The 72,089-nt window shown below is 42.7% G+C and overlaps 2 protein-coding genes across 5 annotated transcripts; both read left to right on the plus strand.

Annotated features, from left to right (window-relative positions):
* Nucleotides 1-5,838: 5,838 nt before the first annotated feature.
* On the plus strand, nt 5,839-34,454 carry LOC117508470 (oocyte zinc finger protein XlCOF6-like). 3 transcript variants are annotated; one of them, XM_034168242.1, is made up of 7 exons: nt 5,839-6,175; nt 11,054-11,264; nt 13,472-13,884; nt 15,373-15,412; nt 24,610-24,621; nt 27,774-28,542; nt 32,443-34,454. In XM_034168242.1, exons 1-7 carry the CDS (start codon nt 6,041-6,043, stop codon nt 33,230-33,232), a joined length of 2,370 nt encoding a protein of 789 aa, XP_034024133.1. In that variant the 5' UTR covers nt 5,839-6,040; the 3' UTR covers nt 33,233-34,454. The 3 variants fall into 3 exon arrangements, with proteins under 3 accessions (XP_034024133.1, XP_034024132.1, XP_034024134.1); XM_034168241.1 differs by lacking the exon at nt 24,610-24,621 and having other exon boundaries at nt 15,373-15,442; nt 27,777-28,542; XM_034168243.1 differs by lacking the exon at nt 24,610-24,621 and having other exon boundaries at nt 13,472-13,839; nt 15,373-15,442; nt 27,777-28,542.
* A 14,048-nt stretch (nt 34,455-48,502) lies between these two features.
* On the plus strand, nt 48,503-68,282 carry rnf168 (ring finger protein 168). 2 transcript variants are annotated; one of them, XM_034168244.1, is made up of 8 exons: nt 48,503-48,621; nt 52,104-52,230; nt 54,953-55,154; nt 56,490-56,560; nt 56,861-57,016; nt 61,321-61,406; nt 64,026-64,095; nt 64,515-68,282. In XM_034168244.1, the coding sequence occupies exons 2-8, from the start codon at nt 52,120-52,122 to the stop codon at nt 65,394-65,396; spliced, it is 1,578 nt and encodes a 525-aa protein (XP_034024135.1). In that variant the 5' UTR covers nt 48,503-48,621; nt 52,104-52,119; the 3' UTR covers nt 65,397-68,282. The 2 variants fall into 2 exon arrangements, with proteins under 2 accessions (XP_034024135.1, XP_034024136.1); XM_034168245.1 differs by having other exon boundaries at nt 48,504-48,632; nt 52,112-52,230.
* Nucleotides 68,283-72,089: the final 3,807 nt, after the last annotated feature.

A 72,089-nucleotide genomic window follows, 5' to 3' on the forward strand; every position in this document is an offset into this window, starting at 1 on the left:
ACCTCTCTGCAGCTTCTCTCCCCCTGCCATCCCCTCATTACCCCATCCCCGTAGAGACGGTGCCTGCTCCCAGACCACCAATAACCAGCAAAAATCTATTTAAGCATAAAAATTCAAAAAGAAAAAATAATATAGCACCTTCAACTGCACCACAGGCTAAAACAGTTAAATGTGTTGTATGGCTGGGGGGCCTGGCTGCCTTTTTGTTTTTCCTTCCAGGTGGCTTGCATTTGGAACTGAGTGGCTGTGTTGCTGAGTTTATCAGGACCTCACCCTGATCACCTGAGGCTGATCACCTGCGGCTCATCAGGACTCACAGCTGTGGTGCATCTGCATGGATTGGAACATGGTGGCATTTAAGACTGGAGTGCACAGTGTGTATTTGCCAGAGACCCGACCTTGTGACCAGACGGGTGAGATCGTCGTCTCGGGAGCCATCTCATCATCAGTGGATGCAGAGAACGTCCAGGTTTGATGCACGGTCCTGTGAAAGAGGAGGGGGTGAGGTCTCACGCTCGTCAGCACACTTCCTGAGGTACGTTAGATTTGTGACTAACATTTATACAGTCAGTAAATGTGGTGTCCCTCACACCTTTTATATTGAGCTGTATGTTAGTCATGTATCGACTTCCACTGCAGTGGAGTTTTGTGAACTGGATGTTCCATGCCTGCAGGTTGGGAAGTTGATTAGTAATCAAGCCAGGAAGTGTTTGCTGTTTGTACACCTTTAAGTGTTCTCTCTGTGTGTAGAGTGTGGACTCACATAATGGTTCCTTCTTTCACAGACTCGGTTTGTTGCGGCCACCTGGGGGGTGTCGGCGGGGTCCTTGAGTCCGAACAGCTTCTGGCTCCGGACCGTTAGCACTGCTGGGAGCGCACCACGCCAGACCGCACTTTGTTTTTTATGTATCACTGTTATGTATTAAATTCAGTTAGCCTTTGTACCGTGCTCTGCTTATTTCATACTGGGTCCTTCAAACGCTGGTCGGTTCTCCGAGCTGCGTCCGACACATAACAAAATGTGGTCTATTAAACATTAGATCTCTCTCTTCTAAGTCCCTGTTAGTAAATTATATAATAATTGATCAACATATTGATTTATTCTGCATTACAGAAACCTGGTTACAGCAGGATGAATATGTTAGTTTAAATGAGTCAACTCCCCTGAGTCACACTAACTGCCAGAATGCTCGTAGCATGGGCCGAGGCGGAGGATTATCAGCAATCTTCCATTCCAGCTTATTAATTAATCAAAAACCCAGACAGAGCTTTAATTCATTTGAAAGCTTGACTCTTAGTCTTGTCCATCCAAATTGGAAGTCCCAAAAACCAGTTTTATTTGTTATTATCTATCGTCCACCTGGTCGTTACTGTGAGTTTCTCTGTGAATTTTCAGACCTTTTGTCTGACTTAGTGCTTAGCTCAGATAAGATAATTATAGTGGACGATTTTAACATCCACACAGATGCTGAGAATGACAGCCTCAACACTGCATTTAATCTATTATTAGACTCAATTGGCTTTGCTCAAAATGTAAATGACTCCACCCACCACTTTAATCATATCTTAGATCTTGTTCTGACTTATGGTATGGAAATTGAAGACTTAACAGTATTCCCTGAAAACTCCCTTCTGTCTGATCATTTCTTAATAACATTTACATTTACTCTGATGGACTACCCAGCAGTGGGGAATAAGTTTCATTACACTAGAAGTCTTTCAGAAAGCGCTGTAACTAGGTTTAAGGGTATGATTCCTTCTTTATGTTCTCTAATGCCATATACCAACACAGTGCAGAGTAGCTACCTAAACTCTGTAAGTGAGATAGACTATCTCGTCAATAGTTTTACATCCTCATTGAAGACAACTTTGGATGCTGTAGCTCCTCTGAAAAAGAGAGCTTTAAATCAGAAGTGCCTGACTCCGTGGTATAACTCACAAACTCGCAGCTTAAAGCAGATAACCCGTAAGTTGGAGAGGAAATGGCATCTCACTAATTTAGAAGATCTTCACTTAGCCTGGAAAAAGAGTCTGTTGCTCTATAAAAAAAAAGCCCTCCGTAAAGCTAGGACATCTTACTACTCATCACTAATTGAAGAAAATAAGAACAACCCCAGGTTTCTTTTCAGCACTGTAGCCAGGCTGACAAAGAGTCAGAGCTCTATTGAGCCGAGTATTCCTTTAACTTTAACTAGTAATGACTTCATGACTTTCTTTGCTAATAAAATTTTAACTATTAGAGAAAAAATTACTCATAACCATCCCAAAGACGTATCGTTATCTTTGGCTACTTTCAGTGATGCCGGTATTTGGATAGACTCTTTCTCTCAGATTGTTCTGTCTGAGTTATTTTCATTAGTTACTTCATCCAAACCATCAACATGTCTATTAGACCCCATTCCTACCAGGCTGCTCAAGGAAGCCCTACCATTATTTAATGCTTCGATCTTAAATGTGATCAATCTATCTTTATTAGTTGGCTATGTACCACAGGCTTTTAAGGTGGCAGTAATTAAACCATTACTTAAAAAGCCATCACTTGACCCAGCTATCTTAGCTAATTATAGGCCAATCTCCAACCTTCCTTTTCTCTCAAAAATTCTTGAAAGGATAGTTGTAAAACAGCTAACTGATCATTTGCAGAGGAATGGTCTATTTGAAGAGTTTCAGTCAGGTTTTAGAATTCATCATAGTACAGAAACAGCATTAGTGAAGGTTACAAATGATCTTCTTATGGCCTCAGACAGTGGACTAATCTCTCTGCTTGTTCTGTTAGACTTCAGTGCTGCTTTTGATACTGTTGACCATAAAATTTTATTACAGAGATTAGAGCATGCCATAGGTATTAAAGGCACTGTGCTGCGGTGGTTTGAATCATATTTATCTAATAGATTACAATTTGTTCATGTAAATGGGGAATCTTCTTCACAGACTAAGGTTCATTATGGAGTTCCACAAGGTTCTGTGCTAGGACCAATTTTATTCACTTTATACATGCTTCCCTTAGGCAGTATTATTAGACGGCATTGCTTAAATTTTCATTGTTACGCAGATGATACCCAGCTTTATCTATCCATGAAGCCAGAGGACACACACCAATTAGCTAAACTGCAGGATTGTCTTACAGACATAAAGACATGGATGACCTCTAATTTCCTGCTTTTAAACTCAGATAAAACTGAAGTTATTGTGCTTGGCCCCACAAATCTTAGAAACATGGTGTCTAACCAGATCCTTACTCTGGATGGCATTACCCTGACCTCTAGTAATACTGTGAGAAATCTTGGAGTCATTTTTGATCAGGATATGTCATTCAAAGCGCATATGAAACAAATATGTAGGACTGCTTTTTTGCATTTACGCAATATCTCTAAAATTAGAAAGGTCTTGTCTCAGAGTGATGCTGAAAAACTAATTCATGCATTTATTTCCTCTAGGCTGGACTATTGTAATTCATTATTATCAGGTTGTCCTAAAAGTTCCCTGAAAAGCCTTCAGTTAATTCAAAATGCTGCAGCTAGAGTACTAACGGGGACTAGAAGGAGAGAGCATATCTCACCCATATTGGCCTCTCTTCATTGGCTTCCTGTTAATTCTAGAATAGAATTTAAAATTCTTCTTCTTACTTATAAGGTTTTGAATAATCAGGTCCCATCTTATCTTAGGGACCTCATAGTACCATATCACCCCAATAGAGTGCTTCGCTCTCAGACTGCAGGCTTACTTGTAGTTCCTAGGGTTTGTAAGAGTAGAATGGGAGGCAGAGCCTTCAGCTTTCAGGCTCCTCTCCTGTGGAACCAGCTCCCAATTCAGATCAGGGAGACAGACACCCTCTCTACTTTTAAGATTAGGCTTAAAACTTTCCTTTTTGCTAAAGCTTATAGTTAGGGCTGGATCAGGTGACCCTGAACCATCCCTTAGTTATGATGCTATAGACTTAGACTGCTGGGGGGTTCCCATGAGTGTTTCTTTCTCTTTTTGCTCTGTATGCACCACTCTGCATTTAATCATTAGTGATTGATCTCTGCTCCCCTCCACAGCATATCTTTTTCCTGGTTCTCTCCCTCAGCCCCAACCAGTCCCAGCAGAAGACTGTCCCTCCCTGAGCCTGGTTCTGCTGGAGGTTTCTTCCTGTTAAAAGGGAGTTTTTCCTTCCCACTGTCGCCAAGTGCTTGCTCACAGGGGGTCGTTTTGACCATTGGGGTTTTACATAATTATTGTATGGCCTTGCCTTACAATATAAAGCGCCTTGGGGCAACTGTTTGTTGTGATTTGGCGCTATATAAATAAAATTGATTGATTGATTGACTTGGATTCATCGTCACAGCCTGACAAAAATGTATCCACATAAAGTGTCCTTATTTTGGAAAATGACGTATGAAAATACTTTAGTTTCTTGTCCTGGCTGAAGAAATGTAGAGTATTTAAAGAAGTCCCTGTTTGTTTTGTGTGTTTTTCAGCCTGAACCAGAGAACACCAGTGCTTTGTGCCACAACAAGAAAATTCACTTCTTTTAAAAGTTAGAAGAGTCACAGCACCTCATTCATTCACGTAAGCCTTTATCACAGGCGTCAGTTGATTCTTCACTATTCTGCACATGATGAAAATAAATCCCATGATCCACCAAGACTAAAATAAAATAAAGTTTAAAAAATATTCAATTACTCGGTTTGGCTTCCGTGTGGAGGGGAGAAGAAGCTAAACCCATATTGGGAGCATGGTAAAATTAAGTATAAGTTTTGGTTGGGTAGGAAATAGTCATACTAGGAAACTCAGCTGTCTAATTTCCCACATAGTTGTGTAGTACCATTGTCTGTTATTCGCCCTTGTTTTTTTCCTGTGTCCCAAGTAGACTTTGAGATGGAGAAACTGTCAAAGGAAAGTAATAAGTACAGTGGGATGGATGGTCTAGTTCAGCTGTACCTTAATATGAAATATACAGATATGATTCAAATATTTACAGATGGATCTAAAGATCCAGTTACAAGAAAGACAGCAGCAGCAGTTTATATTCCCCAGTTTCATAAGCTGACCATAAACAGCTGTCAGATATTTTAGCTGTCTTTTCTGTGGAAATGCTAGCAATTTTGCTTGAACTGTGATGGAACGTTCAGTAACGTTGACAAATCTGTTTGCAGACCAGACCTGATCAATGAGAGTCTTCAACGCTTATTTAAACTACAACAACAGAACATTTCAGTATGTCTCACGTGGGTTCCATCTCATTCTGGAATTGAGGCTAATAAAGCAGTAGATCAGACGGAAAAAGCAGCTCTGAAATCAGAAATACAGATCAACATTACACTTACTAAATCTGAAGTCAAAACAATCATCAAGACAGAAATGAACAAATGGGAAAAGCAATGGGACAGAGAATCTAAGGGTCAGTTTTTACATCAAATTCAGGAACAGGCTGTATCAAGAAGACAGGGGAGATGGAGTCACATGGAAGAAGAAGTAATCACACGAATATGTCACACAGGTTTAAATTTCACTCTCAACATCAATGGAAAACATGAAACTGGTCAGTATTTGAGATGCAGCAGAAAGGAGATTGTTGAGCATGTGTTAGTGGAGTGCCAAGAATATAACAGACAAAAAATTCTATTTGACAATGTCAGAACACTAGGACAAAACAGTTTAACACTCAGGGTATTACAAAGGGAACAGGGTATTCAACAGAATATAGCACAGTGTAATTTCCCCAACCTTTTTTTCCTTCTCCCCCCATCTCCCCATCAGACTCCATTAATGTTCCACACCCTAACAGTTGGTGGCGGTATTCCTCCGTGTTGCTTTGGTACTGCCTACCCTCTGCCACCAATGAACTCAACAGAGGAGGAGGAAGAAGAAGAAGAAGAAGAAGACCCGGATGTAATCGCTGTCATCTTGGGAGCAGAGAAGATTATTATCTTCACCGGTTACCTACCGTTTGCGTCCATCCTAGCAAGCACAAGAGCAGTTTAACTTTTCAGCCTGCGTATTATTGACGGTAATAATTTTAACTCTCTGTCGTGAGAGCAGCTGGAAGGCGGACGTAATGGAACAGCTCGGTGACTGTTCGTCTGCGGAGCAAACTTTCTCCTCTCAGGCCACGCTGATCGTGGAAATGGCTGCTGCATCAGCCGTGGCCGTTTTCCTGGAAGGCCAAAGGCAAGACGGCGAGGACAGACGGGTGAATACAGCCGCCAGTTTAATTTTAGTAATTTGACAAAACCGTTTTGAGACGTAAATTGAAAATTTATTTGAGCGAGAAGATGTCTGAAAGTTCCAGAGAAAAATCGTCCATCACTTCCGTCTTTGTTGTGAAACGGCAGTAGGTAGTTCTGTTCGCTAACTTAAATTATAGAATGGAATGATCTACCAAGTCGAACGTCCAGACACGTAAACACATGGCCTCCGTTTCATTATTACACCGTGTTTCATGGTCCTTGTCTATGAATGGTCTTTTTTTTTTTGTCTTTTTTGTGTTTATGAATGGTACGTAAACCTTACGTTCACACACTGATGTCAGGGTGCTCAGGACCTTACCCAAGGAATCAACATAATAATGGACTATTTAGTGATGATGATGATGATAATGTCGAGTTTAAATATTTCTTGTATATGCAGCTGTAATTTTTACTGTTTTGCTTTTTACATTATTTACACCCAAAAAAAGTAATCTTTGTCTTTCGGCTGTTCCCGTTAGGGGTCGCCACAGCAGATCAATCGTTTCCATCTCACCCTGTCCTCTGTATCTTCCTCTGTCACACCAATCACCTGCATGTCCTCCCTCAGCACATCCACAAACCTCCTCTTCGGCCTCCCTCTTCTCCTCCTGCCTGGTGGCTCCATCCTCAGCATCCTTCTCCCTATATACCCTGGGTCCCTTCTCTGCACATGTCCAAACCATCTCAATCTTGCCTCTCTGACTTTGTCTCCAAACCGTCCCACCTGAGCTGTCCCTCTATGTTCATTCCTAATCTTGTCCATTCTTGTCACTCCCAAAGAGAATCTCAACATCTTCAGCTCTGCCACCTCCAGCTCTGCCTCCTGCCTTTTTGTTAGTGCCGCTGTCTCTAAACCGTACAACATAGCTGGTCTCACTACTGTCTTGTAAACATTCCCCTTCATTCTTGCTGATATTCTTCAGTCACAAATCACTCCTGCCACCTTTCTCCACCCACTCCACCCTGCCTGCACTCTCTTCTTCACCTCTCTACCACACTCTCCATTACTTTGAACAGTTGACCCCAAATATTTAAACTCATCTACTTTCACCACTTCAACTCCTTGTAACTGCACTATTCCACTGGGCTCCCTCCCATTCACACACATGTACTCAGTCTTGCTTCTACTGACTTTCATTCCCCTTCTCTCCAAAGCATATCTCCACCTCTCCAGACTAAACTCAACTTGCTCTCTACTCTCACTACAGATCACAGTGTCATCTGCAAACATCATAGTCCATGGGGACTCCTGTCTGATTTCATCCGTCAACCTGTCCATCACCACTGCAAACAAGAAAGGACTCAGAGCTGATCCTTGATGTAATCCCACCTGAATGAGTCTGTCATTCCGACTGCGCATCTCACCGCTGTCACACTATTCTTGTACATGCTCTGCACTACCCCAACTTACTTCTCTGCCTCTCCAGACTTCCTCATACAATACCACAGTTCTTCTCTTGGCACCCTGTCATAAACTTTTTTTTAAGTCCACAAACACACAATGTAACTCTTTCTGGCCATCTCTGTACTTCTCCAACAGTATTCTCACAGCAAACATTGCATCTGTAGTGCTCTTTCTCAGCATGAGACCATATTGCTGCTCACAGATCTTCACCTGTTTTCTAAGCCTAGCTTCTACTACTCTTTCCCATAACTTCATGCTGTGGCTGATCAACTTTATGCCTCTGTAGTTACTGCAGCTCTGCACATCACCCTTGTTCTTGAAAATAGGAATCAGCACACTTCGTCTCCACTCTTCAGGCATCCTCTCACTTTCCAAGATTTTATTAAACAATCTGGTTAGAAACTCTACTGCCATCTCTCCTAGACATTTCCATGCCTCCACTGGAATGTCATCTGGACCAACTGCCTTTCCACTCTTCATCCTCTTCATAGCAGTCCTCACTTCTTCCTTACTAATCTCTTGTACTTGCTGATTTACTCTTACCACATCATCCAGCCTTTTCTCTCGCTCATTTTCTTTATTCATCAGCTCTTCAAAATATTCCCTCCACCTTCTCAGCACACACTCCTCACTTGTCAGCACATTACCATGTGCATCTTTGACCACTGTAACCTGCTGCACATCCTTTCCAGCTCTGTCCCTTTGTCTGGCCAATCGGTACAAGTCCTTTTCTCCTTCCTTACTATTCAACTTTTTGTACAGCTCGCAATATGCCTTTTCCTTCGCTTTTGCCACTTCTCTTTTCGCCTTACGCCGCATCTCCTTGTACTCCTATCTACTTTCTTCAAATCTCTGGCAATCCAAAACTTTTTTGCCAACCTCTTTCTCCTTATGCTTTCCTGGACCTCTTCATTCCACCACAACATCTCCTTGTGTTCTTCCACTATCCAGATGTCATACCCAATACTGTCCTAGCTGTCTCCCTCACCACATCTGCAGTACTTTTCCAGTTGTCCAAAATTGCTTCCCCTCCAACCAGTGCTTCTCTCACCTGCTTGCTAAATTTCACACAACAGTCTTCCTCCTTCAGCTTCCACCATCTGATCCTTTGTTGAGCTCTCACTCTCTTCGTCTTCTTTACCTCTAAAGTCATCCTACAACAACCATCCTATGCTGTCTAACGACACTCTCTCCTGCCACCACCTTACAGTCTCTGATTTCTTTTAGCTTGCATCTTCTATAAAGAATGTAGGCCATCTGTGTGCACCTTCCTCCACTCTTAGGTTACCCTGTGCTCCTCCCTTTTCTTAAAGTAGGTATTCACCACAGCCATTTCCGTCCTTTTTGCAAAATCAACTACCATCTGTCCTTCCCCATTCCTATCCTTGATACCATATCTACCCATTACTTCCTCATCACCTCTGTTCCCTTCACCAACATGCCCATTGAAGTCCGCTCCTATCATCACTCTTTCATGCTTGGGCACACTCTCCACCACCTCATCTAACACACTCCAGAAATCTTCTTTCTCCTTCATTTCACAACCTACCTGTGGGGCATATGCACTGATGATATTCATCATCACCCCTTCAATTTCCAACTTCACACTCATCACCCTGTCAGACACTCGCTTAACCTCCAACACACTTTTAACATACTCTTCCTTTAAAATTACCCCAACACCATTTCTCTTCCTGTCCTCACCATGGAACAACTTGTACCCACCTCCGATGCTCCTGCTCTTACTTCCCTTCCACTTGGTCTCTTGCACACACAGTATGTCTACCTTTCTCCTCTCCATCATATCAGCCAGCTCTCTCCCTTTACCAGTCATACTACCAACATTCAAAGTCCCCACTCTCATTTCCACCCTTCTCGTTTTCTTCTTCTCCCGCTGTTTGTGGAAACGTTCTCCTCTTCTTCATCGTCTTCGCCCCCAAAAAAGTAATAAATTATTAAATAATATTCTTGTGCTGCAGCTGCAAGGAATGGCTGTAATGAAACCTGCTTTCAGATGGAGATAACGGAATCAAATGTTTTGTTAAATGAAATAGTTTAAATGAGAGCCATTTAATTCTGACTGAAACCAAAACAAAAATTCATTTTTCCAGCTTTAGTCCACTCAAAATGGAGTGAATATTAAAATATAACATCAGCACACATCAGCTTTGACTGAGTGAATCTGAATTGTGCAAAACGTCTTTCACTCTGAAATGCCTAAAAACAAAAAGTCTGTCTTCAGAAATGTTCAAATGAAGCACAACAAAAATAATCCTCAGTCTAACTTATTAAATTTAGGCAGTGGTGGTGGCGGCCAAGTGGTTAGTGCACTTGGTTTTGGTGCGGAAGGCTCCCTGTTCAAATCACACCCCTGCCACATTTCTCCATGTAGTGTGGAGTTGTATCAGGAAGGGCATCCGGCGTAAAACTTGTGCAAATTGAACATGCAGATCCACCTTGGATTTGCTGTGGCGACCCCAAGTACAAACAAGGGAGCAGCCTAAGGGACTTACTACTCGTCTAATTTAGTAAATATATTAAATTTAATGTTTAGATTTCCTTCATTTTCAGCTGCGCATGTTCCTCTGCGTGCTGTCTGTAATTCTAAGGCAGAACTTATTATAAAACCTGTTTCTGATTTCCACACAGGGCTTGTCATTGAAAATAATGAGTTTCAATGGAGTGGATGACTGTAATTAAATCCTTTTTCGTAGGTGTGTCAGCTTTAGATTTCAGTGGCGCAGGTGCACCCATGGCTATGCAGTAGATTTGGACATTGACATGATTCTTTTAACTTTGTATGCCAATGAATTATAATTGAAAGAAAATCATGAATTTTACATTTTTGTGCAGTTTGGCAGCTTTTATTTCAGGGTGATAAGGGAAGATGCCATCCAGGAGCTTTATGAACATCCAGGTCTTTTTTAACTGTAGCAACCAAGAAAAGGGGCAAACAATACCCACTGCCATGATACTCTAGTATAGTGTGTGTATATGCACATTATGTCGTATTTTTTTCACATGCATGCATGTCAACATTGTTAAAGTTGCTGTGTATTTGGATATACACATCACATTGCATCCAATTCAGTTGAATGGTGGAGTTGTTTGTTTGCATCACCCTGTGATGCAGGTCATCTGAACAATATGATGAGATGTAAAATCAATAATACACATAATAATGAATGAATGAAAATGCAACACTTTTACCAAGCTATTACAATATAAATATTACAAATAATTACCTTTGAGATGATTCCAAATGCATTCTCCACGTCATGAAGCACAAACAACAGAACAAAGCGGTCCAGCAAATTGCGCTGCAGTAGTGGGGGGTGGGGGATGTGTGCAAGTGTCAAGGTGTCTTTGCATGGAACGTAATACCTTGACCAAAATAACTGGATTCACTATCTTTCTGCTTTCCTTTCTCCTACAGGCTCAGCTGAATGGTGTCATGAAACTGATGGCAAAGGAGGTTGTTCGCAAGATCTGTGTGGTCTTCAGAGAGCTATATAAAAATGTGGAGAAGGAAAACAAAACCCTAAAGGGAACAGTGAAAAAACTGGAGACAGAGCTGATGTCTTCAGACAAAAAGCAATCAGAGACAGAGAAGAGTGTGAGGGGGAACCAAAAAAGCAAATCATCGGGTTAGTTTATGTTTCCAGCGTTAGTTATGTTGGCAGGATTTTTGCTGTGCCCGTCTATGAATCGGGTCACAAGAACAGCCCAACATCCTGACTCCACCACCTAGCTGACTAGTCAACACATGAATGACACAGTAATCAACATATCGCTGTTGGAAAGTTGCAAGATTCTTTTGTATAGAATACACAGTAGTGTTCAGAATAATAGTAGTGCTATGTGACTAAAAAGATTAATCCAGGTTTTGAGTGTATTTCTTATTGTTGCATGCGAAACAATGTACAAGTATTTTCAGTAGATTCTCAAATCAAACAAGACCAAGCATTCATGATATGCACACTCTTAAGGCTATGAAATTGGGCTGTTAGTAAAAAAAAAAAAGTAGAAAAGGGGGTGTTCACAATAATAGCAGCATCTGCTGTTGACACTACAAACTCAAAACTATTATGTTCAAACTGCTTTTTTAGCAATCCTGTGAATCACTAAATTTAGTTGTATAACCACAGTTTTTCATTATTTCTTCACATCTGCGAGGCATTAATTTTGTTGGTTTGGAACCAAGATTTTGCTTGTTTACTAGTGTGCTTGGGGTCATTGTCTTGTTGAAACACGCATTTCAAGGGCATGTCCTCTTCAGCATAAGGCAACATGACCTCTTCGAGTATTTTGACATATCCAAACTGATCCATGATACCTGGTATGCGATATGTAGGCCCAACACCATAGTAGGAGAAACATGCCCATATCATGATGCTTGCACCACCATGCTTCACTGTCTTCACTGTGAACTGTGGCTTGAATTCAGAGTTTGGGGGTCGTCTCACAAACTGTCTGTGGCCCTTGGACCCAAAAAGAACAATTTTACTCTCATCAGTCCACAAAATATTCCTCCATTTCTCTTTAGGCCAGTTGATGTGTTCTTTGGCAAATTGTAACCTCTTCTGCACGTCTTTTATTTAACAGAGGGACTTTGCGGGGGATTCTTGCAAATAAATTAGCTTCACACAGGCATCTTCTAACTGTCACAGCACTTACAGGTAACTCCAGACTGTCTTTGATCATCCTGAAGCTGATCAATGGCTGAGCCTTTGCCATTCTGGTTATTCTTCTATCCATTTTGATGGTTGTTTTCTGTTTTCCTCCATGCACCACTGTTTTTTTTTTTTTTTTGTCCATTTTAAAGCATTGGAGATCATTGTAGATGAACACTTGCGTTGCACTTGCGTATAAGTTTTCCCCTCTCCAATCAACTTTTTAATCAAACTACACTGTTCTTCTGAACAATGTCTTGAACATCCCATTTTCCTCAGGCTTTCAAAAAGAAAAGCATGTTCAACAGGTCCTGGCTTCATCCTTAAATAGGGGACACCTGATTCACATCTGTTTGTTCCACACAACTGACAAACTCACTGACTGAATGCCACACTACTATTATTGTGAACACCCCTTTTTCTACTTTTTTTTTTTTTTTTACTAATAGCCCAATTTCATAGCCTTAAGAGTGTGCATATCATGAATGCTTGGTCTTGTTGGATTTGTGAAAATCTACTGAAAATACTTGTACATTGTTTCGCATGTAACAATAAGAAATATACTCAAAACCTGGATTAATTTTTTTTAGTCACATAGCACTACAGTTATTCTGAACACTACTGTAACTCTTGTTGGACTGTACATGAAATCCAACAATGCACAATCCAACTTCCACAGACTGAAGTTCTGCAGAATCCCAGTGTCCTAGATGTCATCTGGATAGGCACCAAGATAGGGCTGTTTTGCAGCTTTGAAAACATTGGCAGAACTAACGACCTAAATGGAATGTGGAAGCCCCCCCCCAATGACAAGACTGACAACACTGGTACACCAGTGTCGATTGGAAGGGGTGGTTCATGTCTGAGGGCACTCTGAATATGATCCAGAGGAGTCGTAGTGCACCTCTGTTTGAAATTTTGGGATGTGTAAGGAGCTGGTAAAGCTGGCTGTGATGACACCGAGGGCAGATAAGGAGACAGGGTTTTTTAGTTTTTTGTTAAATAAGAATGCTGCTATTGTTATGTCATTTGCAGCCTGTGCTGATTATCACAACATGCTTCTCTCACTTGATTTGGCTGTTTGTTGGACATCCTGAGACCTAGAAGATTTTCCATTGCGGTGCTGGATGTTATAGCCATACACAGGTATACTAACCAAACAAATTTTTGTGTCATTATAGGTTGTAAAGTGCAAGACATTTCAGACAGGACCACCTTAATGCTTGAGCTCAAGCAGCCAACATCCAAGCTTGCTTCATTGCCTCGGGTTGTCTTGGAACCTCTGGTGTTTATAAATCACCCAGTCCATGGCTCCATCATTGACCTAAGGAGTCCCACCTTGCAAGTCCTGTCAAAGAACCCAGACCAAGCTGCCACCAGTAGTACTTCCTGTTTAACGGTTGAGAGTCCAAATGAGGTTTTGTTGGAAACTGACCAGCTCCCTCCAGATTCTGATTGCGCTCCATGGAGCCCGTCCTCCTCTGACCCGACTTCACCTCCTGCACTTGATGGACATCCATTAAGCAAGAAAACAGATCTATCAGTGATGGCCACCGAATCCACTCCTATACTTGAAGCAGAAGCCCTTTTTGTTGTATGTATTATATACTTTTTTTTTTTTTTTTAAATCAGAACTGACAGAAATCAATCATTACAGCAATTGCATAAATATAATGTGTGGATGCAAATGAGTGACAAATTAAAGGAAACAGAAATATCTTCATGAGCTGCTGGGTCACCAAAAGGCTTCCAAACATCTGTGCTCCTTATTACAGATTCTCATAAGTCCTATTTGGAGATGATTGATTTATATGGGAAGGTGAAGAAATGTAGTTTTGCCACAGGGCGTCTGTAATATTCATGGAACATATGCATGAGATAAGAAAACTCAATGACTGCGATGTGAGTGGCCACTTAATAAACATCTGTCGCATTGCGTCATCCACCTCAGAAAAAGGAAGGAAATAAAATTACTAGGTTGAGTAGAAAGCATTTGTCTTTTTCAGTATGCTTGTTGCTATCTAGCTTCTGTCCAGTTACTTGTCAGCTTCACTGGTTTTTTTATTTGGTTGGGGGTTTTTTTCTTCCCTTTGTTTGGGCTGTGTGTTGCTTCGTGCAACAGTGCACGCTCTGTGTACTCAAGGAGGTGGTACAACATTTCCTATCTCGTGAACTTTGTTGCTTTATGCTTTTAATCTGCACACAAAGGTGTGCAGCCTGTTGTCAGAGCACTGTTTCAGTGTACTTTAAACAGAGCAGGTGTTCCAAAGATGCAGTGGGGGAAAGCAGAGAGGTGAGGCAAAGATATGAACATGATCACAGGATTTCATAGCTGTGATGTGGAAATCGGATAAATTCTACGTAAATAAAACTCAAGCATGAATTTAAATGAAAGTCATTGTTTCCTCCCAAAAACCTTTAAGCACCTCTGTACTTAAGATAAATGGCAGAATACTTCTTTTACAGAGAACATTGCTGACTTCTGTATTCGTACGGTATTAATTACCCAAGGTAGTTTCTACAGCTGGTTATACAGATGGCAAAAGATGGTGGAATTTTTACCAGCATGTACAGTCAAGTACAAATAACTGACATGGCTCATTATGACTGGATAAGAATCAAGTCTGGAAGTAATTATTTTACTTCACATCCCCATATGAAATGAATCCCATCTGAATAGGGTTTAAATCTAAATTCTTCCCTCAGAGAATAGTCGCTCATTAGTTGCTTTGATGAGAGTTGGTGGTGGAACGTGTCAACACAAATTAATAATTGTCATATGTAAGTCCCAAATTTGGTAATCCATTATGAATGCACAGGGACTTTCCTGCTTTGCTGGAGTGAAACGGGGAAAACATTTTGTCTCCTTTATTACTGCTTTAACAGTCATTAATTGCTTAATGGGAAACAGTCATCAATTTAAAAATGAAAAGTTTGGCATGTGTGGCCAAATCCTTGCATTTGATGTTGTCTTGCCACTGCACATTCACACTGAACATTACATTATTCATGCTAAAATTGTGATGAAGCTTTTGCACACTCAGTTGTGACATTGAGTTTACTTTATTTACTTTTTTTTTAGGAAGCTGAGATGATAATAGAAAATGTGGAAGAGGTTCCTGAAAAGCCAGCTGTCACCGACAGTGAAACAGGTGAGCATTTCCTACCAGAAGCACAGTAAGAACTCAAAGTATGGTATGGATTTCCACGAACCCTTGTGGGGAGGGTACTTGGGTTGGGGATGAGTTAACCAAATTTGGAGGCGTCGCCTCTGATTCAAAATGCTGCATGCTGCATTCACATATTGGTAATAGGAAAAAAAAAACAGTCCAAACAGATTGTGAAAAGCAAACTTACTGTCATTTAAATTACTGCTTGCTCGCCATGCCATTCATTGAGTGAGTGTACCTTTCTTAGAGAAAAGCTTCAACACTCTCTGCTCTGTGGCAAGATGCATTACCATCCTGACACTTGATTTCATCGTCACAAAACCTTTTGTCTGTTGATGGAATACAAAAAGTGACCAAAATGTCACTATTGTGCAATGACTGCTGAGGTAATGTTTGCTTTCTCCCCAGTCCTTTACCTGACATGGAACCTCAAAAATGAGTGAGGAAATTTGTTTTGCTTCTTAAGACAGCCAACTTTATATGTTCCTTAGCATTGTATTGTCTTTGTATCCAGTGCAGATTAATGACTAAATGTCTTTTTCCACCAATCACCCATAGTGCAACAGATAACTGAAACAATCCTGCAAATGGTGATACAAACACCAGCCACTTAAAAATGCTCCAATCAAATTGTAAACTACACTAAATTATTTGTCTGATCATAATGATTTCAAAAAGGTATAGTTTGGACTATCTATGACTGAGTGTTATGGAGGTATGGGGTAAAAACAGCAAACATGGTGACAAAGGTCAGTTTCAGTTTGTACAGGGGTCAAAAATTAGTTCCTTCAATTTTTGTTTAAAAAAAGTGATGCAAATTATTGGTTGAACTAATAGGATTAATAAATGGAATAGTTGTAACTGTGTTGAATGCTTGGTCTCCAAAGTAAAGTTCAAATAAGGTCAATGTCCATTGGATTCTATGACATGTGACATATGTTACCCTGTAAAATTGGAGCAACGTTAATTTCTGACCCCTGTACAAACTGAAACTGACCTTTGTCACCATTTTTGCTGTTTTTACCCCATAACTCCTGAACATTCAGTCAGCGATAGTTCCAACTATACCTTGTTGGAATTATGATCAGACAAATAACATAGTGTAGGTTTTAATTTGATTGGATAGTTTTTAATTTTGACCCCTGTGTAATTCTTCAATTGACCCCTACCTGTCTGCCTATTAAAAATTCAAGTGGCTTGTTGGTTTTTTCAAAAGACTAATGTTGAAGGAGTATTTCTGCCAAATTTGATGCTTGTATCACCATTTGCAGGATTTTGCTCTAAATATTCTCTTAGCTGCTGCACTATCACACTATGCTATTGTTTCTATTTAGGCCACTGTAACCTCTTTTTTATTTAGATGTTACTGGTAATTTTCCTTTGGCCATACAAAACAAAAAGTAAATTTGTTTGATTCAGGTGAGTTCTCATAGTTCTGCTGCAAATATAGGCATTTTTTGGTGTGTGTGTGTACAGTTTCTTATTTCAAACTATCTTGCTTTGTGTTTTCTGCCCTTGGTCTACCTGCATGTTTTCCTTTTCTTGTTGGGAAGGTGTCGTAGCACGGACCCACAACAGGGGGCGCAAATGAACGGACAATGAGTAAGCCAAAAAGTAACAATTTAATGTTGTGATAATACACAACTAAATGTACATAAATTTGCACAGTCAATAAACACCAGGTGACGTGTGGGCAGGCTCGAAGATAGAAGACCCCCGACGAGAGAGAAGCCGCGTCCCACACGGCTTCCACCACCAACGGTCTGAAGAACACCGGAGCCGCCAAGTCCCGAGTCCCCAGGTGGCCTCTGTCTTCGGCTGTCGACCCTGGTACTGCTGGCAGAAAGCAGAGATATGATGTATGAGTGTGAGTCCGCACACTCAGTAATTCACAGTCCATACACAGTTAGGAGGGAGCTCCTCCACCTCCAATCACACACTCGTACAGCTCCTGGTTTAACCACTTATCTGGGTTGGGATGTGAGGCGAAGCCGTCGCTGTCACACCAAACGCCAATCCCTCAGACAAGGAAACACTCCAGGAAAACGGCTGTAACAGAAGCTCAGGTTAAACACACAAAGTGTCTGTCAGCAGAGAAATTACCTTGTTAATGGTAGTCGATTTCTCTGCGGGGAGGTGGAGTTGCAGTCCGGCTTATAAAGTGGTGTAGATGAGTGACAGCTGGTGTGATGAGTGACAGCTGTCACTTCCTCTGGGTCTGGCGCCCTCTCGTGCTTGGAGCAGCACTCCAAGCAGGGCGCCCTCTGGTGGTAGTGGGCCAGCAGTACCTCCTCTTCAGCGGCCCACATAACAGGACCCCCCCCTCAACGGGCGCCTCCTGGCGCCCGACCTGGCTTGTCCGGGTGTCTTCTGTAGAAATCGGCCAGGAGGGCCGGGTCCAGGATGAAGCTCCTCTTCACCCAGGAGCGTTCTTCAGGTCCATACCCCTCCCAGTCCACCAGGTATTGGAACCCCCGGCCCTTACGACGGACGTCCAGGAGCCTGCAGGCTCCCCGTCGATGAGCCGGGCAGGAGGCGGCGTAGGTCCAGGTGCACAGAGGGGCGAGGTGTGGTGTGGCATGATACGGGACACGTGGAATACCGGGTGGATCCGCAGTGAAGCTGGGAGTTGGAGCTTCACTGCGGCCGGGTTGATGATTTTGAGGATTGTGAACGGTCCGATGTATCTGTCTTTTAACTTGGGGGAGTCTACACAGAGGGGGATGTCCTTTGTTGAGAGCCACACCTCCTGCCTGGGCTGGTATGTGGGGGCCGGGGAACGCCGGCGATCCGCATGGGTCTTGGCCCTTGCCCGGGCCTTCAACAGGGCAGAGCGGATGGTCCACCACACCCGGCGGCACCTCCTGAGGTGGGCCTGGACCGAGGGCACACCGACCTCTCCCTCCACCAGCGGGAACAATGGGGGCTGGTACCCCAAACATGCCTCAAAAGGGGAGAGGCCGGTAGCAGACGAAACTTGGCTGTTATGGGCATACTCGATCCAGGCCAGATGGTGACTCCAGGCCGCCGGGTGCGCGGAGGTGACGCATCGAAGGGCCTGCTCCAGCTCCTGGTTGGCCCGCTCTGCCTGGCCGTTTGTCTGGGGGTGGTACCCGGACGAGAGACTCACGGTGGCCCCCAGCTCCTTACAGAAACTCTTCCACACCTGTGACGAGAACTGGGGACCACGATCTGAAACGATGTCCGATGGTATCCCATGCAGCCGCATGACGTGGTGGACCAGGAGGTCTGCCGTCTCCTGGGCCATCGGGAGCTTCGGGAGGGCCACGAAGTGGGCCGCCTTGGAGAACCGGTCCACTATCGTGAGAATTACGGTGTTGCCCTGGGACGGTGGGAGGCCCGTGATGAATTCCAGGCCGATGTGAGACCAGGGGCGATGAGGCACCGGCAGGGGTTGGAGGAGTCCCGTAGTCCTCCGATGGTCTGCCTTGCCCCTGGCGCAGATGGTACAGGCCTGGACATAGTCCCGGACGTCGGTTTCCAGGGACGCCCACCAGAAGCGCTGCTGGACTACTGCCACGGTCCTACGCACTCCGGGATGACAGGAGAGCTTGGACCCGTGACAGAAGTCCAATACAGCAGCTCTTGCCTCTGGTGGGACGTACAGTCTGTTCTTGGGGCCGGTCCCCGGGTCCGGGCTCCTTGTCAGGGCCTCCCGGACGGTCTTCTCCACGTCCCAGGTGAGGGTGGCCACGACAGTGGACTCGGGGATGATGGTCTCGGTGGGGTTCGACAGCCCCGCTTTGGCTTCTTCTTCATGCACCCGGGACAATGCATCTGATTTTTGGTTCTTGGTCCCGGGGCGGTACGTGATCCGGAAGTCAAAGCGCCCGAAGAACAGAGACCAGCGGGCTTGCCTGGGGTTCAGCCGCTTGGCGGTCCGGATGTACTCCAGGTTCCGATGGTCCGTGAAAACCGCGAAGGGCAACGATGCCCCCTCCAGCAGGTGTCTCCACTCCTCAAGAGCCTCCTTCACCACGAGGAGCTCCCGATTGCCGACGTCATAGTTCCGTTCAGCTGGGGTCAACCTGCGGGAAAAAAAGGCACAAGGATGGAGAACTTTATCAGCCTCCACGCTCTGGGACAGCACGGCTCCTATCCCTGAGTCAGAGGCGTCCACTTCTACTATGTACTGGCGATCAGGATCAGGCTGCACCAGAACTGGTGCAGTCGAGAACCGGCGTTTCAACTTCTGGAACGCGGCTTCGTACCGATCCGACCAGGCGAAGGGGACCTTGGTGGAGGTCAGGGCAGTCAGGGGGCTAACTACCTGACTGTAACCTTTAATGAACCTCCTGTAGAAATTTGCAAAGCCGAGGAACTGCTGTAGTTTCCTGCGGCTTGTTGGTTGGGGCCAATCTCTCACCGCCGCAACCTTGGCCGGATCAGGGGCGACGGAGTTGGAGGAGATGATGAACCCCAGGAAGGACAAAGAAGTGCGGTGGAACTCGCACTTCTCGCCCTTCACAAACAGCCGGTTCGCCAACAACCGCTGTAGGACCTGACGTACATGCTGGACATGGGTCTCAGGGTCCGGGGAAAAGATGAGTATATCGTCCAGATATACGAAGACGAACCGATGCAGGAAGTCCCGCAAGACGTCATTTACCAAAGCTTGGAACGTCGCGGGGGCGTTAGTGAGGCCGAACGGCATGACCAGGTACTCAAAGTGACCTAACTGGGTGTTGAATGCCGTCTTCCATTCGTCTCCCTTCCGGATCCGAACCAGGTGGTACGCGTTTCTAAGATCTAATTTCGTGAAAATTTGGGCTCCATGCAGGGGCGTGAACACTGAATCCAACAGAGGTAACGGGTATCGGTTGCGAACCGTGATCTCGTTCAGCCCTCTGTAATCAATGCATGGACGGAGTCCGCCGTCTTTTTTACCCACAAAAAAGAAACCAGCACCCATCGGGGAGGTGGAGTTCCGGATCAGCCCGGCAGCTAAGGAGTCCCGGATGTAGGTCTCCATTGATTCGCGTTCCGGACGTGAGAGGTTGTACAACCTACTGGACGGGTACTCAGCGCCCGGGACCAAATCGATGGCACAATCGTATGGTCGGTGCGGGGGAAGAGTGAGCGCCAGATCTTTGCTGAAAATGTCAGCAAGATCATGGTACTCCTTTGGCACCGCCGATTAGATTGGGGGGGACTTTGACCTCCTCATTAGCCGTAGTGCCGGGAGGAACCGAGGATCCTAAACACTCCCGGTGGCAGGTTTCGCTCCACTGCGTCACAACCCCGGACGGCCAATCTATCCAGGGATTGTGCTTCACCATCCATGGAAAGCCCAAAATCACTTGGGAGGTAGATGGTGTTACATGGAACACGATCTCCTCCCTGTGATTCCCAGACACAACCAAAGTCACTGGTTGTGTCTGATGTGTGATTAATGGAAGCAGGGTGCCATCTAGTGCTCGCACCTGCAATGGTGCCGGCAGAGCCACCAGGGGGAGCCCTACTTCCTTTGCCCATCTGCTATCCAGCAGATTCCCTTCCGACCCCGTGTCTACCAGTGCTGGGGCGTGAAGGGTTAAATCCCCACAAAGGATTGTTACTGGGATTCGTGCAGATTTGCGGGGTTTCCCCGCGTGCGTGTTATGGCCCACCTTTAGCCCAGTTTCTAAGGACGGGCGTTGTAGTTTGACCGTTTGGGGCAGTTCTTCTGCCGGTGCTCACAAGAGCCGCAGAAAAAACACTCCCCGCGGGCCAGCCTCCTTTGTCTAATGTTTGTTTTCACTTTGGCCCTGCTCGTGTCCATAGCCTCCTCAGCAGGGGGAGCTGTAGCCACACGGAGCTCTCTGGCAGTGAAGCATGGGGACGACGTCACCTTTTCGGAACCGGAAGGGGGAGGGACAGCTCGTGCCCGGTCACGCCCCCCAGCCTGCTCCCGACGATGCTCGTTTAAACGGTTGTCTAAGCGTATAACTAAATCGACAAGCCCGTCAAAATCCCGCGGTTCCTCCTTAGCCAGTAGGTGCTCCTTTAGGACCGGGGACAGTCTATTTACGAAGGCGGCGCGGAGCGCAACGTTATTCCAGCCGGACCTCGCTGCCGCGATGCGGAAGTCGACTGCATACTCGGCTGCGCTACGGCGCCCCTGTCTCATAGACAGCAGCACGTTCGAAGCGGTCTCGCCTCTGTTGGGATGGTCAAACACTTGTTTGAACTCCCGTACAAACCCAGTATAAGACGTTAGGAGCCGTGAATTCTGCTCCCAAAGCGCCGTAGCCCAGGCACGTGCCTCTCCTCGAAGCAGATTTATAATGTAAGCCACCCGGCTAGCGTCTGACGCGTACATGACAGGGCGCTGTGAAAAGACGAGCGAACACTGCATGAGGAAGTCTGCGCACGTCTCAACACAGCCCCCGTACGGTTCCGGAGGGCTTATGTATGCTTCAGGGGACGGTGGGGGGGGGGGGGTCGTTGAACAACCAGTGGAACGTCTGATACAGGCCCAGGACCAGCCAGAGGAGTGGCTGCAGCAGCGCCCTGATCGTGCGCTTCCACCCTGGCGGTGAGAGCCTCCACCCTCCGGTTAAGGAGGACATTCTGCTCGGTCACTAAATCTAACCGAGCCGTGAAGGTGGTTAAGATCTGCTGCAGCTCACTCAACACGCCTCCCGCTGACGCCTGCGCTCCTGGCTCTTCCATTGGCCGTTCAAGCTCGGGTTGACGCCCCTCGGAATCCATGGCGATGGCCGAGAAATCCTGTTGGGAAGGTGTCGTAGCACGGACCCACAACAGGGGGCGCAAATGAACGGACAATGAGTAAGCCAAAAAGTAACAATTTAATGTTGTGATAATACACAACTAAATGTACAGAAATTTGCACAGTCAATAAACACCAGGTGACGTGTGGGCAGGCTCGAAGATAGAAGACCCCCGACGAGAGAGAAGCCACGTCCCACGCGGCTTCCACCACCAACGGTCTGAAGAACACCGGAGCCGCCAAGTCCCGAGTCCCCCAGGTGGCACAAAGTGTCTGTCAGCAGAGAAATTACCTTGTTAATGGTAGTCGATTTCTCGGCGGGGAGGTGGAGTTGCAGTCCTGGCATTTGTTCAGGTGGAGAAAAAAAAAAAACTACAAACGGAGGAGATTACATAATTTTTTTTTTTTTTCTTGAACATCAAGTGATTTCATTTTTTTTAATTTTTTTTTCCTCTGCTTCCTCTAAAGCAGTGTCAAAAACATCTGCTTTATTTCAGAAATACATGACCGGGTGCCCCACTCCTAGATTTGTCCATAGTTGTTGTTGTTGGCAGTTTCCTCGCTTGTGAGGATAGTGGGAAGGCCTTTTTTTTTTTTTTTTTTTTAAGTTTATTTTCTACAAGCCCTCTGGTGGCTGAAAAGTCCGATGCGGGATGCACAAGACCTGTTACACTTGGGGCAAATGAACACTTGAGTAGGCTGGGCTTGTGCTGCTGCCCGCTCTTTCTGTCTTTGACGCTTCTGGCGTGAGGCCTTACTTCTTTCTGCCTCAAACTTCAGGCTGGCGGATTTGATGCTGGAATGCCAGCTGAGTCTATCTGTAGCTAGATGCTGCCATGACTGATGCTGAATGCCTGCAAGGGAGAGCTGTTTCTTCAGCTGGTCCTTATAGCCCTTTTTGGGGGCCCCTTGGTTTCGTCTCCCTTCCTTGAGCTCGCCAAAGAGAATTAATTTCGGCATGCGTGTATCATCCATCCTGGCTACGTGACCTGCCCAACGAAGCTGTTGTTTGAGTATAATAGACTCCATGCTGGGCAGTTTGGCTCTGGTAAGGATGTCCTCATTTGAGACATAGTCCTGCTACTTGAGCCCGAAGATGTTTCGGAGACAACGCTGATGAAAGCGTTCTAGTAATCTGATCTGCTGACGATAGAGAACCCAGGTTTCAGCTCCATACAGGAGGGTAGGGACCACAATGGCTCTGTAGACCTGCACTTTTGTGGAAAGGCGCAGTGCATGATTCTGCCAGACTTTCTTTGAGAGTTGACCAAAAGAACTGCTGGCCTTGGCAAGGCGACTGTCTAGGTCCTTGGCAACAGATGCCTCGTTTGAGATAACACTACCGAGATACGTGAAGTGCTCTACTACATTCAGGCTGGTACTCTCGATGTTGATTTGGGGTGGGGTATATGCTGTATGGGGGATCGGTTGATATAGCACTTCTGTTTTTCTCAGGCTGATGGTGAGGCCGAAGGCTCTTGCTGCTTCAGCAAAACAGTTGACAATGTGCTGCAAGGGTTGCTCCGTATGGGCGACAAGGGTGCAGTCATCTGCGAAGAGCAGCTCCATGATTAGCTGTTCTGTGTTCTTAGTGTGGGACAGAAGGCGCCGCAAGTTAAACAGACTTCCGTCGGTTCTGAAGCGGATATAGATGCCGTCTGTCAAGTCTTTGGCCTCACGAAGCATCATGCTGAAGAAGATGGAGAACAGAGTGGGCGCGAGGATGCAACCTTGTTTGACGCCATTTGAGATGGGGAAGCTGCCGGACAGAGTCCTGTTGTACTTCACTTGTCCCATCTTGCCTTCATGCAGCTGGTGGATGATGGTGAGGAGCTTTGGAGGGCAGCCAAGGCGTGCAAGAATCTTCCACAAACCCTCACGACTGACCGTGTCAAAAGCCTTGGTTAGGTCTGTGAAGGCTGCATAAAGGGCCATGTTCTGTTCTCTGCACTTCTCCTGGATCTGTCTCAGGACGAAGATCATGTCGGTGGTTCCCCTGTTGGCCCGAAATCTGCACTGACTCTCAGGGGTATTTTCATGCGCTATGGTAGGGGTAAGCCTGTTGAGCAGCACTCGAGCCAAAATCTTACCTGCTATTGAGAGGAGAGTGATGCCCCGGTAATTAGAACAGTCGGACATGTCACCCTTGTACAGGGAGACAATGACCACATCCCAAAGGTCATGTGGAACCATTTCCTTTTCCCAGCAACTGGAGAATAGAATCTGAAGCTTGTCGAGGACTGCCTCACCTCCATTTTGGTACACCTCTGCTGGGATGCCATCTATGCCAGGAGACTTCCCTGGAATCAGCTGCGTGGTGGCCTTTCGGATCTCTTCAAGTGTTGGGGGGTCATCAAGTTCCCATTTCACCTCCACCTGGGGAATCTTCTCGATTGATGACTCTTGCACAGTGCGCTTGTCACTGAAGAGGTTTTCAAAGTGTTCTGACCAACGCTGCATAATGGTTTCCTTGTCCGTCAGAAGGGTGGAGCCGTCTGAGGAGTGCAGGGGTGCTTGCACTTGATGTGCTGGCCCATGGATGGTCTTAAGGGCTTCATAAAAGGAACGCATGTCTCCGGCATCGGCATGTTGGTGTGTCTTTTCCGCAAAAGCTAGCCACTAGTCGTTCTGCAGTATGCGGAGCTTGCTTTGCAGTGTGGAGCAGGCATTTCTGTAAGCTGTCTTGGCAACAAGTTGGGACATGTCCAGCTCTCCACAAGTTCTTTTATACCCACTCGACTGGTAAGCACTGAAAGCCGAGATAGACATGTCCCAACTTGTCCTCTAACACGCAGAAACGGAGGTGTTCCTTTGTCTCGCTTCATCAGCGAATCGGTCGTGACGCGCGAAGCCTCCGCGCGGCTTTCCATGACAAAATCTCTTGTTAAAAGTGAAATCTGCCGGAAAATGGCTGATGTCCAGGTTTTGTGATAACCAGAGAAAGAGCACACGACGGTCTCGTATCCACAGAGCCATCAGCTTAGAAATGATCCAGTGGTTTGTGCCGCATCGTCGCAGCTCGCAGCGCGGCGCACCGACCGTCCTTTAAAGGGGTCCTTAAACCTGTAGTTAAAGTCCTTATTCTCTGTGAAGCCCGTAAAATTTTCACTGAAAGCCAGATAAATTTTTCGAATGGTTTCCAGGTGCCAGTCTCTAACAGCTTCTGAAAAAATTCTGATGGAAAAAAAGTCCTTTTCATTCCGCCATTTCCAGACAATGAAAATCCGACGAGGGGGCGGGACCACTCCTTCCACAAGGCGTGCTCACAGGCGAATGACGTCACCGACAGGCGTGGAAAAACTCACGCATGCGCACGAGGGTTCAAGCATGTCTGACGTAAAAACATATGAATGAAATCCATATAGTTTTTGAAAAAAATAAAAAGGTACGATACTTTATGGACAGACCTCGTATCTTCTTAAACTGTGGGCCTTTCTTCTTAGGAGGGGGCTTGAAAGTGAAAGCAATCTTGGAACAAACCAAGCGATGATCCGTATAGCAATCCGCGCTAGGCATCTCGCTGGTATGTAGTACGTCTCTTCTATCACGCTGTCGCGTCAGAACGTAGTCCAGAAGGTGCCAGTGTTTGGAGCGTGGGTGTCCCCAGGTTGCTTTGAATCTCTCTTTCTGTTGGAACAGGCTGTTGGTGATCGTCAAGTCATGTGCAGAGCAGAACTCCAGCAGCAGGCGGCCATTGTCGTTACAGTTGCCTATGCCATGTTTCCCTAGCACGTCCTTCCATACATCAGAGTTGCGGCCCACTCTGGCGTTGAAATCTCCCATGATGAGGAGCTTGTCCTGGGTGTCGACGCACTGTAGAAGGTTGTGCAGATCGCTATAGAAAGCCTCCTTAACTCCGATGTCGGCCTGCATGGTTGGGGCATACACACTAACAATAGTGGCAAAATCCTTGTTATTGATGGGGAGCCGGAGTGACATGAGTCCAACTGGCAAACTGTGTAACCTATGTGCTATGGCGCTCTTAATCATGAACCCGACCCCTGAGAGTCGACGATCTTCTTTAGCCTTCCCTGACCAGAACAGTGTGTAGCCTGTGCCTTCCTCGGTGAGTGACCCTTGGTCTGCAAAGTGCACCTCACTGAGTGCAGCAATGTCTATGTCAAGCCTTGCTAGCTCTTTGGCAACTAAGGCTGAGCGTCTTCGAGGACGATCACTATTGTCTGAGTCCATCATTGTACGTACATTCCAGCACGCAATTTTCAGGTTCTTTTTTTCCTTTCGCACCGCGCGTAGTGATGCCCGTTGGCAGCGGTGAGCCAACCGGGTCTAGTGAGACAAGCCATGTTTAGACCACCTTTTCTAGGTCTGTCTGCATGTGGAGCAAGCAGGGCTATCCCTAAACAGGGCTGCTTGGTCACCCAGGGCCCTGCCGGATGATGCTGTTGTCTCGGGTCAGCAATCAAACGACCATAGCTCCTGAGCCGCCTGCATGCAGGATCGAGACTGCAGCTCCCAGTGCCATCATGCACCTGCTATTTTCGCCTCTTCCCATCGCTGCAGGGCTTCCTTCCCGCCTGCGCTCATTGCTTAAAGTGGGGATCAGCTCGCGCACACCAATTCCACTCTTTAGGCAAGGTGGCACTCCACAGTGGCACAGACAAGCTGAGACGGCTGTGGTGACCACCAGGCTGTAGGTTTTACATCAGAGTGACCTTCTCCTAGCCTCTGGCTAAAGAACCTTCCTCGGAGGCAAGGGGGCAGTAACCCAGGCTGGGGGTTTAACATCAGGGTTTTCCTTCCCCTAGGTGGACCGCCTTAACAGGGCTAATGAGTCCCATCTACCCACTGCTATAACCCAGTCAGCTGGGAGGCTCGTGATGGCGGGAGCGCCTAGATCCCGTATAGGTCATGGACCTACCACTGCCATACTTGAATAAACAATATCTGTGTTGTAAAACAACAACAAAAACACAAAGCCAACCTAGTCAAAACCAAAGTGAGTGCAGCTCCAGGAAAACCTACCTGTAACAATCTAAAACTGACTGAAAATAAATCTGACTCAATCTAAACCGAAAACAATTCATCTAGCGCAACGTAACTATAGCTTGTAAGCTAACAAACGGAATATCAAATCAAATTTATTTATTTATTTATATAGCGCCAAGTCAGTCGCCCAAGCCCCAAGGCGCTCCACACCGCAAGGCAAGAGCCACACAACAACCACAGAAAAACCCCAATGGTCAAAATGACCCCCCCGTGAGCAAGCACCATAGTAGTCCATAGTAGTTTTCAAAATGGATACGAATGAGACATTCATGTCTATGTCCACGGTGGAGTGCATGTCACTTGGTGTGAATGGAGTGTGAAATTTGAGATTTATTTTTCTCTGTAATACTTCAGTTGTTACCTTCTAAAATTCATTTTTCTATACATTTTGTAAGTTGCACTAAAAATATGAAGCTTCCAAATAGGACAGCTGTGCACTTAGGACATGTTGATCTCAGTTCAGTCTGACTGTGGCAGCAAACAAGAGCAATTCCCCAAATATTGACTGCACTTCATATAGTACAACACCATAAGTTTTGTTATGTAATCTATGTGGTAATTGGATCCTTTTTTCAGCTCTCAGCAAAGAAGAAAAGAAGGAACTGGAGAGGAAGAAGAGGAGAGAGCAGTACAAAGAGAAGCGTTTTTTCTGTGAGGTTTGCGACAAAGGCTTCCATCAGAAACACCAGCTGAAGAAACACTTATCATATCATCTGAAGCCTTTCCCGTGCCGCTTCTGTGACAAAGGCTTCTACAAGGAAAAGACTTTGCAGAAGCACCTTTTGACCCACCAGCTGAAAGAAGCCCAAGAAAATGACCCTGAGAAGCTCCTGCACTGCGACCAGTGTGACAAGACGTTCAAACTTTTAAGGCAACTTCGAGTTCACAAAGCCTCTCATAAACTAGAGAAGAAACCTTTGAAGTGCTATGCCTGTGATCGGACATTCACGTCTACAAGCGCACTGAGGTACCACGAGGTCACACATGCTGAGGTCAAGCCATTTGTGTGTGATTTCTGTGACAAGCGCTTCATGAGGAAAAAGAGCCTGACTGAGCACCAGAGAACTCACACGGGTGCCAAGCCTTACCCCTGTACAGTCTGTGGTAAAAAGTTTTCTACTGCGAGCAACCTGGGCGTCCACAAGAGGTCCCATTCAGAAGCGCGTCCCTTCAAGTGCTCCGAGTGTGAAAAGGCATTCAAAAGTAAAATGGGGCTCCTGCAGCACAAGATTGTCCACTCTGGGGAGAAACCATTTATGTGCCAAACATGTGGACTAAGTTTTGGCCTCAAGTATAACTTCCAAAGACATCTGCACATCCACAGTGGAGAGAAACCATTCAGGTATATACATTTTTATGTGTTTATAATTGCCTAATTGTACACCATTACTACACACAGCTTTGATTGACATTTCTCTCACCTGCAATTTTACTCCCGTTACTCTGATCATAAGAGAGGTGATTAATCAAATATGGCCATCGGGTATTGCAAAGACTTTGCATTCATCTGTCCGTCTGACTGTGTACAGCATAAGTCCAGTTGTATTACTACCAGAGTCTTCAAATTCACAGGGGAAAATTCTTCAGACACAGACCTTGGACAAGTAAAAAGATGGCTAAACTTGACCTAATTTAAGAGGATAAAAAGTCATTATATGGCTGCAGCGCTACTTTGCGTACTGATTGGCTGATTACCGGCCAGATATTTTCCCATGTTGGACCGGTTTCCATGACGATCAGTCCAAAACGTGTATTTTCTTTACAAACCAGAAGCTAAAAACACGTTTAGGAAAAGCAAGTTGGACGTGAACGTACTCTATAAATATCTAAACAGCATCTGAAAAAACACAGATTGAAAGCTTTTTACCAGCTAACAACCAGACCATCTGTTAGCAACAGATATATTATATATATCTGTTATATTGGACTCTGCTACGCCTCATCCAGTATAACTTTTCTGAATCCAATATTTCTCTATGTTGGACGACTTGCCATCCATCAATTATGTTCTCTACCCCCCTCCAAAATTAAGCAAACAACAAAGAGTCAAGTAAATTAGATCAATTTATTTTGTTGTGAACAGCATATGATCGATTCTGATGCGATGAATGCTTTTAAGACATCAGTAGCATGTTTGTCTGCTGTCTTCGTGTTTTTGGCATCCTTGGAGTTCAATATTTCCACCAGTTCCTCCTCTATGAACTCAGCAAACCTCGCTGGCAGACAATTTTCTGCTGTTGTTGACATGTTTGTTGCCATTTTTTCAACCAGTGTCTGTCAGCTAGATCCTGACCTTCGTATACCGCGCTCTCATTGGCAAGCTGTTGGCAGTAAGCTCTAACGCTATTGGTCAGTGGGAACTGAACCAATATAACTTTTGGTCCTAGCCTTTTTGGATCCAACATAACTTTCTGGTGCCAAGCATGCCAAAATACAGGTTAATGATGGACAGAGGCTAATCTATATATATATATATATATATATATATATATATATATATATATATATATATATATATATATATATATATATATATATATATATATATATATATATATAGCCATCTAATAAACAAATTATTAACCTCACTTGCTTGGTCTGTATGGGGATATCAGACCTCTGTGTTTTTCACATGGAGGTCTGATCTTTCCCTGTACAGACCTCAGTCAGTTAATAATCCTTTAATATTTAGTTTCATTCTGTTCTTTTTTGGAGTGGTGGGAGTGACCATGGAAATAGAGACCTGGAATGGACGTGTGCGCCTCAATCTATTAGTGTCGCTCAGGACAGGGCGGCGCCATTACTAAGGGTGGAAATGTGCCGATCATCAATAATAAACTGACCGCTTTTTTTGCACTAGTGTCGCTATTTCTTAATGGATTTAAATAAATGTAGGCTTGTTTTAAAGCCCTTTGAAAGCTCATTCTAATGAACCTATGCATGCGTGGGTGAAAAAAAAACTTATGTAAAATGCAGAAATTTGGGGAAATTCTGACAAACTGTGCTGCTTTTCTCGCTCTGTTGTCGCTATTTGTTAACAGATTTTAATAAATGTAGGCTTGTTTTAAAGCCCCTTAATTGCTCTTTCTAATGAACCCATACATGCCTGGGTAGAAAAAAAAATGTTTGATGTAAAGTGTGGAAATTTGGGGAAATATGCCATTCTGTTCATTTACTGTGATGGTTTTTTTCCTGTCATCATAATTCTCGATGGATTTTTATAAATGAGGCCTTGTAAGTTGTATTCAAGCTGATTAAAAGCTCTAACGAACCCATACATGCCTGGATAAACAATCCTTATGTATTAAAATATAAATCTGAAGTATGTCTTGCCATTGTGGTCATTTACCTTGCTGGTTTTTCCACTGTAATATTATTGCTCGTCTTTTAATGAGAACAACATACATGATTTTTACTAACATTTAATTACAAGTAGATATAAAGCCATTCAGAATTTATGACTTTTGACCCTGTCAGTGTAAAAAGTGCCACCCCATCCTCCCCAATCACACTGTTAAAATTTAAATGCCACCTGTGACCACAATGTACATATCATATTAAACAACACTGCAAGTGTGTGTATATATGTATGTATGTATATATATTTAAACATTTTTGTTTCCGTATTTGTATGCATGTGAATGCAGCTTAATGAAAAGAACTTATGGCATTGAGTTACAGTCTCAGCGTATCGATATTAAATTGCGACATAGCGACTTTAAAATAGACATTTATTTTACATAATTACATTAAAGCTCTTGTACAGTTCATTTTAGTATTCGAGAATTTGTTTTTGTAGTTGGTGCAGTTGATGGTGAAGCACTGGCTGCCTCTTTCCCCTCATTTCGCTTCTGTTTAACAGGTGCTTTAACTGGCTCAAGGCGCTCTGTCCACCCTTAGTAATGGCCACCGTGCGACATGCCGCTAGTCACGTGACGTCCATTCCAGGTCTATATTTCCATGGGAGTGACAGCCAATCAGAGTAGAGCAGCACCGTGGTGCCGGTGGCAGGTCTCTAAAACTGCTTCATTTATATGTTTATATAACATATTTATATGTGTTTATACATAACATGTTTCTTATATATTATGTAAAAGCTAGTGAGAGACACTTCTAAAACTGAAAACTGTTTTTGGTACTTTATAACACCTCTGAAGTTATTTACAAGACATCTCGCGGACATTAGCATGGTGCCAAACTGCTTTGTGTAATTATAACCTCTTTTTAAATATATATTATGTTAGAACTCTTGAGAAATAAACTCCTAAAAATGAAAGCACTGTTTTTGTAACCTGATAACACCTCGGGAGTCATTTATAAGAAAGTTCACTGGAGGTCAGATAACTTCCACTCTTGGCAAAAGCTCATAAATGTAAATATTGTTTGATTGATTGATAGATAGAGGGGCTTTATTGAACATGTACAAATTGTACGTAAGACAATAGGATCTTAATAATTAATGTAAATAATAAATGTAGAATCATTTATATATACACTTTGCACTGGGATACCCATTAACAACTGCAAATAATAAAGAAGACAGTGCTCATACGGCCTAGGGTATTTTAGCATTGTGTTATGTTTTGAAGACCATTCACTCTGTGTTGCACTTCATTTGTGCTGTCTGTCTGAGATGCACTATAAAAAAAATTAAACAAACACTGATTTCACACTGTAAAAAAAAAAAAAAAAAAAAATCTGTTTTCTGTCACTGATTTCAGTAAAGCACCTGGGGAGGTGTGACCTGACATGTCATGAAAGTCAAGTTTTCTGAGAGGTTCATGTTTGTGTTTATCAGCAGCATGTCAAATCAGGCTAAATTCCCCATGTTTATAACTTAATTTCTTAGGGCATATAGCACCAAAAAGTAAAACGTAATACATCGATATTTTCATAATTGTTTATTTATTCAGAATGGTCAGCTCATTTGGCATTTTATTTACTAGTGTTGTGCACTTTAAGTTGTCTGTATCAGCTAAATAAAAATGTAGAAAGCAGTGCTAAAGTACCCTCAGCTGTATGAGCATATAATCAATGAAAGAGTGTGTAGAAAGAGTCCCAAGAATGCTCCCTGTGAATTTGAAAACCCTGACAGTAATGGCACTGGACTTATGCTCAGCACAGACAGACAGACGGATGGATGGACACAAAGTCTTCGCAATACCCAATGGCCATGTATTGGCCTCGGGTATAAATCATTTGTATATATTTCATGCTGTACCTTTAACATTCCTTGTCTTAGGTGTGATAAGTGTGGAGAGGGTTTCTCTGGAACCTGGGGGTTAAAGGCCCACATGCTTGTCCATGGGGTGGAAAAGCCTTTTATGTGTGACCTTTGTGGCAAGACCTTTTTCTACAACTGCCAACTGCAGCGACACCAGCATTGTGTGCACACCGACAAAACAGGAAGCTTGAAGGTCGGCAGTGGTATGCAAAGGCGAAAGCCAACAGGAATCAAACCATTCCAGTGCAAGACCTGCCTGAAACACTTTAGCAGTACATCCACATTGAAAATACATGAGAAAAGCCACTCTGAAGTCAAGGACTTCACTTGCGAGATATGCGGCAAGTCTTTTCACGTCAGACACCTGTTCCTTCATCACATGAAGCAGCACAGCGGTGAGAGACCGCACGCCTGCAACTTCTGTGAGAAGGATTTCCTCCTGCTGTCCCAGCTGAAGCAGCATCAACTCATCCACACCGGTGTGAAACCCTACAAGTGTGACCAGTGCGGGAAAGAGTTCCGGACATCACAGAACTTCTACAGACACAAGTTGGTCCACACCGGCAAGAAACCCTACGAATGCACCATGTGCGGCAAAAAGTTCCGGCAGTCCAACCAGCTGAAGTCACACATGCAGATCCACACTGGGGTGAAGCTTTACTCCTGCAACCGCTGTAATCGGGGCTTCTGTGACTCCAGGCAACTCAAGAAACACATCTGTGGTGACAACATTCAGAACTCAGGCGAGTCCAACAAGATAAAGGAAGAGATTGTTGTTTCATGGCCGGAAGAGTTTTCCAGCACTTAACACAGGCAGTGTTGTTCAATGTGAAGGTATCTTATTTTTATAGTTCATATTAGAGCAACCTAATGTTAACATTTTCAAAAAAGTAACATTGATGATATGTTTGTTGATCAGGTTTTTATTTTCCTCTAAATTTCTGAGGTGTTTTGTGTGTTCTTGTGCTCGTGTGAGCATTTTCCTGAAAGCTTCCCAGTAATGTGCTCTGGCAGTCAGGGGCTCTTTCTCATGAGAGCAATTTAACGACCTTTTCAGCCCTCCCCCCCACTTGGGGCAAAACAATTTTACCCGGTCCAGGATTTAAACAACTACACAATCTTATTGTATGGAGCAAGCTAAAAACACTTATTATAATCTACATTTGATGACACCAAAAATGCAAAAAAAAAAAAAAAATATATATATATATATATATATATATATATATAACTGGAACTTTCTGATAGCATGGAGAATCCCTGTAGGGGTAAGTGTGAACTTGTTTACCTCAGTAAATGTAAAGAATCATGTTTAAACTCAGTTATGTAGTTCGCTGCTTACCTTAACCTCTTCCCCATTTGGTGGCACTGCTCTTATACCAAGGTGGTGTGCTGATTGACCAGATATGCCATTGCACCACACAGGTACCAGTATTTGTTCTCAAAAAGTAGGGAATTGTCAAACTTGTTTGTTAGTATCCATATAAATCTGTTTCATCATACGGCCGAGTTCAAAAGGTTAACTATAGAGTAGACGGGAATGTTTTTCCATAGTGCTTCTGCAATGTTAGATTTAAGATAAAGTGAAATTAATACTTGTGCATCTTATTCCTATTGTATACTGTATATTGCAATCTCTACTACATTGAACATGGTATTAAATGCATACTGTCTTTGTTTATCAAGGTACGAGTTAAGTACTAACAGCAATCTGTTTTCTTGGCTTTCTGCACCTGATACACTGACTGCAATATTCATTTTCCAACTGAAAGTAGCTCTTCATAGACGAACTCTGCCCTCAAATCCAGTGATGTCATTCTACATTGTTCCATTTTAGCAATACCTTTGTTCCTTTCTCTATTGTTGCAGAGTCGAGACATAGGATTAGTACAAGGTAACAGTGACGCTTTGAGGTGAATGTTTGCATTTACTTTGACTGTCACTTTTGTTGAATTAATGTATGCTGCAAGACATTGGAAATTGTATATTGTGTAGCTAACGGAATAAAATTTGCCATATTAGTATAATAAGTTGTGGCTTTTTTTTTTTCGCACACCAATACATGACTTTGTTTCTTTGGCAATGTTTTCAACTAATGGCCACATTCAAAGATACAAGGGGTGGCTGTGGCTGTGCGCACATGCAGCTTTTGCGATACCCAGATGTAAATGTTGAGATCTGTGCAGTTTTTGGCTGTCCAGATCTTGGAAATCCAGGTCATTGCTATGGGACATTTCTGCTGCCGAAATTACAGATTACAGCAGGATTATTATCATTTTTTTTTTTTTCACCAAAACATCAGATCGAGGCTTGCATCTCAGATGTACCTTCTTGCAAATTGTAGCTCAACTTTGTCTTCTTTTTAAGACAATCCATCTCTATACCACTTCATCATGAAACTGAATAACGTGATACAAAATGCAAAACATGCACTGTGCACAATTTCTTCAATCACAGCCACAGAAGCCTATAACTTCTTCTGAGTGTCTTGGTGGCTTTCCTCACTCTTCTTCTTGCACAGTCACTCAATTTTTGAGAACCGTCTACACACAGATTTACCATAGAGTGGCATACTGTTTGCATTTCTTAATAATTGATGTAATTAAATCTATCTTTTGCAACCAGGTGAAACATGGGTGGCCCCTTGGATTTTTATTTATTTTGTATATTTGGGTTCCCCAAAACAGGCACTTCCATAGTGGATCATGCCCAGAGAAGTGCACCACATGACCAAAATGTACAGTGGTATGGCTTGGGAGGTGATGGTGAAGTGGTTATAATGGTGGACTTGTAGCCAGACATTGGTTTAAAAACCCCCTTCAGACCAGAAAATCAGTCAGGGCCCTTGGACAAAGTCCTTGACACCAAAGTTACTCCCCTTGTGTAGTAGTGCCTTGCTTGGCATCATCTTGACTTTGGTGACATTGGGATGTGTGGCATTACTGTAAAGGGCTTTTGCCATAAATGCAGTCCACTCAACTACTCCTTAAGTAAATATATACAGTAGTGTTAAGAATAATAGTGCTATGTGACTAAAAAGATTAATCCAGGTTTTGAGTATACGAGGTCTATTAGAAAAGTATCCGACCTTATTATTTTTTTCAAAAACCATATGGATTTGAATCACGTGTGATTACATCAGACATGCTTGAACCCTCGTGTCGGTTACGTCATTCGCCTGTGGGCAGTCTTTGAGTGAGGAGTCGCCCACCCTCTCGTCGTTTTTCATTGTTTAGGAATGGCTCAGAGACTGCTGCTTTGTTTGATCAAATTTTTTTCAAAACTGTAAGGCACAACTGAGTGGACACCATTCGATAAATTCAGCTGGTTTTCGGTAAAAATGTTAACGGCTGATGAGAGATTTTGGTCTGGTAGTGTCGCCATAAGGACGGCCCACGGCGCCTGATGGCGATCTGTGCTTCGAGGCGGCAGCGTCTCACCGTTTCAAGTTGAAAACTTCCACATTTCAGGCTCTGTTGATCCAGTAAGTCATCAGAGAACAGAGAACTTTCAGAAAAAGTCGGCATGAGGAGTTTATTCGGACATTCCATTGTTAACGGACATTTTGTAATGAAAGAACGTGCAGGCAGAGTCGCATGTCGGGCCGGACCTGACCGCGGGGGGTCGCGATAGGAAAAACACCTCCGTTGGAAACCTTAACGGGCAAGTTGGAACATGCCCAAGCTGTTAAACAATTTCTCAGTTACTCACTTGTTGAAAGCCATCAAAAGCCGCCTGAATTTTACAAATGGTTTTCAACACGGAGGTGTTTTTCCTGTCGCGGCGCACACAGATTTGCCGAGTCGTCACGGAAACGACTCGGCGAATTTGCGCGCACGTCTTTCATTAAAAAATGTCCTTAAACAGTGGAATGTCCACATAAAGTCCTCATGCCGGCCTCTTCTGAATCTTCTCTGTTCTCTCACGACGTCCTGGGTGAATTAAGCCTTAAATTAGGATGTTTTCAGGTTGAAACAGGCTGACGACGGCGCCTGGAAGCGCTGCACGACGTCCTGCTCTGTGGGAAGTCCTTACACCGACAGAAACACCCCATAATCTCTCATCAGCCGTTAAACTTTTCACCGAAAACCAGCTTAATTTCTCGAATAGTGTCCACTCGGATATTCCTCACAGGTCCAGAAAAAATGTTGATAAAGCAACGCGCGCCGTCTCAAGCAGCGTGTGAAACAAACGAATTCAGCCGAGAGGGAGGGACCACATCTTACTCAAGGCCTGCCCACAGGGAAATGACGTCACCGACACGCGTGAAAAAACTCACGCATGCGCACGAGGGTTCAAGCATGATTGGTGTAATCGCACGTCATTCAAATCCATATAGTTAAAAAAAAATAATAAAAGGGTCAGTTTATTATCTAATAGACCTCGTATTTCTTAATTGTTACATGGGAAACAAGGTACCAGTAGATTCAGTAGATTCTCACAAATCCAACAAGACCAAGAATTCATGATATGCACACTCTTAAGGCTATGAAATTGGGCTATTAGTAAAAGGGGGTGTTCACAATAATAGTAGCATCTGCTGTTGACGCTACAAACTCAAAACTATTATGTTCAAACTGCTTTTTTTAGCAATCCTGTGAATCACTAAACTAGTATTTAGTTGTATAACCACAGTTTTTCACGATTTCTTCACATCTGCGAGGCATTAATTTTGTTGGTTTGGAACCAAGATTTTGCTTGTTTACTAGTGTGCTTGGGGTCATTGTCTTGTTGAAACACCTATTTCAAGGGCATGTCCTCTTCAGCATAAGGCTACATGACCTCTTCAAGTATTTTGATGTAACCAAACTGATCCATGATACCTGGTATGCGATATATAGGCCCAACACCATAGTAGGAGAAACATGCCCATATCATGATGCTTGCACCACCATGCTTCACTGTCTTCACTGTGAACTGTGACTTGAATTCAGAGTTTGGGGGTCTTTGATCATCATGAAGCTGATCAATGGGTGAGCCTTTGCCATTCTGGTTATTCCTCTATCCATTTTGATGGTTGTTTTCCATTTTCTTCCATGCGCCTGTTTTTTTTTTTTTTTTGTCCGTTTTAAAGCATTGGAGATCATTGTAGATGAACAGCCTATAATTTTTTTTATACGTTTTCCCCTCTCCAATCAACTTTTTAATCAAACTACGCTGTTCTTCTGAACAATGTCTGGAACGTACCATTTCCCTCAGGCTTTCAAAGAGAAAAGCATGTTCAACAGGTGCTGGCTTCATCCTTAAATAGGGGACACCTGATTCACACCTGTTTGTTCCACAAAATTGACAAAATCACTGACTGAATGCCACACTACTATTATTGTAGTGTGGCATTATTGTAGTGTGGCCCCCTTTTCTTCTTTTTTATACTAATAGCCCAATTTCATAGCCTTAAGAGTGTGCATATCATGAATGCTTGGTCTTGTTGGATTTGTGAGAATCTACTGAATCTACTGGTACCTTGTAACCCCTGGCAAAAATTATGGAATCACCGGCCTCGGAGGATGTTCATTCAGTTGTCTAATTTTGTAGAAAAAAAGCAGATCACAGACATGACACAAAACTAAAGTCATTTCAAAGGGCAACTTTCTGGCTTTAAGAAACACTATAAGAAATCAGGAAAAAAAAATTGTGGCAGTCAGTAACGGTTACTTTTTTAGACCAAGCACAGGGAAAAAAAATATGGAATCACTCAATTCTGAGGAAAAACTTATGGAATCATGAAAAACAAAAGAACGCTCCAACACATCACTAGTATTTTGTTGCACCACCTCTGGCTTTTTATAACAGCTTGCAGTCTCTGAGGCATGGACTTAATGAGTGCCAAACAGTACTCTTCATCAATCTGGCTCCAACTTTCTCTGATTGCTGTTGCCAGATCATCTTTGCAGGTTGGAGCCTTGTCATGGACCATTTTCTTCAACTTCCACCAAAGATTTTCAATTGGATTATAATCCGGACTATTTGCAGGCCATTGCAGACATTGACCCTATGTGTCTTTTTGCAAGGAATGTTTTCACAGTTTTTGCTCTATGGCAAGATGCATTATCATCTTGAAAAATTATTTCATCATCCCCAAACATCCTTTCAATTGATGGGATAAGAAAAGTGTCCAAAATATCAACGTAAACTTGTGCATTTATTGATGATGTAATGACAGCCATCTCCCCAGTGCCTTTACCTGACATGCAGCCCCATATCATCAATGACTGTGGAAATTTACATGTTCTCTTCAGGCAGTCATCTTTATAAATCTCATTGGAATGGCACCAAACAAACGTTCCAGCATCATCACCTTGCCCAATGCAGATTCGAGATTCATCACTGAATATGACTTTCATCCAGTCATCCACAGTCCACGATTGCTTTTCCTTAGCCCATTGTAACCTTGTTTTTTTCTGTTTAGATGTTAATGATGGCTTTCGTTTAGCTTTTCTGTATGTAAATCCCATTTCCTCTAGGCGGTTTCTTACAGTTCTGTCACAGACGTTGACTCCAGTTTCCTCCCATTCGTTCCTCATTTGTTTTGTTGTGCATTTTCGATTTTTGAGACATATTGCTTTAAGTTTTCTGTCTTGACGCTTTGATGTCTTCCTTGGTCTACCAGTATGTTTGCCTTTAACAACCTTCCCATGTTGTTTGTATTTGGTCCAGAGTTTAGACACAGCTGACTGTGAACAACCAACATCTTTTGCAACATTGCGTGATGATTTACCCTCTTTTAAGAGTATGATAATCCTCTCCTTTGTTTCAATTGACATCTCTCGTGTTGGAGCCATGATTCATGTCAGTCCACTTGGTGCAACAGTTCTCCAAGGTGTGATCACTCCTTTTTAGATGCAGACTAACGAGCAGATCTGATATGATGCAGGTGTTAGTTTTGGGGATGAAAATTTACAAGGTGATTCCATAATTTATTCCTCAGAATTGAGTGAGTCCATATTTTTTTCCCTCTGCTTGGTCTAAAAAAGTAACCGTTACTGACTGCCATTTGAAATGACTTTAGTTTTGTGTCATGTCTGTGATCTGCTTTTTTTCTACAAAATTAAACAACTGAATGAACATCCTCCGAGGCCGGTGATTCCATAATTTTTGCCAGGGTTGTATACTCAAAACCTGGATTAATCTTTTTAGTCACATAGCACTACTATTATTCTGAACACTACTGTATATACATTGCTCCAAACAGTAAAAGAACACTTTGAAAACACATCAGATCTCAATGGGGGGGATCATGCTGGATATGTTTTCTGATACGGACTGAGTAGGCCTAAAGTGTTAGGAGGGAACAGATGCCAGATCAGTTGATGGAAATGAAAATTGTCAACCTACAGAGGGCTGAATTGAAAGACACCTCGAAAATCAAAGCAGAAAAAATTATGCAGCACGCAGGTTTGCTCATTTTGCCATATTTTCATTCTAACAACTCAAAATAGTACTCAGTAGTTTGTATGGCCCTGTGTGCTTGTCTGCATGCCTGACAATGTTGGGACATGCTCCTAATGAGATGACAGAAGGTGTACTGGGGGATCTTCTCCCAGATATGGACCAGGGCATCACTTAGCTCCTGGACAGTCTGAGGTACAACCTGGCTGTGTTGGATGGACCAAAACATAATGTCCCAGAGGTGTTCTATTTGTTTTTGATCAGGTAAGTGTGGGGGCCAGTCAGTGCTATCAATTCCTTCATCCTCCAAGAACTGCCTGCATACTAACATGAGGCCCGGCATGGTTGTGCACCAGGAGGAACCCAGGACCCACTGCACCAGCATAGGGTCTGACAATGTTTGCCCGGATTTCATCCCGATACCTAATGGAAGTCGGTGCCGTTGTCTAGCCTGTAGAGGTCTGTGCTTCCTTCCAGGGATATGCCTCTCCTAACCATCACTGACCCACCATCAAACTGATCATACTGAATGATGTTGCAGGCAGCATAACGTTCTCCACGGCATCTCCAGACCCTTTCACATCTGTCACGTGCAGAGGGTGAACATGCTGTCATCTGTGAAAAGCCCAGGGTGCCAGTGGTGGACCTGCCAATTCTGGTGTTCAATGGCAAATGCCAATTGAGCTCCACGGTGCCGACCAGTGAGCACAAGGCCCGCTGTAGGATGTAAGTAAGTAAAGTTTATTTATATAGCACCTTTCAAGATAAAATCACAAAATGCTTCACATAAGAACAAAGAAATTAAAAACGGCTGCTACACAGATACAACTAGGTAAAAGCCAGCTTATACAAATGTATCTTGAGTTTTGATTGAGTCCACAGAACGTAGGCCCAATGGAAATGCATTCCACACTTTAGGAGCCACCATCTCGAAAGTACAGTCTCCCCTCGTCTTCAGTCTTCTCCGAGGCACAACCAACAGTCCCAGATCCAAAGACCTCAGAGACCTGCTTGTCATATACAGATGCAGTAGCTTGGCGATATAAGGTGGCATTTGCCTTTGCAGCACTCTAAAAGTCAGGACCAAAATTCAAATTGAAGTCTAAAATGGATGGCGATCCAGTGCAAAGTGGAAAGAATCGGCTTTACAGGTGACCTCTTTGATGACCCCGTAAGAAGCCTTGCAGCCGCATTCTGGACCATTTGTAAGTTGTCCAGAGACAACTTGCTATTGCTAAAAACAGAGAATTACAATAATCCAGACGTGATGAGACAAACGCATGAATGATCAGGTAGCCAGGCCCTCAAGCCACCCTCTTGAAGTCTGTCTGATTGTTTGGTCAGAGACATTCACATCAGTGGCCTGCTGGAGGTTGTTTTGTTGGGCTCTGGCAGTGCTCATCCTCTTCCTCCTCGCGCAAAGGAGTAGACACCAGGCCTGCTGATGGGTTAATCAATCAATCACTCAACATTTATTGCTATAGCCGTTTACACCAGCCAGACAGAGTCCAAAGTGCTTTACAGTAAAATCAAAGCTCAAGATTTCACAAAAATAAAACAAACATACAATAGGGTTAAAATGGCACATAAAAATAAAACTTGTCACAGCACCACTAGGTATTAAAACCCAGTTTAAATAAATATGTCTTGAGCTTTGATTTATAAAGTGCTAGGCCAGAAATGGCACACAAGTCAGGAGGTAGCTTGTTCCACAGTCTGGGTTCAGCTACCACAAAAGCACGATCACCCGAGAGTTTGTATTTTGACCATGGAACATGTAAGTAAAGTTGACCAGACACCCGTAATATCCTACTGTAAGTGCGGAGAGCTAAAATTTCAGACAAGTAGGAAAAACAAACTGGAAGCCAGTGGAGTGAGTAAAGTACAGGTGTATATGCTCACTTCTGGAAGTGTTTGTTAAAAGACAAGCAGCAGCATTTTGCACAAGTTGGGGGTGTGCAAGAGAAAACTGGTTAACACCAGCATAATGTGCATTACAGCAATTAAGTCTGGAGCTGATGAAAGCATGAACGGCCTTGTCACGATCATGTATAGTGAGAAAGGGCTTTACTTTAGCCACAACACAAAGCTAGAAAAACTTGCTTTGACATCAGTTTATTGGTTGATCAAACCTCAAACAGCTGTAAAATATCACTCCCAAATTCTTAACAGCTGGTTTTAAATAATTAACCAGAGCACCAAAGTTTGACGGTATAGCATTCAGCATGCTAGAATGTCCAAACACAGTGGTGTCTGTTTTACCATCATTCAGGTAAAGGAAATTTTGGGACTGCTTTACATCATGAATACAATTAAATAATGACAACAAAGCATGGTTTCCTGTTGTATGGCTGGGGGGGCCTGGCTGCCTTTTTGTTTCTGTCTTTTGTTTTTCCTTCCAGGTGGCTTGCATTTGGGACTGAGTGGCTGTGTAGCTGAGTTTATCAGGACCTCACCCTGATCACCTGCGGCTCGTCAGGTCTCACAGCTGTGGTACATCTACAACGGATTGGAACATGGTGGCATTTAAGACTGGAGTACACAGTGTGTATTTGCCAGAGACTCGACCTTGTGACCAGACGGGTGAGATCGTCGTCTCGGGAGCCATCTCATCATCAGTGGATGCAGAGAACGTCCAGGTTTGATGCATGGTCTGTGAAAGAGGAGGGGGTGAGGTCTCACGCTCGTCAGCACACTTCCTGAGGTACGTTAGATTTTGTGACTAACATTTATACAGTCAGTAAATATGGTGTCCCTCACACCTTTATTATATTGAGCTGTATGTAGTCGTTTAATCAGCTTCCACTGCTGTGGAGTTTTGTGAACTGGATGTTCCATGCCTGCAGTGTGGGAAGCTGATTAGTAATTAAGCCAGGAAGTGTTTGCTGTTTGTACACCTTTGAGCGTTCTCTCTGTGTGTTGAGTGTGGACTCACATAATGATTCCTTCTTTCACAGACTCGGTTTGTCGCGGCCACCTGGGGGGTGTCGGCGGGGTCCTTGGGTCCGAACCAGTTCTGGCTCCGGACCGTTAGCGCTGCTGGGAGCGCACCGCAATCCACCACGGCAGACCGCGCACTTTTATATTTTTCACAGCACTGTTATGTTCATTAAACTCTGTTATCCTTTGTACCGTGCTCTGCTTATTTCATACTGGGTCCTTCAAACGCTGGTCGGTTCTCCGGGCTGCGTCCGACACATAACAGTAGTCTCTGGCCAAACATCGCGGACCCAGCGGTAGCAGAGACGGTAACGCGCCGGGAAGGCGGCAGCAGACGTTCAGAAGTTATCCGGATCAGTTGCGGGTGCTCTCCGCCCGGATGGTGCGCGTTGGAGAACCCATTACTGAATACTGATTTGAGCGCTCATGCAGCCGTGTTTCCTGTGTTTGTGCCTTATCCGTGGGTCGTGGTGGAGTGTGACTGCCAACGGCTTCGCGTCACACTTCGACCGGATAAGAGGTTTAAACGGGAGCTGCAGGAGTGGGTCTGTAATGGGTGAACGCGCACGGCGGAGCTCTGTGGCACGGGTCGCTGAGCTTCCTGTGTTACAGTCGTAGCCCCGTTTCCCCGGGTAATGATAGCTACTGCGTCTGTTGTGTCAGCTCCGGTGTTTAGTTGAATCACATTTTTGGTTGTGTGTTGCACACAGCCGCGCACAGAAAAGCAGCTCGTTTGTTTTCTCTGTCACCAAAGGGGGTTTTTCATTTTTAGCGCACTGGCTCCCTCTGTTGGTGACTGAGTCACATTACCGTCAAGCTCTTAAGTTGGAACAGGTGTGTTCCATTTGTTTGAGCTTGACGGTATAAATCACTTATTTATTTTTGTGTGGGTGTTTTTTGAGTTGGTTTTTGTGTGGGATTTTATTTTTTTTTTCACTATTAGTGTCTGGGGTTGTGACCCTGCAGCCTGTTTGGAGCAACAAAAAAGGACCCAAGCAACTTTGTGTTAGTCTGTTAGTCTTTCTTTTTGGTTTCACCTCCCCAGGGTTTGATGGGACGGTCCCCTGGGGGGTGATGGGGGGTAATTGGGTTGTTTTTTTCTTTTTTGTTATGCCCTCTCTTCTCCTCTGAGTCCAGCCGGGTGAGCCGTAGAGTCGGCGTTGCTGGAGTGGTGCAGTTTGGTTATGCTGGGCGTTTCCCAGGTAACCTCTGCACCCGGGAGGGGAGGGGGGGGTTTGGGGTATTTTCTTTTTGTTCCCTCTCTTCTCCTCTGGCTCCAGCCGTGTGAGCCGTAGTGTCGGCGTTGCTGGAGTGGTGCAGTTTGGTTATGCTGGGCGTTTCCCAGGTAACCTCTGCACCTGGGGGGGGGGGGGGGTTTGTTTGTTGATTCCCTGTTCCACCTCCGGCTTCAGCGCGCCTTTGAGCCGTCTGCCATCGGTGTGGCTGAGGTTTGGGGCAGTGGGATATACCCGCAGCTGGTGGCTGGTTTGGAAGTCGGAGGAGTGGCGCCGTTTTGTGCCGTCTGCCATAACCGCTGTTCCACTCCTCCCGGTTGGCTTCTGGGGTATAGTCACGGTTGGTGACACTAGACGTGCTTCCAGTTTCCACTGCGCCAAGGGGGTGGGGTTGGGGTTGTTTTGTTTGTTTTTGTTTTTTCTCCTTTTGTTTTTCCCCCAGTTTCCACCCTCAGGGTTTGACTGTGGTGTCCTCTGGGGGGGAAAGGGCTGTGGGTCCATCTAGCCATAGACGGCCGGGGCTGGGTCCGTTGGTCATGAGGGGAGGCGTCTCCTGGGGTTGATGGAATGGTCCTCTGGGAGGCACTGGGAGTCCCCGTGGGTGACATTGGATCCCAGAGGGACCTCGGCTGTGGTTATTACTCCTGGAGCTGGCGGAATGTCCTCTGGGGGGTGTTGGTCCCTACATGTCGTTGGGGGGGGGGGGGGTGTTAGTGTTTTTATTTGTTAGCTTGAGTTCGGGTTTTTCTTTTCTCCCCTTCCCGGGGTTTGATGGAACGGTCCTCTGGGGAGGGGGGGGGTGTTAGCATTTTTATTCGTAAGCTGAAGTTTGGGTTTTTCTTTTCTCCCCTTCCCGGGGTTTGATGGAACGGTCCTCTGGGGAGGGGGGGGTGTTAGCATTTTTATTCGTAAGCTGAAGTTTGGGTTTTTCTTTTCTCCTCTTCCCGGGGTTTGATGGGACGGTCCCCTGGGGAGGGGGGGGTGTTTTGGTTGTTTGTGTTTGTCTTTTTTGTTTTATGACTAATCAGACTGTGAACATGGTTGGACAAAGGCTGACCGCAGAGGTTCAAGAACTCCTGGCCACACCTGTGCTAATTGACTGATAGAAACAAGGGCAAAGATGCAGCCAGAGGAGAAGACATCTACCGTTCTGTTAGATGAAGATTCTGTTGGAAGATGAATGCGGATACGGTTTCCAGCCATGGTCCCTGGAGGGGGGTGTTTCTCCTGGGCCAGGTTTGTGTGGTCGCCGGGAGGCTTCCTGTGAGGGTGGGGTACTGTTGTATGGCTGGGGGGGCCTGGCTGCCTTTTTGTTTCTGTCTTTTGTTTTTCCTTCCAGGTGGCTTGCATTTGGGACTGAGTGGCTGTGTAGCTGAGTTTATCAGGACCTCACCCTGATCACCTGCGGCTCGTCAGGACTCACAGCTGTGGTGCATCTACAACGGATTGGAACATGGTGGCATTTAAGACTGGAGTACACAGTGTGTATTTGCCAGAGACTTGACCTTGTGACCAGACGGGTGAGATCGTCGTCTCGGGAGCCATCTCATCAGTGGATGCAGAGAACGTCCAGGTTTGATGCATGGTCTGTGAAAGAGGAGGGGGTGAGGTCTCACGCTCGTCAGCACACTTCCTGAGGTATGTTAGATTTTGTGACTAACATTTATACAGTCAGTAAATGTGGTGTCCCTCACACCTTATTATATTGAGCTGTATGTTGGTCGTTTAAATCAGCTTCCACTGCAGTGGAGTTTTGTGAACTGGATGTTCCATGCCTGCAGGGTCGGAAGCTGATTAGTAATTAGGCCAGGAAGTGTTTGCTGTTTGTACACCTTTGAGCGTTCTCTCTGTGTGTTGAGTGTGGACTCACATAATGATTCCTTCTTTCACAGACTCGGTTTGTCGCGGCCACCTGGGGGGTGTCGGCGGGGTCCTTGGGTCCGAACCAGTTCTGGCTCCGGACCGTTAGCGCTGCTGGGAGCGCACCGCAATCCACCACGCCAGACCGCGCACTTTTATATTTTTCACAGCACTGTTATGTTCATTAAACTCTGTTATCCTTTGTACCGTGCTCTGCTTATTTTATACTGGGTCCTTCAAACGCTGGTCGGTTCTCCGGGCTGCGTCCGACACATAACAGTTTCCATTAGTCCTCATAGGCAGATAGATTCACCAATTGGCAAAACAATGAAAGGACAGGTTGTGCTTGGCTATAATTGACCCCAAGGACAACATGTACACTGAAAATAGAACAGGGCCATGAAAAGAACCCTGTGGCACTCTACAACAAATAGGAGCAATTGAGGCAAGGTCACCAATCATAATGGAAAAAACGCCTCTCAGCCAAATACGATTTAAAGCACTTATCAACAGTATGAATGCCAACAAGATGTTCGAACCAGAAAACAAATACTGTGTGATTCACAGTGTCAAAAGCTGTTGTGAGATCCAACAGAACCAACACAGCAGGATTCCCTGCATCAACAGAGTGATGTCATTATGTACCTTTTAAAAGTGCAGACTGAGTGCTGTGCCGTGATCTAAATCCAGATTGTTATTTTTATGTCCAAAAGGACATAATAAAATTATCTGCATTTATTTATGTCTGTCTGACTTTTAGCAGGATTACGTCAAAACCGCTGCACAGATTTTGACGAAAGGGAGTTTTCCCAAGGGATCAATAAAGTTCTCTTTAATCTAATCTATTAAATTTTAGAGGTGATCCAGATCCCAATTCAGGATCAAGATTTCCTTTTATATAGGCTTTGAAGGATTACGTTAAAACTACTTCATGGGTTCTCACCAAATTTGCACCACAGATAGGGCAGATTAGAGCATGGAAGACTCCACTGCATTTTGGAGGTGATCTGGATTCTGGATCAAAATTTCACTTTATATAGGCTTTGAAAGATTAGATAGAACTTTATTAATCTCTTGGGAAGACTCCCTCAGGGAAATTGAGGTCAAATTACGTCAAAACTTCTTCACAGAATCTCACCAAATTTGCACCACAGAAAGACATTAGGGCATGGAAGACTCCACTGAAATTTGGAGGTGATCTAGATTGGCAGATGTCCAAAATCTGATTGCTCTTGTTCAATGATGTGATTGTCTTCTAAAAATGACTCTAACTGTATAAAAGCAACCTTTTTTAAAACCTTAGAGAGAAATGACAGCTGCGACCCAGGTCTACTAAAGTGAGATAAAACTGACGAGTCAAGGTGAGTTTTTTTTAAAGAAGGGGTCAAACTACAGCATGTTTAAAAGCAGCTAGAACAGACCCTGAATTTAAAAAGTTGATAAAAGTTAGGAGACCTGCCCCGACAGTATTTAAAATTTCTTTCATCACCATAGATGGAACATCTAAAGGACAACTTTTTATATTTTGTGTGTTTTGCTACTTCACGTTGAAAGAGAGATGGACTCAAACTGCTTGAGTACAGCAGGACCGTCTACGGCCCTGTCCAGCAATCCCAGAATAATTGCCTGTTTCCTGAAATCTTCTCCATCCTGTTGAGACTGTGCTGAGAGACACAGCAAATCTTTTTGGCAATGGCACATATTAATGTGCCATCCTGGAAGGGTTGGACTACACGTGGAACATCTGTAGTGCCAGGTACAGGTAGTGACACTGACCCCAGCCAAATGTAGAACTAGTTTAAAAATGAGTTTGAAAGTGATTAACAGCCCCTTCTGCTACTTAACTGAACAAATCAATATCCCAGACGTTGAACTGACTTGATGCTATACTCTGATTAAAAAAAAAGTGTTTAATTTTTTTTTTCTTAGCAGTATATATGTTTGTCTTTTTTACACCAAGTCATTCCAGTTGTATTCAAGGATCCTCCTCAGAGACCTAGTACCAGTCATCCAGCTGTTGCCTTAGGTCACTGATTAGTATCCAATTCTCCAAATTACAGAGTAAAACAGGGGGCACTTTTTCTCCGGCAAAGGTATCACCATCACCAGTCACCTCTGGCCAATGCACTTATTATTCCATTTGCTCTTCAATTCAATTAAATGTATTATTTGTATAGTGCCAAATCACAACAAAGCTGCTGCAATAGGATTGTTGTCCAGCCCTGTTGAAATGAATTACCATCAGTTAATATTACTCAAGGTACTCGGCTCAGTTGCAGTTAACTGTGGTGGAATATAGTGCATATGAATAACTTGGATGTCAGAATAGTATTACTACAGTAATATAGTTTGATGTTCTGGAATATCTTCAAAATACTCCATCTTTATTATTACTATATGTTACACAGACACCATTCTCTATGTTTTCTTACGCTCTGAATCCATTCTAATCACAATTACATTGATTAAAAAAAACTGACCTTGCCATGATATCTAAATTATTTTTATTATGTATATCAAACGTCTACAAGGATGGCCTGACTTACATGCTTTGCCCGGATAGTGGCAGTACTGTTCCAATGAGCTGGTTCGCAAACCACCAATCATAGAGAAGAAGATGTACTGCGCATGCGCATGGGCCAGCAGCGCAACGAGCCACTGATCTCAGATCAGTGCAATGAGCCCATTTGCGCGCTTGCTCACTCACCAAATTAATTTCACATTAAAGGCTGGAAACGCTTTTAAAAACTAAGCTCCATAACTTCTACTTCAGGTAACAGATTGTTTTCGTACTTCTGCATGCGTCAGTGGTTGTCCACTTCATAATAGACTGGAAACGATTCCTAATGTCTTGTTACGGCCTGTTTACAGGGCTGCTTTGATTTAGAAGCTAATGCTAGCAACGTTTGTTTTGGTTCAAAAATATGGTCATACTAGAATACGAAGTAGAGCCTGAAAATTATGAAATAGGGTAAAATGTAACGAAATGGAGCAGACTGACTCCAAATATGATTCAATTAAGTACTTTTATTTAATTATTTTAAACGAAATGGGGACTGATAATGACAGGGAGTAAAACGTAGCGAAATGGAGCAGACTGACTCCAAATATGATTCAGTTAAATACTTATATTTTTTTTTTTAGCGAAATGGGGGTAAACGTAACGAAATGGAGCAAACTGACCCATTGACTGACGATTCAGCTCTTGAACGTCAGATGGCACACCTGGCCCTGACATCACACTCTCGCGAGCGCCACTAGCTTAGCTTATGGTAAGGTAAAAGTGGACGCTCTCGTTATGACCGAACAGCTATCCAGTTTCTGGGGATTCTGTGTTAGTACGCGCCTGCGGCCTACGTGCTTAATGAATTCCTGCGCAAAAAGTAGTTCCCAGATAATTGTGATATATTCCTGTGAAATAATGAGTATATCTCATTTAAATCAATTCTAAAACTTACCAGTAATAAAATTATAAAGATAACTGAAGTTTTAAGAGTGGCTGTAATAAATATTTAAGAAATTTTAAATTTATGAGCAGCTTCACCAGTTTATTACTCGTGCACATTGTAAACATTGACACGATGGAGTTTGATGCGGAAGAGTTCAGAAAGATAAGATTGGAATGTTTGATTACCATTTACAGTTGGCGATGAAAGACTTGGGTGTTAATGTCGTCTTAAAGTCGGAACAAAAAGCTGCACTGAAAGAGATCTATCTTGGAAGAGACACATTGCGTGTTGTCGCTCCAGTGAGAGCGGCACGCTGAGCAGGGTGGAGAAAGTAGTCCGGCAATCTTAATCTGTGGGCGCGAGCTATCCGACAATTCCATAATAGCAGAGATGTCGGTCCAGTGAGATCGGCACTCTGAGCAGGGTGCTACTACATGTACTGAGCGCATTTCACAAAAAAACACAAAAGCCAAACAATTAAAGTACTTATTTGGAGTCAGTCTGGTTCACTCTGCTCCATTTCGTTACATTTTACCCCCATTTCATATTTTAGTATGGCCCCAAAAATATACATCAGCTGAAGTTTTCCACGTTCAAGTAAGGGTCTCTCTTGTAAAACAGGTCTCTCTTGTAAATGAGACATTGAGTCTCAAGAGATGTTCCTGTCTAAATAAAGGATTAAATAAATACAATAAAAAGGGGGGGATACAAAAGGCACTGGTTATTTGTCGTCGAAGAGACAATTTGAAAATTTATTTGAAGTTGCTACATGTATGGGAGACATCCCAAAGGCTTTGAAAGTACAGCAGGGCTGTGAAAACTCCACGGATCAGCGGGATTCCGCGGATTTCATCATGGGGAGGGGGGGGTGGAGTGTTAGTGATGTACTCTTTAATTGTGAACATCACTGTTTTTAAAATGCTTATCGCAAAGTGTTCTCTTTTTTTACGACATTGTGTACGTTTTATAAGTCCACGGACACTGATCTCTGTGTTACAGATACAAATCAGTTTCCTCGGATCCGCAGAGTTTCGCGAAGGAAAAATGCCACTCAAAGCGTAGCTGTTACGACAGTTGTCCTGTAAAGCAGGACTGGTTGGTTGCTGCGGTGACGCTGTGTGGCTCTTGCGCGCAGCTTAAGCTAAACTTAGCATGTGGACATTCCAAACCTAAAAAGAAGATTTGTGCAGCATGTCTGTGTCACGGACTGATGTCGCACAGAGAGAAGATGGCGAAAAAGACAGTTTGAAAAAGTCTTATAAGGACAAGAATCCGTGGAATCGTCGCTGGCTTCATCAACACACCTGAAAGATAAAAGAAACGGGAAAAGTGAACTGTGCCCTCTCAGGAAAACATGGTAAGAATTTTTCTCTCCCTGGAAAATAAACATTCTGCTGTTCAAACAGGATTTTAGACAAGATTATGTGACTTTTTGCTAATCTAAACTTTCTTTCATTATAAAAAAGACATTGTGGCTTTGAATGGATTTTGGCTGCATGAATTTGCACAAGAATATAAGTAACTTTTTACTATAAGGTATGTTATTGATATTTTACCATGATTTTCCAAATATTCTACGAGCTTTGGCTGTGGTTTTTGAAATGCTGTAACAGTCTTTTCAGTCTTCATAAATTTAATGTAGTTTAATTGTTCTGAGTTAATGCATAATTTGGTTTACAATTAAAAGGAAAATCATTCCAGGTCCTACTTCCATGTCATATTCTGTTATTTCAACATCATCATTGACAGGTCAAATAAAAGGTTGAATATAGGATCATTTAAATATCCACTAATTTTGAGATTTGTTCTTCCAGGAGATGCTGAAAAAGTATCTTTAGATAAAAATTTAATTCTGGGGCCCCACAGGGCCCTAGATCCGGCTCCTGGGGAGCTGTACCCCCCCCCCCCCCCCCCAAGACCCCCTGCAAATTTTCCTCGGATTTCACAATTTTCATTTCACAGCCCTGGTACAGACACAGTACGAGAAGTACAGCAATACAACAGACTTTCAAACACAAGTTCCTAAAAGTACATACAAAAAATTAAACATGGTACATTTTAGCATTCATATTTTAGCCGAAGTGGCTATTTGTACATAGCCGTATTAATAAGCCAGTTTCAAGTTTAAGTGCCGCAGGGGCTGTTGGGTAAGTTCAAAGGGCAAGTCATATAAACGCACATTCCCAGGATCACAAACACAAAACAAACGCATGAAAAATAAAAACCCTTACACATGCGATCCCCCTATTTAAAGTTCCTAGTTCACCTAACCTGCATGTCTTTGTAAGTGGAAGGAAGCCGGAGCACCTGGAGGGAACACATACAGACACAGGGAGGACATGCAGACTCCATACAGAAAGGACCAGGCAGGAAGTGGACCCAGGGACCTTCTGTGCTATGAGGCAACAGCATATATATTAGGGCTGTGCAAGTTAACACATTAATTAATTAACACACACAATTATTTTATTGTGCATTAACGCACTTTTTATTACCATTATTTTGAAAGTCCATTGCTCACTGACTCTGAATGATGGGTGGGATGTTGATCAGGACTGATTTGGGATGGTTGTCATCACGTCTCAACCAATGAGAGCATTTGGGGTGAGCCAAAGATTGCTGCAGCGCTCACATGAACCGGAAGAGAAAAGAACTGGTGGGGACAAAAAAAAATCGAGAAGGGTAGCGGACTCTTACATGGACGTTTTCCAGAGAATGCTATTAGTTGTTGAGTGAAGTTTACGGATTACTGTGACTACTACTTTTTATGATGTTTAAATGCCTCTGCTGTTGTGCTCCGTTCTAGGGTGTCAGAGAGGAGAATGGAGGGAAGAGGAGGAAAAGCACTGTGCTGGGATGATTGCATATGTCCAGTTTGTCTGGAGATGTTCCTGGAGCCAGTGACCCTTCCCTGTACACACACTTTCTGCAAGGTGTGGAAAGCCATCATTAGTTCACATTAGCTGACAAGTATTTGTTTTTATTTATTTCAACCTCCATTCAGTGGAGAGTACGTATAACCAGATACAACAAACAGTATCACAGGTAAGGTGTATAAACATATAAAACCAGCCAACTAAAACGTATTATATGGCTACGACAGTACATATGCTCTGATTGGATGATTTCCGGTGTGATATTTTTCCATGTCAGACTGTTACCATGACAATTGGTCTGGATTGCGTATCACATTTGTGACTTTGTTTACAATTTTTACTGCACGACATAAAACAAAAAGTGAACAAAGAAATTCAGAGCGATGAAGATGACTAGTCTCAGAGTGAATTTTATTACACTGACGAGTTTGAATTGGAGGAATTAACAGCAAATGAGCTCGAAGTGGACATGCAAAATGAAGACCAACAACATGAAAACACAGCTCCAGACAGTCGTATAATAAACAAATTATTAACCTCACTTGCTCAGTCTGTATGGGGAATATCAGACCTCAGTCTGTACAGTGCAGCTCAGTCTGTACAAAAAAGACCTTTGTCTGATATTCCTGTACAGACTGAGCAAGCAAGATTAATAATACTTTAATATAAATCATCAGTGCTTGGAGGGGGGGGGGGTGTACACATAATGTGTAAAAAAACACTTCATAAGTTTAGCTAAATGCACATTTAACCTATAAAACCAAAATTTTCATTAAGAGATGGTTCTTGACTTTTTTTGATTAAAGTAAATTAAATCCTAAAGTATACTTAATGTCATTTTCACAAGAAGACAGATTTTCTTTTTTCTGAACCAGCAGACATTTGGGGGGCTTTTGTGCTCCACAGTCGTTTTAAGTCTGAAGCCCATATCTTACAGAGTGCTGAATGCTGATGAATGTAGCAAACTTTGGATTTTGTCAGGGTCGCAAATGGTATTTCTTGTTGCAAATTAATTTTGAACATATTTTGCTGCAAAAAGTAGAAAACATTTGTATAACAGTTGCAAGCATTTGCAGTGCATATACAGACCTTTGTACAGACATTTGTATTGCATCACTGTCCTTGTATGAGATGAGATGCATGCAAATTTAGATTCACAGCACTGTCAAGTTATTGGAGAAGTTGAAATTTTATATTTAGTGTAAAATTTCACGGCTGAGATGGCCACTGATTAGCAACACTGTATACATTGATTTCTAATCTGTATAGTGTGAGGCTTTTTGAGATGCTGTCATTTGCGCAAAAAATCAAAGAAATTAAAAAATGGACAAAATATTGAAGGCAATCTGGCTCGATATGTCACACGACATTAAAAAAACAAACAGCGCTGCCAAGTAAATTCATCCAACAGGAATGACTAGATGTAATCCAATTCATAAATGTTTAATGAAAAGACTTTACATTTCCACTTTGGCTCACAGTGCTAAAGTGTCTGACAGCAGCTCTCTGCTTCCCACAGATTAAAGCTACTGTATGTATGTTTTGAACACAGAAGTAAATGCTGTGTCCTGCCAATCTGTTTTTAACATTTTAAACATTATTTATGACCTACGCATGCCATCAAATGGCATGAAACGTAACACAAAATAATGAAATGTGACATTTGCATCATATTTAACTGTTACTTAAATTGGCTCAAAAAAAAAATTGCTCTTAAAAGGGTAAAAATAAAGACAAATCTTGAATGATTTATTTATTTATTCCACTTTGGATAGGCATTGGTGTCTGAGACAAGCCCATCATATGGAAGAAATGGTCCACTGAGGGGCCATCAGCTCATACCACCCTTTTGTAATACTATGATTAACTGATTTAGGATTTTTTTTCTTTTCAAGTTGCAGTACCACTGCAGAATATTCTTTGGAATAGCTCTTTGAAAGGATGTACTTGGGTTTTGTGCTATACTATCATTATATCAATGGCAGAAAGTGGCCTTAAAATGTTGATAATGTGATATTTTCTGAGGCAGTATATTGTCCAGCAGAATTTGTCGCAACAGGCCTAGCCACACGCACACATTTGGTGTGAAACAATCATTTCTGCTGTTAGTCTGTCAGCAGTGCCTACTTAATTCTGAATTGGAAGGATGGGGAAGTAAAGCGCCAAATCTGGAGACTCCAGGTGATAACTTGAACATTGAGAGATATGGTTATTTAAAAATCACAAGAGGTCTGGGACAGTTCATGTAATTGATTTGTGTCTCTGACACTGCTCACAAACTCTATCCATAAGAGCAACTATTGTGGGAGCAGACGATGTTGCTCTGAGAATTTTGTTAAATCAGTGGATAGTTAAGCATGGAGATGCTGGAGTAGAGGGGGATTGGGTCCCGCTGGACCCAGCGAAAATCTTGTCGAAGTGGGCAGTCAGAACTTGGCTGCGGGCGGTAATGGACAGCTCAAAATAAACGCTGCAGGAACAAAAGCAACAAGATGACTCTGTCAACAAAGGAGACTAGTGTAAAGTATGTATGAATTTATTTCTATTGTATGCGCGTAAACATTCCGAAATTTCAGTGGGAGCAGGACTGAAAAATTCATCCTGCACAGGGCTTTATGCTAGAATTGCAGGGCACATGCTGGAAATATACATCAGAGAGGAAACATGATTATATAAAGCCTCGTGGACAAGAAGAAGAGTTTTGATTTTTGGCACAGAACAACTATAAACTTGCATTTACAATGTTTCACTGTCTCTGTCTCTCTCTGTGTATTATTAGAGTTGTTTCCTGGAGTCTGTGGACAAAACTACTCTGTGCTGTCCAATGTGTAGGAAAAGAGTTTCCACCTGGGCCAGACTGAATAGCAAGAAGAAAACGCTGGTGAATGAACAGTTGTGGCGACAAATCCAGACCTCTTTCCCTACGCAATGTCAGCGTCGTCTGAGCGGGCAGGATGCCGATGTTGAATGCGACTTGGAATGTATGACCAAATGTATAAACACTCAAGGCCTCCCACAGTGCTCATATTAGCTATGCTGTTCAGGGCTGTGAAAACTCTGCGGATCTGAGAAATTCTGTGGATTTCGTCATGAGGGGGGAGGGGCAGTGTTGGTGTTTTACTCTGTAATCGTGACCTTCACCGAGTTTTTAAAATGCCTATTTCAAAGCTTTCTTTTTTACAACATTGTGCAAATTCTATAAATCCGCAGACACTGATCTGTATAACGGGTACAGATCAGTGTCTGCTGAGTTCTGTGGAGAAAAATGGCTCACTCAAAGCGTGGCTGTTATGACACTTGTAAAGCGGGACTGGTTGGTTGCTACGGCAATGCTGTGTGCCTCCTGCTGCCATACATTATTTTTAAGCTAAATGTAGTGTGGACATTGCGTACTTTATAGAGCTGTCAAGTTTTTAAAAGAAGAATTTTATGGTATATCTGTCACGGAGCGATGTTAGACAGAGAGAAGATGACGAGAAAGACGGTGTCAAAAAGTTGGATAACGAATCAAGAGTCCTTGGAATTGCAGCTGGCTTGAATTTAAAATTGTCTTAATGAATAAAAGAAATGGGAAAAGCGAACTGCATCTTGTACCATCAGGAAACATGGTAAGAATTTTTCTCTCCGTGGAAAATAAACATTGTGCTGTACAAACAGGATTTCACACAAGATTATGTGACTTTTTATTAATGTAGAGTTTTTTCCATTGGGGAAAAAACTGGCTTTGAATGGATTTACAGTAATTCACACAATTATATAAGTGACTTTTTTGTTAATGTAGACTTTCTTTCATTGGAAAAAAGACTGGCTTTGAATGGATTTGCAGGAATTCACAAAAGAATTTGAATTTCATGATTTTCAAAATATACAAGTTTTAGCTGTGGTTTTTGAAATGCTTTGTCTTTAGTCTCTTGAATTTCATATAGTTTAATTGTTCTGAGTTAATGCATAATTTGGTTTACAATTAAAAGGAAAATCATTCTAGGTCCTACTTCGACCACCATATTGTGTTATTTCAACATTATCATTGACAGTTCAAATGAAAGGTTGAATCTAGGATCATTTAAATATGTGCTTCTTTTGAGATTTTTTTTTTTTCTTCCAGGACATGCTGAAAATGTATCATTAGATACAAAATTAATTTGGTTTCTGGGGCCCTGCAGGCCTTATACCCCGGCTCCTGCAAATTTTCCTCGGATTTCACAATTTTCATTTCACAGCCCTGCTGTTACCTGTGCTTCAACTGACTGAACTTGATGTTGAATTGATGTGGTTTTTCTTTCTTTTTTTTTCTTTTCTTTTTTAAAAATATACAGTGTCAGGGTTTGTGCCCAGAGTGAGTGAGCCAGGAGAGCTGAGGCAGGAGTATGAAGACCAAATCAGCAAAGTATGTTAATTTTTAGGTTTTGTTCCACTTTCAATGATTCAGTAAAACACATTCAAATAATTAAAAAAAACAAGAGCAGTCAGAGATTTTTGACGTCCATCAATCGGGATCCGGATAGCCTCCAAAATTTGATGGATTCTTCCATGGCTTAACATGTATCTGTGGTGAAAATTTCATCAAAATATGTGCAGTAGCTTGACGTAATCCTGTTAACACAGATAAATAAATAAACGCCAATGATTTTATTACATCCTTGGTGGCTGTAATTAACTCATCAGTGTTTTCAATCTGTGATCTCAGCTTACAGAGCAGAAACGAACAGTGGAGGAGGAAGAGAGGAAAGCCAGTGAAGAGTACATCCAGAGGCTCCTAGCTGAGGAGGAAATGCTCCTGCAGACGGAAAGGCAGCGGGCCGAGGAAGACGAGCGGCTTGCCAGGCTGCTCAGTCATGAACTGGTATGTGTGTATATCAAGATGTGCATTTTTAGTCCATATGATGATTTTCTCAAGAACTGTTCGATGAATTTTTCTGAAATTTGGTACAGACAACCTTTGGGTCATTTTTAAGTTGTACCTTGTGATTGAATCTTTGCGGGGCCCCAGTACAGGATCCACAAGACCTCAGATGCAGCCGCAGTCTGTCTGTGTATCTCATGCTCAATCTTACCCCCACTCTTGAACAAGATCTTGAGATACTTGAACTCCTTCATTTGAGGCAGTAACTCTCCCCGGACACAGAGGGGACAATCAGCCCTTTTCTAACAGATGACCATGGTCTCAGTTTTAGAGATGCTGATCCTCATCAGAGTTGCTTCACACTCTTCCAGACATGAACAGTCGCTTAAAAAACCCCACACACAATTCCAAATTCTTGCTTGTGGTGCCTGCCTTCCAAGCAGTAATCCTCTGGCAACTGCACATTACATCATTCATAAATTAGCCCGTGTCGTCTGCAGTTTGAGTCCATTGTGTTGATAAAAGACAGTGCTTTAGAAAATTGATTAGTCACACTTTCTTGTGTTGTGTGGTTTTCTGGAACACCCAGGAATGGTTATATTCTGTTCAATTCACAATAACACTGTGTGAACATAAATACTTAGTAGTATATATGTTTATCAGCAAAGTGAAAAAGCTGAACTTCCAACTCCTGGTTATGAAGAAATGACATGTTCACATTTTAAAATGTTTTCTAAAGCATAAATAATAGATAATAGACAGATTTTATTGAAGAATGATAATAGTTTTGCACCATTACACACTGTTCCATCTCATTTGGTTTTTAAACAAAGAACCAAACATGGAGTATACAAATGGTAACAAATACAAATGCCATACTATTTTTAGCTCGTGACACTGTCATTTTTACCAACAATTAGATCCATCTCTGGTTCAATTTCCACAAGATCTGCTTGAGCACTATTGTCAGTGTCGGCACATATGCAAACATGTCTTGTTGCAGTGATGCTTTCGAATGATCCATTTCATCAACACCCTATTTTCCAGTGTTGGAGCCAGCTTGTTTATTGTGGAATAGCACGCACACTGCCAAGGCCATCCTCTCACAGCTTGGCCTTTCATGTTTTGAGATGTGGGCAACTTCAATCCAAGGATTTTTTTTTTGAAACCACTGCAAAGGCTTCAACTTTTTATCCACCCACTGTAGTATTGAGTATGTAACTTTGACTATATAAACTAACTAAATATTCATCTCAAAGGTCAAAATTCAGAGATGAAAGCTTTCTGGTTAGCCCCCATTTATTAAAGAAAAAAAAAGGTTATCATCCTTGGCATCAGGAAAAAAAGTGATGAGGGCAGGCAGATATTCATTTATTTTATTTTATTTTATTTTATTTTTTTCTTAGAAGCAGAGAACAAACAATACAGTAAAATTCTGAGGCTGGGAAATGAAACTTCTCTTTCTCCTAAAGGGGAAGTTTCATTTAGAAATATGACAAAACCAGCATCACAGCTCTGCAATAGTATTTGATTAAAATCCACAAAAAATATTTATATAATGCCAGGAGTATTCTACGGGGGACTCGCAAGCCGGACCAAGCAGCCGAACTACAGGTTGCAAGTGCTTTTTGGCACTAATGAGTCGCCATAGAAGAAGAAGCGAATGAGGAAAAGCTCACCTTGCAACTGTTGTACTTGGTGTCCAAGCTACCTCCAGTGTGCATCATACCACATGCATACTGGCTGTAAATATCGCTCATGGGTTCCTTGGGGGGAGCGCACACCCTGTACCGTGGCTTCAGCTTCTTGACTTCGTCTGCGATCTGTTTCACAATAAATGCCATCGTCCTTGTATCTGTGGTTGTCAGTGACGACAAGTGGTGGTAAGTTCTGGGTCCAGCTTGGTAAACTTGTACACTCGCCACCTAGCGGACATGCCGGCTCTTGCACCAGCTGTACCACCGTCATTAAAATTAGCCAAAAAAAATAAATAAATATTTGATGCGGGCCAATTTCGGCATTTGGGCGGAGCTGATAATCTTTTTGTTTGTTTGTTTTTATGTTTATGTTTTTTGTTTTTGGCTAAATACATTTTTGCTGCTGTGGTTGGCTACTCTGGGCATTGTAAACAGCTGTGCGTAAATTACTATCCTCCAAGACAGTGTACACACTGCTGTAAACGTTTCACCTCGTAGTTGAGGGTTCATTCAAAAGTGTGTTTAGTATTGTAAATGCTAAAATGGCACAGAAAATAAACAGCATTTTATTGAAGACTTTTATTTGGAGTATGTCATTATTTTCTTCAAATGCAAATACTTTTGACAACACCATATGAGCACTACATCTGGCTGTGTTTTAGCTGTTCTGTTGAATTTTCCTTTTTGTGCTTCATAACCAGCATACTGTATTGTGTTAAGTGTTACTTGATGAAAAATGTTTGTAATTTAAACCTTTTAAACATAAGGCTTCTTCCACATGACCGAATGTGAAGTAGTCCGTTGTCTGAAACCTGTTATACAACCCCTGGCAAAAATTATGGAATCACCGGCCTCGGAGGATGTTCATTCAGTTGTTTAATTTTGTAGAAAAAAAGCAGATCACAGACATGACACAAAACTAAAGTCATTTCAGATGGCAACTTTCTGGCTTTAAGAAACACTATAAGAAATCAGGAAAAAAAAATTGTGACAGTCAGTAACGGTTACTTTTTTAGACCAAGCAGAGGGAAAAAAAATATGGACTCACTCAATTCTGAGGAAAAAATTATGGAATCATGAAAAACAAAAGAACGCTCCAACACATCACTAGTATTTTGTTGCACCACCTCCGGCTTTTATAACAGCTTGCAGTCTCTGAGGCATGGATTTAATGAGTGACAAACAGTACTCTTCATCAATCTGGCTCCAACTTTCTTTGATTGCTGTTGCCAGATCAGCTTTGCAGGTTGGAGCCTTGTCATGGACCATTTTCTTCAACTTCCACCAAAGATTTTCAATTGGATTAAGATCCGGACTATTTGCAGGCCATGACATTGACCCTATGTGTCTTTTTGCAAGGAATGTTTTCACAGTTTTTGCTCTATGGCAAGATGCATTATCATCTTGAAAAATTATTTCATCATCCCCAAACATCTTTTCAATTGATGGGATAAGAAAAGTGTCCAAAATATCAACGTAAACTTGTGCATTTATTGATGATGTAATGACAGCCATCTCCCCAGTGCTTTTACCTGACATGCAGCCCCATATCGTCAATGACTGTGGAAATTTACATGTTCTCTTCAGGCAGTCATCTTTATAAATCTCATTGGAACGGCACCAAACAAAAGTTCCAGCATCATCACCTTGCCCAATGCAGATTCATCACTGAATATGACTTTCATCCACAGTCCACAATTGCTTTTCCTTAGCCCTTTGTAACCTTGTTTTTTCTGTTTAGGTGTTAATGATGGCTTTTGTTTAGCTTTTCTGTATGTAAATCCCATTTCCTTTAGGCGGTTTCTTACAGTTCTGTCACAGACGTTGACTCCAGTGTCCTCCCATTCGTTCCTCATTTGTTTTGTTGTGCATTTTCGATTTTTGAGACATATTGCTTTAAGTTTTCTGTCTTGACGCTTTGATGTCTTCCTTGGTCTACCAGTATGTTTGCCTTTAACAACCTTCCCATGTTGTTTGTATTTGGTCCAGAGTTTAGACACAGCTGACTGTGAACATCCAACATCTTTTGCAACATTGCGTGATGATTTACCCTCTTTTAAGAGTTTGATAATCCTCTCCTTTGTTTCAATTGACATCTCTCATGTTGGAGCCATGATTCATGTCAGTCCACTTGGTGCAACAGCTCTCCAAGGTGTGATCACTCCTTTTTAGATGCAGAGTAACGAGCAGATCTGATTTGATGCAGGTGTTAGTTTTGGGGATGAAAATTTACAGGGTGATTCCATAATTTATTCCTCAGAATTGAGTGAGTCCATATTTTTTCCCTCTGCTTGGTCTAAAAAAGTAACCATTACTGACTGCCACAATTTTTTTCCTGATTTCTTATAGTGTTTCTTAAAGCCAGAAAGTTGGCATTTGAAATGACTTTAGTTTTGTGTCATGTCTGTGATCTGCTTTTTTTCTACAAAATTAGACAACTGAATGAACATCCTCCAAGGCCGGTGATTCCATAATTATTGCCAGGGGTTGTAGTTGGGAGTAATTTATAATAAATAATTGGTAATGAATGATTGCTGTCACTTCCTAAATTGGCTTCATTTTCTGTCTATCCTCCCTTCCATTCTTCCCTTTTGTTTTTTTTTTAAGAACACTGTACCCTCTTCCTCAGATAACAGTTGTCCTGTCACACACACCAAGACAAAACAGAAGGTCACCCTTGGACAGATAAAGAAGTAAGTTGACTTCAAAACTTGAAAGAACTGAATATTTGTGAGCATTTCCACCCAAACAATATGTAATATATTCCTGTTATTTAAAAAAATGCAAAGAATCCTGCTAAATAATCTGGTGCATCTTGGAACACATTGCTTTAAGAGAATATAAAGTGAAAGATGAAGTATCAACTGCAACTATCAGGAAGAATAAATAACTTTGACTAGGGATGGGTATAAGATTTTATTGATATTGATACCATTATTGATTCGATTCCCTTATCGATACCTCCTGCGAATTTTCTGTGTACTACAAGTAGGCTTTACAGGTTTTCTATTGTCAACAACATTTTATTGACAAACAAAATCTGTAGTTTTTGTCAAAAGCATTTCCTTTCAGACATTAATGGCATGAAAGTCTCTCCATACATCTGAGCTGAACTCAGACGGCTGCTGGAGTCTGCAGGTCTGCAGCCATACAGTCTTTGGCTGCTGCATGTCAGCACAAGACGTCTCATTTTGGGAGGAAAAAAATTTTTTGTCAATTGCAGTTTATTGTTTGTATGAGAGCGTTTGGAAAGAGGTGTCATTTGATTTAAAGGGCAATTCACTTTGAAGTTATTAATTTTGACCAGACTCTAGACTCAGCAGAGAGTCTAGATGTGGTCATTTCCCCTAGAAAAGACATTATGACCATTTTCAGATTAAACAAAACTCAGACAAAGAATGTTGTGTGACTGTTTCATAAATGTTAACCTATAAAACATAGACACACAAAAAAGCTTCTTTTTAAATCATGTGGTTGTGCAAATGCATGTGCAGGGCTGCCTAATATCAGACCTTGGCCTGCCTTTCCTTTGTTTTGAACAACCACTCTTTGAAGAAAAAAAATTGCTGTTCAGCAAATAGATGTGATTTTATTCAGCTGCACCTTCATTGTTGATATACTAAAAAAAAAAAAAAAAAAAAAAATTTCATCCCCCTCCCTTCCTCCAAAATTTGCTTGGGGTGGGACTTGACCTCACACCTTCCTCCATAGATTTGACACTGCACCTTGCTGCCCATTCATTTCAAATTAGCACCTACAGTTGTAAGTAAAAGTTTGGGGACCCCAGCAGAAAAAATGCCTCAATGTTTAGTAGATCCTCCTTTTGCAGAAATAACAGCCTCAAAACACTTCCTATAGCTTCCAGTGAGAGCCCGCTTAATATCACACCACAGATTTTCAATAATATTCAGGTCTGGGGACTGAGATGGCCATTCCAGAAAATTGTACTTGTTCCTCTGCATGAATGCATTAGTAGATTTTGAGCAGTGTTTAGGGTCGTTCTCTTGTTGAAAGATCCAGCACCGCTGCAACTTCAGCTTTGTCACTGATTCACGAACATTGTTCTCAAGAATCTGCTAATATTGACTGGAATCCATGTGACCCCCAACTTTAACAAGATTCCCAGTACCTGCACTGGCCACACAGCCCCACAGCATGATGGAACCATCTCCAAATTTTACTGTAGGTAGCAAGTATTTTTCTTGGAATGCTGTGTTCTTTTTCAGCCATGCATACCGCCCATTGTTATGTCCAAATAACTCGATTTTAGTTTCATCAGTCCACAGCATCTTATTCCAAAATGAAGCTGGCTTGTCCAAATGTGTTTTAGCATAACTCAAGCAACTCTGTTTTTGCCGTGTAGGCAGAAAAGGCTTCCTCTGCATTACAGCATCATACAGCATCTCTTTGTGCAAAGTGCGCTGTATAGTTGAACGATGCACAGAAACACTATCTGCAGCAAGATCATGTTGTAGGTCTTTGGAGCAGGTCTGTGGGTTGACTATGACTGTTCTCACCATCCTTCGCTTCAGCTTATCTGAGATTTTTCTTGGCCTGCCAATTCGGGCCTTAACTAGCACTCTGCCTGTGGTCTTCCAGTTCCTCACAGTGGAAACTGACAGCTGAAATCTCTGAGATAGCTTTTTGTATCCTTCCCCTAAACCATGATGTTGAACAATCTTTGTTTTCAGGTCATTTGAGAGTTGTTTAGAAGTTCCCATGTTGCCACTCATTAGAAGAGATGCAAAGAGGAGAAACATTTGCAAATGGCCACCTTAAATACCCTTTCTCATTAGATTCACCTGTGTAAGGAGGTCATGGGTCAGTGAGCTTACCAAACCAATTTTGTGTTCCAATAATTCGTGCTAAATGTATTCAAATCAATAAAATGACAAGGGTGCCCAAATTTGTGCACCTGCCTAATTTTGTTTAAATAATTATTGCACACTTTCTGTAAATATGAGAAACTTCATTTCACTTCTCAAATATCAGTATGTTCGTCTGCTATATGATATATTACCTGAAATTTCTGATCCAGACAACCTAAGATTTATAAAGGAAAATCATGGAAATCATCAGGGGTGCCCAAAAGTTTACATAACACTGTATTTTGTGGACCATCCTGATGTTGAAAAGTGAGTTGTCAACATGTATCTGACAACATGTATGTATCAAAGTGAAGGGGATTGTTATTATTTTTGTTTGTGTGTGTGTGTGTGTGTGTGTGTGTGTGTGTGTGTGTGTGTGTGTGTGTGTGTGTGTGTGTGTGTGTGTGTGTGTGTGTGTGTGTGTGTGTGTGTGTATGCATTTAGGTTCTTGTCCCCTCTGTCTAAAACAAGCCATTCATACTCCAGCCCGACCTCCAGTTTTGTGGCTAATAAGGTCAGTTTAAAATACAGTCCCAGATTGACACATTTATACAGTAGTGCAGGGGTAGGCAACCTGTTCCAGAAAGAGCCATGAGGGTGCAGGTTTTCTTTGCAGCCACTGACTCCACCAGGTGATTTTACTGATTAATATCACTTTGAGCAGATGGAATCAGTTAATCAGTGAAATCACCTGGTGGAGTCAGTGGCTGCAAAGAAAACCTGCACCCTCATGGCTCTTTCTGGAACAGGTTGCCTACCCCTGCAGTAGTGCATGATTGTACCTCTTGTGCTGAGTTTTTACAAAAGCTTTTTTTTTTTTTTTGTTAGCTTCAAATAATCATGACTCTCAAATGTATTTATTTGATCAAGGATTAAAGCAAAAACAAACTTTGCTACTCCAGTTGTTTGTCATGGAAATCTTTTGTGTTACAGGAGAATATCCTGGTTTTTCAGAGGAACACCCTGTCACACTCTGAGGGCCCTCTCCCTACACTGGATTATTACGGTTCACAAGCAGACACCTACAACAGCCAGAGCGACAGACCTGAGACTCTGATTCTCCACGCACCACCTGTATTAATTAACATGGAGGACCATAATAACTCTGTTTACCACACTGGAGAAGCAGGACCTTCCCCATCCAAGAGGAAGAGCTCAGAGCTGCAGATGGCTGAGGATGAGGTGGTGATGGCCACAAAGCGAGGGTGTCACACACCTCCATCCTCTTCTCTGTCCTCCTTTTCACTGGTCCTACAGGATAAGGCTGCTACAGAGGAAGCTGTGAAGGAAATAGCTGAGAGAGAGGCAGAGCTGTTGCTTCGAAAGAAACAGGAGGAAGAGGACTGGCGGCTGGCTTTGCTCCTTCAAAAGGAATTCAACCAGGAGGAGAAACAAAGAGCCACAGACAGGCGTAAAGGATCGGGCGATGCCTACTTGCTCCGCCAGAAGGGTGATAAAACAAAGACTAAATCCACCGCCGTACACAACACAAAAACACACCAGAGATCTAACACAACAAACATTTCTAACCCTTCCTCTTGCTTCCAATCAGTTTCTTCCATTACAAACCTCAACAACAGAGACACTTTAGAGAGCTCCAGTTCTTCAGTCACTCTCTCTGTCCCTTCTTTTTCCATCTCTTCATCAAGCAAGAAAATGACTCCAAATACTTCAAGTCTCTCCAGTACCTCTGTCACCCAGCTGAGCCGAATCAGTAAGCAAGCAACACTGACGGACATGTTCTCTGGGAAGCTGAACCCAGCAAATGAAAGACGTGCATTTTTTGGTTCAGAAACTCTCACACCCAGCGAATAGTCAGCACAGGGCATCCTGCCAACTTTATGCCTGTTTTTCCTCTGTGATCTTTTCAGTCTGGAGGATGCTGTAAAAACCTGGGAATAAATGCTGCTTTGGGGGTGGAGAGTGCCAACCAAAAACTGTCACCTTCATCTTGCTTTTTATTTTTGTTGTCTTTAAAATCAAGTAAATCATATTTCAGCATGTGACCGAGTGCTGAGAAGTTGAAAGTCCACCACGTTCTGTTCCTCGTGGACACATACTGTGTATTCAACAGTTTGGTCACCCACAGGTGTGTGCACTCAGAAGTTAATTTCTATCCTTCTCTAAAATTAGCTAAATGTAATTATTTTGCATTTGGTTAAAAATTTAAATGTGCCCACTGCATCTCATTTAACACAAGTTTTGCAAATCTTTTTTGGATCCTAGGTGACCTTTGTGCCAGCTTAACGTCATATACATTGAAATAAACAGGCTGTCCAGGCCCTCTCACCCAACAACCACTGGGATAGACTCCAGCACCCCTGAGGGCCCTTAACTGGAATAAGTGGATTTAGAATGGATGGATTTTACATGAATATTATTATAGTAATTTGAAGCCACAAAATGAGAGGAGTACCAGTTTTGCCCATTCTGCTCTAATGTCATGATGAGAGCATTTTGACAACTGAACCCCATTCTGAGCGGTGGAGCATTTCTTCATCAAATATTCTCCCCAAAATATCTCTTGTTTTTGCTCACATTTTTCAGTTGAAGTGAAAGATATAAGAATTATATGCATACAAAAAAAAGTGTGTTAGTGAGCATGTGAGCTTTGCTAAAATAGTCTATCCACCTGGGGGGTGTAGGATATTAAGATACTTATTACACAGCATGATTATTCCACAGATGTGCCTTGGAGTGGTCAGTCAAATTCCATTCTAAAATGTGTAGTTGATGATGCAGTTGTGAGACTGGTCGGACATGACGCTGGGGCCGGCTTCTGGTTGTGAAATGTACATTTGTTTTAAGTCAGCATGCCGGTTGCATGCTGACTTGCATGCACGGTTTAGAGTGTCCATCTGTTGTAACCAGTCCAAGGAACATTTCCGCAATAATCATGCTGTTAATCAGCATCTGGGATGGGTTATCTTGGCAAAACCTTTACTCATGTGGATTTTAACAAGTTTCTAAAGCAAAACTTTGAGAGAAAAATGCTTTTTGTTTGTATAGAAGAGACTTTAGATCTTTTACTTCAATGCATGAAAACTGTAAAGTGTTGTTTGACATTTTTGTTGGATTTAGTTCCATCCTGTCGGTGCCTGGTGGGATATGTAGGAAATTGGGTGGTCAGAGGAGGTCCTGCAGCAGGCACTGTAATCCTTAAAGGGCAGGTTTGCCATTGTTGAGTCTTTGCTTTGTTTTTAAATGATTTGGTTGCCATATAAAAGTGGCCAACTGTATAATCAGTCATCTTAAGTTTATTTACATTATCTCCGTGGTAAAACTGTGCAACCAGACACTTGTAATGATTCAAGTCTGTTCAGTGGCAGTATCACATGATTTACTTTGTTTCTGATAACCCCCATCTAGTGACATTAATTAGCCGGTTAGTCTGTGACACTGCTTGCTTTTGTCCCAAAACTGGAGCCAAGGTTGGCAAAAATGTCAAACTGGTCCTTTGTGGCAGAAATGTCTACTCACCAGAAAACCTTCCCCTTCTGAGTGCGCCTCCTAAATATTAATGCACCACTTGCTGGCACACTGGTCTCTTAAAAGCAGAGACAGTTGACGCTAATTGTTTTATTCAATGTTACGTCCAAAAAACAAACCCTTGACTAATTAATTGACTAAATAAACCCCCTTTGCAGTGTGCAAAGGGGGTTTATTTAGTCAAGTGTAAATAGGAAAGTGGAGTTGGACATACCGTAAGTGCACTTGCATTATGTGCTGTAGGGCCCAAAGTGGCTTTTTTTTTTTTTTTGTAGTGGATCTTTTTCAGAAGCTTGGAGTACTTTACAGAAATTATTTTAAAATGATGCTGTATTAAATAAACATAAACATTTTTAGTTTTCATCCACTTCGAGGTACTTGGGGAGGACTGGTGGATTCAGATATTAAAGGAGTATGTCGACCTCAGGTATTCTTAAATTGTTCAAATTTGTCTGTTATTCATCATTTACATCACCTGTATCCACATAATTATTTAATTTTCCACAGTGATGTCCACTTCTACTGCTTCAGTTGATTATTGAGGCTTCAGAGAGAAGTGACACTGCTTGATTATGCAAAAACATGGCTACGCTTAATGTTCCTGAAACTGCACATTTTGTTCTTATTGTTTGTTCAAATTAAATATGCTGCTCTCAGAAACTGAAATATTAAAGCCAGCTCTGAATCACCGTAGCTGTTTTTAGTCACCCTTTAAAAACAAACATGTTGCCTTAAGTATAATTCAAAAACAGGGTTGATTTTTTTTTCTCTCTCTCTCTCTCTCTCTTGTACACAAACTTAAAATCCAGGTAAGAAACATTGGCTTTAGTTATTAAGGTCTTTTATTATTTAATCATTCTGTACAAGGAGGAACTGGCATTAACTGGCCTAAGCTACGGATGTGCACCTTATTTGCATGATGCCACATAGATACACTACCAGTCAAACGTTTGGACACACTTTCCCGTTTAATTGAATTGGGAAGTGTGTGTAGTTCATCTTCAGTGATACAGAACAGAGAACAGCAGCATGTTCACACATTTAAGAAGGTTGAACCATTGGGACATTTTTCTGACAAGTGGCGATTGTAACAACAGCTGGATATCTGGCAGTTGTTCAGCAGATGGATCTTAGTCTCTGCATACTTTGATTTGGTTGGAGTTTCACTGTTGTGACAAAGTTGTTCAAAAATAAACTGGGAAAATAAATGCTTCCATTTCAATTTATTTTCATTTATATAGCGCCAAATCAGAACAGCGTTGCCTCAAGGCACCTCATACAAGTAAGGTCTAACCTTACTAACCCCCAGAGCAGCAGTGGTAAGGAAAATCTCCCTCTGAGGCAGAAACCTCAAGTAGACCAAAGTGGTCACCCTCTGCTTGGGCCATGCTACAGACCTAAATTACAGAACAATTCACAAAACAAATATACAGGAAATGCTGTTGGTGCACAGGACAGGAGCATCTCCAGCACAAATACCACACCCATCTCTGGATGGAGCTGCACCTTAAACAGAGAAAAAAAACAGAATCAGGCATCAGACAAATACAGTATAATTTGTCAGCATTAAATAAAAACAGGAAATACTAAGGTGATCGCCGGCCACTAGCCCTAAGCTTCACTAAAAGACATTAAAAATGTTTTTTTTTTGTTTGTGTGTGAGGCTTTTTTGTATGACGCCAAATTATGGCACTAATAAAACCACACACAAGATTGTGAATGTCACAGAGCAGGTGAGTGCTTATGTTCCTGACTCATCCTTGTCTGACCTTAATCCTTGGACTGGGCGATAAAACATAAGAATATTTATATGGACAAACCTAACAGCCTATTACACAGCAGAAATGTCATGACCACTAGACTGTTTGCAGGTTTTAGATTGTGCATGGCCGTTTCCTACTGCAACGTGTTACCAAATGAAGTCCTGAAAATGAGGTTGTGAGTGGACCCAGTCAGGGGCACAAGATGACACTGAAAGGGAACTTGCATCATCCAAGCTGGTCTGAGAGTTCTAGTTGCACTTGTGCTTACAGCAGTGTGAGTAAAACATGAACATGAGGGGCGTGTGAAGAGAGAACTTGCTTATTGAAATCATTTAAGCAAAATGTAAGAAGAAATAGATACTTTCTGTCATGACTCCTGATATTTCACAATGAACACTAAATGTGCACCTCTACGCTAATAGCTGTGTAGCATTTTCTAACTTTGTACACAAAGTACATCTCTAGATTTTAGTCATCATCAGGATATTCTTCAAAGTGTCAATATTATTAAATCATACATTATTATTAGTATCCAGTTTGGTGGGCTCAGGGTCACTGAATTGGCGCAGCAGGGGCGGTGTTGCATTCGCTCTACCCTATTGTGAGGAAAGGGAGCTGAGCCAAAACGTGAAGCTCTCGATCTACTGGTCAATATTCATTCCTACTCTCACCCATGGTCATGAGGGTTGGGTCATGACCGAAAGAACTAGATAGCGGGTACAAATGGCTGAAATGGGCTTCCTTAGGAGGGTGGCTGGTGTCTCCCTTAGAGATAGGGTGAGAAGTTCGGACATCCGTGGGGAGCTCGAAGTAGAGCCACTGCTCCATGTAGAAAGGAGCCAGTTGAAGTGGTTCGGGCATCTTGTAAGGATGCCGCCCGGGCACCTCAGGAGGTGTTCCAGTCCATCTGGAGGGAGACCCAGGACTAGGTGGAGAGATTATATCTCCACACTGGCCTTAAAAGTCATTCCACAGAACGGGCACGATAAGAGAAAGCTCTATGACACACAACCTTTTTATTCACCCTAGGGACACAAAGTAGTCCTGTATCCTGCGAATGCAAAGCCCGGGCCGGTACGTAGGATTTAATTAGATCAGCTAAGTAGGGAGGTGCCAGTCTGTGAACAATTTTATAGGCTAGTAACAGAACCTTAAAATCTGATCTCACAGAGACAGGAAGCCAGTAAAGCGATGCCAAAATGTGTGTAATAAACTTTCTGCACATGTTTTTTTCAATGGACTTTGTGGGGGCTTCTTGCCCATCACTTGGCTTCACATACATGCACATCCCTTCTGTTGAAGGCAAATTTTTACTTTTTGGCAGTGGCTGTCCATACATAGCCACATTATTAAAACAAAATTCTGTTCATATGTAGCACTTTTTATTGGTCAATCTAGATCATGTGATTATTATGCTATGGACCTGTGCTTATTTTATATCCCTATGGCTGAAATTATCCTTTGAAGTCAAAATCTCAAACACTTCTGTGGTTCCAGAATATTTACTGATCTTTAATACTTGAAGTAGGAGGAAGTGGTGTGTGTGTGTGTGTGTGTGTGGGTGGGTGGGGATCTTCAAAGAAATTGGGATATGAACCCATGCCCACACTATAATGAACTGTAGTTTGAAATCATCAGACATACCAGTGAAGAAAGTTTTAAATTTAAAACCAGATCTTAACCAAAACCCATAACCATAACATCTGTGCTATGTTGTGTACTTGTTACACTATAAAATTAAACGGTGAGGCATATTTTCGGGTGAACACTTTGCAAGAGACTTTTATTCTGCCACTCACATACTACACAAAAACAGACCCCACAAATCAAATACCGATGCGCTCCCTTAGGGTGAACTAATCGATCAATGATTATCCCAGATCATTCTAACAATAAACTACATCCTCCCTTTTTAAGCATGAGGGTCATCTTTAACTTTAACATCACAACAAGAAATAACTCCTGCATTAGGCATTTTAAATGATATCCTTATACTATAAAAACAACCTTTGAATCACATCATATAAGTGAAGTCTTAAAATGTTTTTTTTTTCTTCTTCTTCTTCTGTCTCTTTCCCTCTTTTTTTTTTTTTTTTTTTTTACTTCAGTCACTCTCTTGATTTTAAAGATGTGGAAGTAAAAATTAACTCATTGAACTGAAACACGTAAATGTAAACAAAGTCAGAACTTGACAATTCTGTAAGGTGGCTCTAAGTATTATGTTAACTCATAGTCCCTGAACTTTGTAGGCATCTTCACAAGTCTCCCACTTCTGGTGCTGTAGGTGGGAGCAGCTGGAGTGGGGTTGTTTGGTTCACAGGCAGGAGTGCGCTGGTCTTGCAGGGCCTGTGATGCACTGTCCTCTCTCTGTGAAGCAATGGGTTGATCCAGCATGTCATCGTCGTCTTCTCTGTGTAGACTGGGGTGGATTCTCCTCAGATGACGTCGGTTTCTCCGGAATGTGACACCACTGGGAGTCTGTACGTTGTATGCACGTGGTTCCAATCTTTTGCTTAGGACAGTAGCTGGTTCCCAGCCACGACGTGTTGCCATGTGAACTGTGGTACCAGGAGCAAACTCTGGCAGAGTCTTTGTGTTGTGGTTGTAGTAGTGCTCTTGCCTGGCTTGTAGGTATTTCAGCCTAGAGTGAAATCCATGCGGGACAGCTGGTTGCAGGACAGCTGTGGAGCTTGGCAAGGTGCTTCGCAGTACTCTTCCCATCAGGACTTGTGCTGGTGAAAACTCTGGAGTTTTTCGTAGTGACAGGAGAGCTAAGTGCAGGTCTGTGCCAGTCTGTGTTGCCTTTATAAGTGCATGTTTTACTGTCTTTACCATTCTCTCTGCAAGGCCGTTTGATTGTGGATATCCAGGGCTGGAGTGGACAAGCTTTATGCCCCATGATGACGCAAACTGTCTCATTTCAGAGCTGGCAAAAGGAACATGATCGCTTACCAGCTCTTTTGGGATTCCATGTCTGGCGAAGACAGCCTTTATCTTGCGTATGACTGCGTAGGTGGTTTTGTCAGGTAAGTGGAGCACCTCTGGGTATTTTGACATGTAATCCACCATCAGGAGGTATGACTGTCCGTGTAGCTCAAAGATGTCAGCCCCAATCTTCAGCCATGGCAGCTCAGGTACCACGTGTGGAATCAGAGGTTCTTTGTGATTCTGTGGCTGGAGTTGTTGGCATGGGCCGCAGCTTTCCACCATGTGTTCAATGTCATGCGTCATACCTGGCCAGTATATCACTTTTCTT

This window comes from Thalassophryne amazonica, chromosome 4 (assembly GCF_902500255.1).
Source record: "Thalassophryne amazonica chromosome 4, fThaAma1.1, whole genome shotgun sequence".
NCBI lineage: Eukaryota > Metazoa > Chordata > Actinopteri > Batrachoidiformes > Batrachoididae > Thalassophryne > Thalassophryne amazonica.

Excerpts from the sequence above, each read along its gene's own strand:
- LOC117508470 (XM_034168241.1), top strand. The coding sequence starts at position 6,041 with ATGGAACAGCTCGGTGACTGTTCGTCTGCGGAGCAAACTTTCTCCTCT. Across the intron at positions 11,265-13,471 it reads CCAAAAAAGCAAATCATCGG|GTTGTAAAGTGCAAGACATT; the intron begins GTTAGTTTATGT and ends GTGTCATTATAG. Across the intron at positions 15,443-27,776 it reads TGTCACCGACAGTGAAACAG|CTCTCAGCAAAGAAGAAAAG; the intron begins GTGAGCATTTCC and ends TCCTTTTTTCAG.
- rnf168 (XM_034168244.1), top strand. The coding sequence starts at position 52,120 with ATGGAGGGAAGAGGAGGAAAAGCACTGTGCTGGGATGATTGCATATGT. Across the intron at positions 56,561-56,860 it reads ATGAAGACCAAATCAGCAAA|CTTACAGAGCAGAAACGAAC; the intron begins GTATGTTAATTT and ends CTGTGATCTCAG. Across the intron at positions 57,017-61,320 it reads GGCTGCTCAGTCATGAACTG|AACACTGTACCCTCTTCCTC; the intron begins GTATGTGTGTAT and ends TTTTTTTTTAAG.